Source organism: Phragmites australis, chromosome 14 (assembly GCF_958298935.1).
Source record: "Phragmites australis chromosome 14, lpPhrAust1.1, whole genome shotgun sequence".
In the NCBI taxonomy this organism is placed as follows: domain Eukaryota; kingdom Viridiplantae; phylum Streptophyta; class Magnoliopsida; order Poales; family Poaceae; genus Phragmites; species Phragmites australis.
The window spans coordinates 19543532-19615620 of record NC_084934.1 but is presented as its reverse complement, the minus strand read 5'-3'; the positions used below and the strand labels follow the sequence as shown (position 1 = coordinate 19615620).

The 72089-nt window shown below is 43.9% G+C and overlaps 1 protein-coding gene and 1 long non-coding RNA gene across 3 annotated transcripts; both read right to left on the bottom strand.

The window, feature by feature from the left end:
* Positions 1 to 37972: 37972 nt before the first annotated feature.
* On the bottom strand, positions 37973 to 40535 carry LOC133891173 (uncharacterized). 2 transcript variants are annotated; one of them, XR_009904152.1, is made up of 7 exons: positions 40335 to 40535; positions 39958 to 40049; positions 39700 to 39792; positions 39414 to 39607; positions 38919 to 39185; positions 38355 to 38435; positions 37973 to 38220 (listed from the first exon to the last, which is right to left on the bottom strand). It is a non-coding gene; the product is annotated as an uncharacterized LOC133891173 (long non-coding RNA). The 2 variants fall into 2 exon arrangements; XR_009904151.1 differs by lacking the exon at positions 38919 to 39185.
* A 3494-nt stretch (positions 40536 to 44029) lies between these two features.
* LOC133891431 (anthocyanidin 3-O-glucosyltransferase 2-like) lies at positions 44030 to 45850 on the bottom strand. The gene has a single exon (XM_062332145.1). It carries the CDS (start codon positions 45640 to 45642, stop codon positions 44212 to 44214), a length of 1431 nt encoding a protein of 476 aa, XP_062188129.1. The 5' UTR covers positions 45643 to 45850; the 3' UTR covers positions 44030 to 44211.
* Positions 45851 to 72089: the final 26239 nt, after the last annotated feature.

Sequence of the window (72089 nt, the reverse complement as noted above, 5' to 3'; positions counted from 1 at the left end):
CAGTGAAAGGGGTTTCACTGCTGGTGGATATATTGGGCTGGCAGTGAAACTACTATTACTACCGGTGGACTTATTGGGCCGATAGTGAAAGTAGTTTCACTACCGGCAGTCCTCTTGAGCTGGTAGTGAAGGTACCATTTCACTAATTAGGAATCCCCAATATAGAAACTTAGGTATGAACATATTTATTTTAATTTTTTGTTGAATTAGAAAATTGAACTAGGAAATTTAAGTATATACAAAAGTTAATTTTGGTATATAGCAAGTTCAAATTTAAATAAATATGTATTAGAATTTAGGTAAACAGAATGTTAATAAATATAGATAGTGTTGGGGATAATCTCCCGCCCCCCTTCGGATGGCAAGTCGAAGTCTATCGGTGGCTGAGCACTAATGGGTGTTGCAGTTGTGTTTCAGGAAATGCAGGCGAAGGCTATGGCGGACCTTTGGTCGGACCGAAGGTTGATCTGCAACCTCCCCCGCACGTGTAGGCAAAGGCTGCAGCGGGCCTTCGGTCAAAGGCCGAAGGTTGATCAGCGACTTCGCTCACCCGTGCAGGCAAAGGCTCTGGCGTGCCTTTGGCCAGAGGCCGAAGGTCCACCCACGACACCGGAGAGTAGGAGCGAAGGTCGTGGCGAAACTTCGGTTGGAGGCCGGAGAGAGACCCGTGGCGCAGTCATGAGACTGGCCGAAGGCGCCCAATGGATGTCGAAGCCCATATAGCCGCTCAGGGTACAACTATTATTATGTAAATGTACTTGATTGTACCATAATGCCCCCGAATATGCCGAGAATGTGGCAGTTGAGGGGTAAAACTATAAATCCTAGCGTGGAATGGTTGAGTATGGGCTGTAAATAGGGCCATAATGTACCTGAGATGACAGAGGAATTAAGATTATTCACCTCTAAACACGTGTCACACCCAGGAGCCTTCGGCTTTCCCTCGGAGCGAAGGCTTTCCTTGTTCGGGACCTCGGTTCCAACAGATAGTACAAACTCAATCGAAATCACTTGCGGTTTGTTCGGTTTTACTTGGTGCAGGTCGTGGGTTCGAGTCTCTACATGCGCGCGCGAAGCTAAAACAATATTTTGCACCCCGCGGCACCAACAGTGAAAGAGGTTTTACTGCTGGTGGACATATTAGGCTGGCAGTGAAACTACTTTTACTGCCGGTGAACTTATTGGGCCGACAGTGAAAGTATTCACTGCCGGTAGTCATCATGAGCTGGCAGTAAAGGTACCATTTCACTAATTAGCAAGACCCAATATAGAAACTTAGGTATAAACATATTTATTTTAATTTTTTATTGAATTAGAAAATTGAACTTGGAAATTTAGGTATATACAAAACTTAATTTTGGCATATAGCAAGTTCAAATTTAAATAAATATATATTAGGATTTTAAGTCAACAAAATGTTAATAACTAAAGATAATACAGACTCAATCGAAATCACTTTAGTAGCGTAGCGGTTTGTTCAGTCTTACTTGGTGAAGGTTATGGGTTCAAGTCTCTGCGCACGCACATAGTTAAAACAAAATTTTTGCACCCCACGCACCAGTAGTGAAAGGGTTTTTATTGCCAGTGGACATATTGGGCTGGCAGTGAAACTACTTTCACTATCGGTGGACTTATTGGGCCAACAGTGAAAATAGTTTCACTGCCGGTAGTCCTCTTGAGTCGATAGTGAAGGTATCATTTCACTGTCGGTGGTCATATTAAGCCAGTAGTAAAAGTCCTCCCCTATAAAATGAAGAAACCAAAAAGATTGTGGACGCCAGTGTCACATCTCATTTCCATCCTCCACCACCTCCACCGAAGCCTGTTGTCCCTGAAGATGCCTTGAATTTTTTCATGAAAATAGCCAAAGCTAAACAAATGGGGGCGCCTCCAAGTAAGCTGCCGACTGACTATGAACGCATCAGCAAAAAGCAGGCCAAGAGAAAACTAGACCTAATCATTAAGGATGCTCTAAGCATTGCAGAATTCCTAGCTGATTCAAGAAAAACACTAGAGGAACTAGAATGGCTTACTGTGGGAGTGTATATATCAAAGTTGGATGTTACATGGCTGTTTGAGTTGAGCAAACCTTTGGTCAAACCAAATATAGAAAGAAACCTTACAACTCAAATACTCCGATTACATCAGTGGTATTTGGAGCAGTCCATGCATGGTTTTCAGGCGTTCCTCGTAAGATACAGGGATGAATATTTTCTCAACGGGGATGGCTTCTTGTAGTTGGAATTCTTGCACTTGTATGAACTGTACAAGGAAGATGCCCTCGATGTGGCTATAGTCAGAGCATGGGCTCTATAAGTGACTATGTAAGTGACTTATGCATATAATTCATGTTATATGATCTTGTACCTTGAAATTGCATAGCTAACTTCTCTCTTTCGTAGAATAGAGATCCAAGCATATGAACAAGACTTAGATAAGAAAGTAGGATTCATCAATCCTGGGATTGTGAACCAAAAACTTGTAACGAAGAATCCAAACTTCACCGATGACTACTTATTGAAGTGTCTGCTTCACCACCAATGCAATAAATTTATACTCTTACCCTACAACTATGAGTACATGTTTGCGTGCCAGGGCGTCTTCATTTTATGGACAACTCGATTCTAGTACTAATTTGCTATGGTGACATATTTTGTAGTTTTCATTGGATCCTTTTTGTCATCTACGTGGACTTGAGCAAGATCATTGTCTTGGAGTCACAAAAGAGAGATAAGACGACTTACCAACACCTCATCAACATGCTAAACAGGTTAACTCGATCATTTAATCTTCTCAATTATTGCATCTAAGTTTAATTGATATTCATATTCACGTATAGGGCATATACAAGATACCGCAAAAAGAGTGTTATCCACTTTCCATTTAGGAAGCACTAACATGTAAAAACCGACTTCACGATGCACAATCCATATTTATGTCTTTCATTTCCTATTGGATAAAAATGTTCAATTCATTCCACTGACAAATCCTTTCCTCTTGAAGTGTACGAGGCAGCCACCCGGCAACAATCTCTACGTGTTTTATGTTCTTACTTTCATGCACGCATTCAGCCCGAACGGAGACACTGTTAAGTTCAATGATCTTGAGGTATGAAATAACATATAAATGCCTTATTTTCAATTTCTACACGTGTTCAAGGACTAATTCTTTCAATTCTTCCAACACAACGCTCCAAACTATACACAAGTGTGTTACAACCTGCAGAAATACATGCCCTTCAAGAACAGATGGCCGGGTTCTTCTTGGAACATGTTATCAACCCAAACAGCAAGTTTCATGAACCCATCGTGCCGTCCATGCGTGAGAGACCTTCAGATGACACTGTACCTTCAAGTAGAGAGTATGCGATAAGGAGGAAGGCTATCAAGGGCTTGACAACGTATTATATTTCGCCAATCGATACAATATTAATGAATGACATTAATCTCTATTTATTAATGAATGATATGAATTACTATGTATGATGAAAAGTTGATATCTTCAGATGACTCTTCGACAGAATGGAATTCTAACGATGATGCGAAGGAGGAGCAAGAAACAGTGTCCCGTAAGCGTGCCTAGGAGGAGGAGGATGAGAGGATGGCCTGTCAGCTATGCACTACGGAGGAGCAAGAAGCAGCGTGTGTGCCTAGGAGGAGGAGGACAGGAGGGTGGCCTATCAGTCTGATGCGGAGGAGGCCGAAGGCTCAAACCGTAGAGGCGTTCATGCGTCAGACTTCAATGTCTTTGACACGCCAGTGAATGTGGACCATAGGCAATGCTGCAGTTGATCAGGCATGGCCGGGTCCTTTGCTCCACCACACCATCGGCCCCGTGGCGTCCCCTAACATACACACACCATCAGTCGTTAGTGCGGAGACGCGATCCTCATTATGGGAGAGGTAGAGGGATACTAGACTAGCTCAACTTGACTAATTTTTTAGGGGGTGACCTGTGAGAATTATTATATATATGTGTGTAGTTGTCGATGTCTGACTTGTAATATGTGTTCATTACTATGTATTAATGAATGTGCTTTTATTATTGATTTACAATAAATATATGTATCATTGTATGCATGTATTGAGAGAGAGACAAAGAGATCGAGGAGAGAGAGGGAGTACAGAGAGGACAGAGAGAGGGAGAAGCGAGGAGGGAGGAGAGGGAAAACACTGCCAGCTAAAACATTTAGCCGGCAATGATTCCAGCGAATCATTGCGAGCCGAAGGCTTCAGCCGGTACTGATTCCAACGAATCACTGCTAGCCAAATCCTTCAGCGAGTTCAACACCCAAAGCACCGGATCATCCGGAGATGCAAATCTTGCTTGGACTTCTCCAGTTCAGTCCAACTCTGTCCTAACTATGATGGTTTCTTCATGTATTGCATCCATGAGAACTACTAACATATATTCTTCACAAACATGTTAGTCCCATTGAGTATGTTTTCATTAATCACCAAAATCACAATCATGGCCTAATAGGGCTATTTTCACTACAATATCCTCTTTTTTGGTGATTGATGACAACACAACCAAAGCAAGTGGAAAATAATAAATGATTCCAAATGTAAAGATCATAAGCGAGCACAAAATCTTACCATATTGCTTGGATACATGTTCTTACCACTTAATCCTCTTTTGTTGTGGCTCCCCTTTTCTGCATCGCCACTATCTCCCTTGATCGACCCATGCAAGAGTGTCTTCTTCTCCTCCTCCTTTGTAAACTTCGGTATTCCTAGACATCTTGCTAGTTGCTATAATCTCATCCAAATTTTTCATCTTGCAAACTTGCATCTTGCTTTGGTCATCAAAATTCTCCCCTTTGTCAACAATCTTGCAAAAAGGCTATATGCACATGTTGAACTCAAAGGGAAAAATATTAGAGCACATGGAGTACTCAACAAGTGTCAGAAAATAATGATATGTAGGCTCTCAACAGAAATAGGCTAACACATATGGTATATTTGCATAAATGCGAGTAAGAAAAATAGTAATGTAATTCAAAAGCATTAAACCGTTACTAAGTGAATATAACCCAACAACTAGATATTACCTAAGGCTAACCACCCTACAACCATAACCATCCAACCATCACAGGACCACAAACCTATAACCAAAATCATAACCAACTAATCATATGAGGATCCCAATCTCTCATAATTGTGGGCATGGCTGTTAGAAAAGTTTTACACTCACCAGAAGTTGTCCAACTTTTAGCCATGAGTCGTGATATTCATATTGTCATGTTTGCAAGACACATAACACACATCAATGATGTGCCGCCAGGAAATCACTATGAAGCATGGTCCATCAATTAGGTCCTGGTACTCCAACGAATACTAGTCAGGTGTCTAATCGATATGCTAAGCCTTACCCATATCGGTCTCGTGTTTGGTATGGTATTTTTTGGGTTGTCGCTCCCTGAACCGGTCCTTATATGTGACACTTGAGGAAAGACTACTCAACAGGGTAATAACCAGCAGAAAGAGGGAGGAAACAGGTGTTACGACCATCCAAACCAAAGAGAACAGATGTTACGGCCATCCTAACCAAAGAGATAACTGCTTGGAACGAATCTACAAGCCCACCACACTTACCATCATAAACCTACCGACTCTTTGCTCAAGTCCTAGGGTTCCATGTTACCATATCAAGTTCACCATGATCATTGCATATATCCACTAATCATGTATATGACACTACCGAACATCCCAACAACATGCCTAAGCAATTCTATCCAAACGACTCATGTTAACCACCTCTTAAGCATCATTGTAAAGGAAGAACTAGGTAAACCCTGACATAGGTGACTACACATCAAGTTGATAGACATTACATGCAATTTTGTAAAACAAAACATTTAAAGAATAGGTTCAAGATGATCAAGGACACTTGCCTTCTCCTTGCTGTTGATCAATGTACTCTAGCTCCTGGTCTTGACGTTCCTCAAACTGATCAGGGGTGTTGACGTCTAATCATACAATTACTGGCAAAGCACATAAACAAAACACACTAAGAACAGAGCACAAAAAAAGAACAACAAGGCAAAGTTTAGGGATTAAACTGTAAAAAGATAGGGGCATTTTATGAAAATAGAAAAGTTCAAGGGTTTATTTGCGAAATTTCCAATTATCAGGATTATTTGGAATTATTTTTATACTAAAAATCCTATTTATTGCACAGAGGTTGACTGGGCTAAAACGTGGATTGACACATAGGCAGATCTGGTGGCTTGGCGCACACGTGGCACTAATGTGGTAGGGTGACGTGGCAAAGGAGCTGACTAGGATTAAAAGGGACACGTGTTGGCTTGTGATTGATTGCTGAAGGGGTATTCTAAGATCTAATCTCTCCCATCGATTCTAGATCTGATAGCCGAGAGAGGCAGTGGACGGATGGGAGGCAACCAACAGCGACAGAAGGTGAACAGTGACACCACACAGCTTAGGAAGTTGCCAGAACCTAGTCGCCAGCCACAGGGCGCCACAGTGAGCAGCGAAGCATGGACAGAAGGGCAAGGGGATCTTGTTTTGGGGCTTACCATGGGCGGAGCGGGTCGGGAAGGTGCGCGGTGTCAACGGAGGCGATGGAGAAGCTCGGGAGATCAACGGGGAGGCAACTCCAATGACCGGGAAGCCAAACTGATGGTGGCACAAGCTTCGATGAGCAACAATAATTCTAATGGGTGGTTCAAGAGAGGCAAGGTAGCTCTAGAATGGCACAGCAGCGAGCTCCACCGAGGCGGAAACTATGGCGGCAGTGGCGACTCGAGATTCGGCGATGGGGACCTACATAGGTGGTAAAGGGCTCGGGGAGGGGCAGGGCTCCAAGGGCAGCAGCGAGAGTCCTTCTCAGATATGACAGCAGTGTCGAGGTCGACTTAGAGACGATGAACGCGGGGAGGAGGCAGAAACTGAGCGGGCGCCTTCGGTTGCAACAAGTGGAGAGGGCTGATGTAGAGGCAGGCTGGCGAGTGGACACTAGGCTGAGGCAAAGCCCACCAGGGAGAGAGCGACAGGGTAGAGGGAAAAGGCCGGCTCAGGCCAGGCCGGGAGGGAGAGAGGAAAAATTAGGCTGGATTAGAACTAGGCTTTTGGATGAGAGAGATAGAGTTTAGAGTTTTTCTTATTATCCTTTCCTTTTTGAAATCTATCACTTTTGAAATTCAAATAAAACTCAAACAAAAGGCACAAATCAAAACCAAGAAAAAACAAATAACCCAAAATGCATATTCCAGTATGAATGCATCCAAACAAAATATATCTGATGTCAAATTGGATTTATTTTACAAAATAGGTTTTAACCTATTCTATTTTTTAAACCCTAATTAATTCTAGAAATTTTTTAGGAATTTGCAAAAATTGCAAATCAAGGTGTTACACGTCTCATCTTTGGTTAAAAGAAATGAGCGGTCAATACATCTTCAGTCTTCTTTGCTCTAAAATATATCAGCAATCCTCCTCCATGCGCTTTTTGCAACAACAAAAGACGGAGAGCTAGCTGGAATGCATATCTTGTTAGTATGATAGAGCAAACCATCAATCAACCCATATATTCCATGTTTTCCTTTCTTTACAATATTCAAACATTTCTTTAAAGTCTAAATCAACAGCATATAAATCCTTGATGGTCTCTGAACTAAAATTCTTATGATCAAGTTGAGATAACATGGTATAATGCTTAGAAAGTGGATCAACAATCACATTGTCCTTTTCTTTCTTATGTTTTATGACATATGGAAACGACTCAATATATTCTACCCATTTAGCATGTCATTTATTCAATTTAGTTTGACTTTTAATATTTTTCAATGATTCATGATCAGAATGTATAACAAATTCTTTGGTCCATAGATAATGTTGCCAAGTTTCAAGCACATAAACTAAAACATATAATTCTTTATCACTAGTAGAATAGTTCAGACTTAGCCCACTTAATTTCTCGCTGAAATAAGCAACAGGTTTACCTTCTTGAATTAGCATACCTCCAATTCCAATCTCACTAGCATCACACTATAGTTCAAAAGTCTTACTGAAATTCGGGAGTTGAAGCAATGGAGCTTCTCTTTCAACAACTTGAATACTTTTTCTTGTGCAGGTCCCCATTTGAAAACCACTCCTTTCTTTATCAACTCGTTCAATGGAACAGCAATGGTGTTGAAATCCCACACAAATCACTCATAGAAACCCCCAAGACCATGAAAACTTATCACCTGTGTGATAGTCTCAAAGGTCGGCCAACTCTTTAGGGCTTCAATTTTTGCTTCATCCACCTCTATTCCCTATGGAGTAACAACATAGCCAAGAAAAGAGACTTGATTCGTGCAAAAGATGCACTTTTCAAGGTTACCAAACAAACGTGCATCTCTCAAAGTGTTAAAAAACAACAAATAAGTGATGAAAGTGTTGTTCATGTGAAGGCATGTAAAACTTTGTTCATCAATCTTCCAATTAAAGCATGTAAAACTTTGTTCATTGAAATAAACCATGACAAATCTTCCAATGAAAGCATGTAAAACTTTGTTCATCAATCGCATGAAAGTACTAGGTGCATTAGTTAATCCAAAAGACATTACTAGCCACTCATACGAGTCAAACTTAGTTTTAAATGCAGTTTTCCATTCAGCTCCAAGTTTCATCCTAATCTAGTGGTATCACTTTGCAAGTCAACTTTAGTGAAAATTATAGAACCAATTGACTCATCGAGCATGTCGTCTAATCTAGTACTATAATGACGATATCGTTTAGTAATATTATTGATGGCCCTACAATCAATACACATATGTCAATTACCATCTTTCTTAGGAACCAAAAGAATGGGAATAGCACAAGGGCTAAAACTTTCTTGTATGTACCTACGATCCAAAAGATCTTGGACTTGTCGCTGAATTTTCTTAGTCTCTTCTGGATTGGTCCTATATGTAGCACAGATTGGCAAGGTTGCTCCCGGAATCAAATCAATTTGATATTTTATTCCTCGAATATGTGGTAATCTCAAGGGTACCTCATCCTAAAATACATCCACAAACTCCTGCAAAACATTAGCAACAATAAGAGGCCAAGAGCTAGATATATCCTCGAGTGAAACTAGAGCATATTTGCATATCAAAGTATAACATGGCAGCTTATTATCATAAATTTCAGCAAGGTCAAATTTAGTGGCAAGCTTAACACACCCTTTCAACTTACTTCCATCGGAATTAGAATATGTTGTTACTTTGTCCTTTTTTTTGGGAAATTTTTTTGCTACTTGCTGATTTTCATATTTAGTCTCTCGCACTTTTCTCTTATTTTTAGCTATCTCTTGTTCACATTTTACAATTTCAACAGGGGTTAAAGGTAGAAAAGTTATCTTATTTCCTTTATGCATAAGAATGTACTTATTACTCCTGCCATGATGTGTTGCATCAATATCGAATTCCCATAGTCGACCTAACAAGAGTGAGCATGCTTGCACGGGAACTACATCGAAATCAACACAATCACGGTATGAACAAATAGAAAAATACACTCTAGCTGTTTGCATTACCTTCACCATACCTCTATTGTTGAACTGTTGAATGTGGTATGATAAGGATGTGTCCTTGTCAAGAATTCAAGCTTATTGATCAAGTCTGAACTTACCAAGTTGTTGCAGCTCCGTCCATCAATAATGACTCGAACACGATAATCCTTGACTATGAGGAACATCTGAAATAAATTTCTGGCATTGTAGTTGTTCTGCTTGCTCCATTTAAGTGCTTTACACTTGCTGCACAATGAGGATCCTATAATTCTCTGTGTCAACGGCACTCAAGTCTTCCTCGTGGTCAATTTCTATCTCATGTTCGTCCTCCTCTCCTACATGGTTAGCTGCAAGAGCATATTCATCCTCTAGCACTTACATACACACCATGTTCTATTGCAATGTACACTCACTGACTTGGACAATCTTTCATGACGTGGCCTATTCCCTTGCATCGATGGCATACAATTCCAGTTGAATGGCTTGTAGAAGCAACTCAAGAAGAGGTCTTGGCTGGAGCCAGCACATTAGAAGATTTACTTACCTCTGAAGTGGGTGATGTTGTTGGAGGTGCTGCTGAACGCGCCCTAATCAAGAAAGGGGTAGCAGACCATTAGCTGAATGTGGGGGCTGTTTTCACTTGTCCTGACGTTGATTTTTAAGTAGTCGTGCTTCCAAAATTATTCCTAGGTCTTTGTGGCCATCCCTGCAATTCTTTCTCTTCCAAACATGCAAGTTGTAACAATCTTGGAACACTATTACAGTCTTTGTAATAAACTATGTCTTGAATTTCATGTCTTAACCCTCCATAAAATCGTGCCATTGTAGCCTCTTCATCCTCAATAATATCACAATGCAACATACTAATATGTAGATCTTGACAATATTCTTCTATGATTTAAGTGCTGCAATTTCTTAAGTAAATCACATTTAAAAGAGGATGGAACAAATCTATTATACATAGCAACCATTAAAGCATTCCATGTTGTTGATGCTAATCCATCGATGCATACTCTATTCCACCGGATAATTCACTAGTGGCTTGCCTAATTCTATGCACTTTAGAAACTAAATGAACATTAAACTTCTGTTTGACCGTCATCTCTCAATCTAAATACTTTTCAGCATCATAAGCACCCGCAAAAGATGGTATAGTGAACCTTAGCAAATGGATCATCATTAGTATGTAGGTTATGTTGCTGAAAATTATTACCTCACATACCTTGATGGTTGAAATTTAATTGGTACTAGTTGTTATGCATCAAAGGCGTCTTGTTCCTACCTCAATGTTTCATCATCGGTGACGGACTCATCATGTTCATGGGCTGCACCATAAGGGTCCAAACGGTTGTTGTTCAAGGGTTAAGTGACCAACCGATCAAAGTGTGTGTTGAGCATTGCAATGCTATCGTTGAGTTTATGCAACATAGTATTTATCTTTGCAAGCTTCTTGTCGATGTCATCATTAATAGCTTGTCGACAATCATCCAACACATTATGAGTTCTTCCCTCAAAACACATCCTTTCGCATATAATGCTTCACTTGCCATAGTTAGTAGCAAACAAGAGACAACAAAAATATATTATCCCTATCGACTACTAAGTGATGGAGATTGAAATGGAATTACACATTCTCAAGCATCTTGCCACGCTTTGCAAGTGTTCTTACCAATCACAACAGGTGACACAACCGGTGGCTGGTTCATGATACCTTATCGAGTGTGAGTGAGACGGTTGCAAAAGGGAGAACTGTTCTGATCGAGAGAAGGTGGAGCTTGGATAGACAATATCTAGTAGCAAGGAGTAGCAATAATTGAAAACAAATTAGCAAAGCTGAATAAAAGCCCACAATACTCATCACAGTTGTTGGCCCGAAAGCGTTCCTAGAACTAGCTCAAGCAAGCCAAAGACTATAATAGACACAAGTGCAAAATAACAAAATTCACAATGATGACTGAATTGTCTTTCTTTGTTCTTCTTTTTTTTTGCACTTTTTGCTTCTTGTTTTTATTTTTTGCGAATGTGATACAAACTCAAAAATCCTCTACTACATTTTCTAGGACCAGTGAGGTATATGGGTCACAAACTTTTCTTCTCTCTCTGAACTTTGGCTTGTTCGGTTTTGGCTAAGGAGTTGCTACTCGAACTTGTTCGGTCTGAGAGCAGCCAGAAATAGATGGACCCCAACTAGGTTTTAGAGGTGAAATCGAGTGGAGAGTCGAATCTGATGAGGTGGTCGAACCCAAAAGGATGGTAGAATCCGACTAGGTGGTCGAATCCGAGGATGTGGTCGAAATGACTAGTGATCGAACCTGAACAGATGGCCGAAACGACTAATGGTCGAACCCGAGTAGATGGTTGAAGTCACTAGTGTTCGAACATGAGTTAACGGTCGACTTGACTGGAGACACAAACTTGGCTATAGCAAACAAGGCTAGGCTGGGATACTCGATGACTAAATCAGTAAAGACTCGACACTAGAAACTAGAACACGATGACTTGACCAGCAACAAAGACATCGATGATGGACTCAAACTCAACAATGTGAAAAATGATAACAAAATTATGAAGGCACAAAGTGGTTTGGACAGCGGGAAAACTAAGATCTAAATCCTTTTTCTGTGGGGCAGTTTTCTAGACTCTAGGTAATGGAACACGATGAAACAAAGGGGGTAACTGAGATTTTCTAATAGACAATTCAAAGGTAATATGATAAGTCAATTGGAGAAGCTTTGATGTTGATGATCCAAAGGATCCGACCAGAATAGGTTGAGAACCCACGCAACCACTACACCACTACTCTATGGTTATCAACCGTGCCAAGATGCGGTTGACCTAAGAAAGAAGACTTTTCCTACATGTGAATTGAGAACACCAGTAAGAACATGTAGATGCAATTTGAATATTGTTGATGACCAATGAAATGCTCGAGTTTGGGGTTGTACAAACCGATTTACGGTGAAACTGTCTAAAATAGAATAATCTAATTAAAACCTGAGCCTAAACTACTATGGCTACTATATATATATATATATATATAGACGTGAAGAGATCACCCTAGGGTTGTGTGGATTTGAGAAGAGGTGTACACAACCTAGGCTCCGACCCTGATCTCATTACATGACCCGATAAGGTCCAAAATGGTGACGCAACGTATTTTTCCTTTGACTCTTACTAAACTATAAGGAATATTTAGTCGAACCCAAATCCATTGGAAAGGGCTAGTCACAAGATTTCCAGCAAGTCCAAGATTGTCTCAATTGGACTCCGTGTGCGAGAGTTATGCCCATTTTACTCACATGATGTCCTGAGATTCTGAGCCAAATTTAGAGTCTGACTTGAGCTCGACTTGTTGTTCAAGTAGACTTGGCACCTGAGTGATTTCGTTCAGGTGAGATTGTGATGTCTCTCCTATATTCCTAAGAAATAAAACATCACAAGAATTTAGTACTAATCCATCCAAGAAGGCATAAACAATGAGAAACAAGTTCATATGGTGGTTTAATGATCACGCATGTGCTCTTGTAATTGGCCCTTGTATGGTTTGAGGATTATTAGCAGTGTTGCTCGTATCCAAAGGAGCCATGTCCTCATCAGGCCTAAATTCTGTACAGCTCTCACACTTTTTACCAGCTCAAAAACATCTTGGAGAGCAGTCGGTCAATAGAATCCTTGGCAAAAAGCTTTTCCGACCAAGGTGTGGTAAGGCGCATGATTACCACATAATATTTTATTGCATCTTCCTGCACAATACACTTCATCAATATTCTGTTAATCCCCTTTCGGTAGAGCGTGTCATTTACCAAAGCGTAGAGCTTGAACTTACGAGCAATTTTCTCTGCAGACGCATCATCATCAGAGATGTCTCGACCTTCGAGATAGGCTTGGTACGGAGTCATCCAAGTTTGTTTGCATTCGAGTAGTGCAACATCTATGTCTGCAGGTTTTGCCTTGCTGATTGGACCAGACTGGTGGTCGAGTTGGAAAGCATCCGTTTGTTGAATAGTCGGGACAGATGGTTTGAGGAGTTTCTCAATGAAGACTCCTATGGGTACCGGAACTCGGGAAGAAGCGAGTCTAGCAAGTTCATCCACACCGGAGTAGTCACTCCTCCTGATGTGTGTTACTTCTAACCCTTCAAAATTCTAATCGAGCTTTTGCACCTCATTCAGGTAAGCTGCCATGTTGTTGTCTGAGCACTGGTAGTCCTTTTGTACTTGATTTACGACTAGATCTGAGTCCCCTTTCACGAGAAGTCACCTGATTCCAAGTGATTAGGCTATGTGGAACCCGTTTACCAGTGCCTCATATTCTGCAAGACTGTTAGAAGATTTAAAATCTAATTGAACAATGTACTTGAGTTTATTGCCCGTTGGAGTTTTAAGTACAATGCCAGCCCTCGAGGCTTGAAGCGTGAGCATCCATCAAAGAAGAGTGTCTAGTGGTCTTCGACCAAACTTGGTCTTGTTCTTCAACGCTTGTCCATTCGGCGATGAATTCTTCTAGTACTCCCAACTCCACACTTGTTCGTGGCACATATCCTACGTTGAACTCATTGAGCTCGACTGCCCACTATGCGATTCGGGCAGTAGCCTCCCTAGTGTGTATGACATCCTTTAGCGGATACATCATCACGAGGTGATCTTGTGTGCTTGAAAATAGTGTCGTATGCTTCCGGGAAGACATCAAGACTACATATAGCAACTTCTGTACTTGTGGGTATCACAGCTTAGCATCGTCTAGGAGTTCGCTCACATAGTAAACAGATTTTTTGACCTTGGCCTTTTTCTTGGGGCTTTCCCATTCGACCACCAGGACCGTGCTTACAACTTGTGGGGTAGCTGCAATGTAAAAAAGAGCTCTTCTTTTTTGTTAGGCGGTGTAAGAATTAACCGAGACGATAGATACCTTTTTAAATCCTAGATGGCGCGCTCTGCTTCTTCCGTCCACTCGAAACAGTCGTGTGTCTTTAGCATCTTGAAGAAAGGCATCCCTCGCTCGCCCATCTTAGAAATGAATCGACTAAGAGCTTTAATGCATCCTGTTAATTTTTAACTTCTTTCAATGTTTGAGGCGACCACATTTGGTCAAGAGCTTCAATTTTGCCCAGATTAGCCTGAATGCCTCGACTTGACACTAGAAACCCGAGAAGCTTGTCAGACGGAACACTGAACGTGATTTTTTCGGATGAAGCATCATACAATACTTCCTGAGGTTGTTGAATGTTTCCTTGAGATCAACAATCAATGCATCTTCGATCCTGGATTGGACTACAATATCATCGACATATGCTTCTACATTGCACCCAATTTAGGGTTCTAAACAATTCTGAATACACCATTGGTAAGTAGCACCAATATTTTTTAAACCGAAAAGCATCTTTACATAGCAGAATACACTAAAAGGAGTGGTAAAAGTAGTTCTCTCCTTATCCTCTATTCCTAAGCTAATTTGGTGATACCCCGAATAGGTATCTAGACAACATTGCACAACCTGCCATGGAGACGACGATCTGATCGATGCGAGGAAGAGGGTAAGGATCCTTAGGACATGTTTTGTTGAGTCAGTGAAGTAGACGCACATTCTCCATTTGCCATTGGCTTTCTTGACAAGGATGAGATTTGCCAGCCATGTAGGATGATGAACCTCTCAAATAAAGCCTGCATTTAGGAGTTTTCCAACCTCCTTCTGTATGGCTTGCTTTCTATCCTCCACAAATCTTTGCTGCTTCTAAACCATGGGTTTGGAGTCGATCTTAACATCTAGTCAATGCTCAATCACCTCCCTAAGGACTCCAAGCATATCGGACGGTTGCCAGACAAACACGTCTTGGTTTGCCCAGAGGAAAGTAATGAGCTCGAGTTCCGATTTAGGATCGATGTTAGCCCCAACCTTAACTGTCTTGGTTGGTTTAGATAGGTCAAGGGGTATTGCCTTGATGCCATCATCAGTCGTTTTGTCATTGGTGTCATTGCTGGTGTCACCCTTGGTGGCATCATTGGACTTGGAAGTATCAGCAAGACTTACAAACTTGGAGTCCTTGATCTCAACGGTGGCTTGATGCTTCTGATGTTTGGAATCCATGCCCTTAGAAGTGGTTGCCGCTCGACTGACGTGGTTGACCATGTCCAGGCTCTGCTTGTCGCATTTGACTGCTGAACGCTGATCTCCCCTGACAATTATGACCCCTTTGGGACCAAGGATCTTGAGCGTCTGGTATGCATAGTGCACCACTACCATAAACTTACCTAGCATTGGGCAGCCCAAGATCACATTGTACGCTGTCTCGAAGTCGTTGTCTCATGTATGGAGCAACTGGCCGCTGAAGACCTGATGCCTAAAAGAGAGACCCAAGACATCTAGAGATAAATGTGAACATGAGGTCATTGTTCTCTCGATCGGCCTGAAGAGCTGCTAAGGTAGCCTGCTGCTGCTACTAGAGTGACTGCATCATCATGAGCTGCTGCTCCTACTGCCGAAGCATGTCTGCCTGTAGCTTGGCCTGCTGCTGCTTCATCTGCTGAAGAATAAGAATGAACTCTGATGGTGGTGCAGCAGGGGGCACGGAGGTCGTTGTCTCAAGTATGGAAGAAATTGTAGAAGTGGGAATAGCCTGAGAAGACCCTCCAGCCTCAGCATCATATGACCTAGCAACTGGTGGGAAGAACACAAGATCTGAAGAATCCAAGTCGCTGCCACTCAAGAAGAATGTGTGCGAGAGCTCTGCCTCAGCCGCTGCAAGGGCCTGATCCTCTGCTGCTGCTCTCTCTCTAACATCAGCTGGCATCCGCTCCTGAGCATGAAACATCGCACGCTGGCCTCGTCGCCTATCTAAAGGTGTTGTGGGAGCGTACACATTATAGTGTGTAGGTGACTGCTCGTAGGTCCGAACGAACTGAGGGAATCTGACCGAATGTGCAATCATGTGAGATATGAAATGTGCATAGGCTGCTGTCTAGCCAAGGTCATCCTCTCAGCAATCACATCCTCAATCTCACAAAGAATCAAGACAACCACATCAAATCTCTGGTGAGTGAGGATGGAGAGTATCAGCTACTGCTGCAAACTAGTGATTGCCTCTCCATATCCAATCCTCAGAAGAAGGCTGTGTCTCAATGCCATATTTAAAGCCTTTTCCTCAGGAATCAGCATATATGGCACTCTCGGTGATCCTGGAGCAAAAGGCGGCCTGAAGATCAGTTAGATCTCATTGTCTGTCGAGAAGACTCAACCAACGAGAGGACGGTGGGGTGGCTGAGCGTGAGGATGAACAATCTCATGTAACGATCAGGAGTTTGCCTAAAGACCCAATGCCTCTAAAATGTTGTTCCGGTAGAGTCTGAAGCTCTCACCCTGGAACATAAACTGAATGAAGTTCCTCTTGGGTGTTATCCAGACCGTGGCATAGAACACTCTCACACAATCCTCAACATACTAGCCCACTCCAGACACCAACTCAGCTAGTCCAGAAATAGACTCAAAATGAACTCTCATATCAACTCCACCAGCTGCCAACTCAAGATAATACCAGTTAATCTACTTGTGCATGCTCAGACTGACTCTCCTCCTGAGATAGGAACGTGAAAGCTCTCCTGGAGAATAGTCCAGAACCTGGGGTTGACTCCCTCATCCCTCTATGAGGTAAACAACTCGTCGATCGGCACAAATCTCAGCTTCTTAAGCCTAGGGGACTTATAAGAGGTCAAGTCCAATAATCTGATCTCCCCCTGAGGCTGTGGCTCTTATGTCTGCTCTGACTTAGACTCTCCCTGAGGCTCCCAACGAGCCCTCTTCTGGCTCTCTTGGCCAGACGGAATTGATCCCAACCCAGTAGTTTGACGAGTGCGGGTGGACCGATGCGGCGGAGTCCTATCTGTGTCTCTGATCTACAACCCTCACTGAGAAACTGGAGCATCAGCGACTGCAATCGATCGATCCCACTCCTTCTGCTCTTTTGCTTTCTTCTTCTTAGGCTGCTCAACGTCCTTGCCCTTGTCGCGGTGCTCACGACCCATCTAGAACATCAAAAGATGCAATATGGATGACCGAGAGTGTCGGGTGTTTGAAATTTGAGTGAAATTTGCCCAAAATTGAATCCTAAGCCCTAATTTGATAATAATTTAGATAAATGAACATGCTAGGGATTCAAGATTGTGACACTAATTGAGGTCCAATTGCATAAGATATAACCTTAATTGAAGCAATTTGACTCAATTTTGCTCAAATTTTGCACAAATTTTGAGTGAATTTGAGGAAATTCCAGCTAGGGTTTAGGGAATTTGGAAAAACTTGAAGAAATTGAGCTCACCACGGGAACAAGGAACATCTGGAGACTTGAGGTGAGCTCCTTGTTGGCCGCTGGCGAGTTCTAGCGGTGGTGGCAAGAAGAATTTGAGCGGCGGTGGCTCTGAAGATCAGCGAGTGGCGTCTACAGTGGTGGAGGCCGGCGGCGAAGCTCTGGAGGCAGAGCAAGACCAGTGGCATTGTTGAATACTCTATATGCTTTGGAGTTAGATGCATAACCAACAAGAAATCTAATATAACAATGATGCTCAAACTTTCGTAGGCGTTCCCTCTTTTTAAAGATGAAGCACTTATAGGAAAACACCCGGAAGTAGGAGATATTTGTTTCCTCCCAATACCAAGCTCATATGACATCTTCTTTAATAGCCGGTGGAGATACACTCTATTTGACGTATGGCATGCCGTGTTGATTGCTTCCGCCCAAAACTTCTCCGGCGTACCATACTCATCCAACATAGCTCTTGCAAGTGTAATCGATGTCTTATTCTTCCTGCCCCACCACACCATTTTGTTGAGGAGTCTAGGTAGATGAAAAATCATGCTTGATGCCTCTTTCTTCATGTTGGGGATGATGTCTCGCCCTCCCCCTTCGTACGGTAACTCGAAGTCTACCGGTGGCTACGCACTCAGGTGTTGCAGGGATGTTGCAGAAAGTGCAGGTAGAAGATCGACTCATGGTGTCGAGGGGGAGGAGCGAAGCCCGTGGTGAACCTCCAACTAATAGCTGAGAAGCCTTCAACGCAGTCATGGGATCGGCCGAAGACCACGATTGGATGTTGAGGCCCACTGAACTGCCCAGGGCAGAGTTGTAATTATGTAAACACACTTGATTGTACCATAATGCCCCCAAATATTCCGAGAATGTAGCAGGTGAGGGGGTAAAACTGTAAACCCTAGCGTGGAGTGGTTGAGTACGGGCTATAAATAGGACCATACTGTACCCGAGTGGGGCGGAATCAATTGAGACTATTTACCTCCAAACACGTGTCACACCCAGAAGCCTTCGGCTTTCCCTACAAGCGAATGTTCTCCTTGTTCGGGACATCGGTTCCAACTGTTGGCGCCATCCGTGGGGATTCGAACGGACACAAGTCATGCCACCCAAGAAGAAGATGAAGCCAACTGGTACATTGGAGGCATTGCCGGAGCCTTCGGCTGTAGCCGGAGCTTCGGTCGAAAGACCACCTTCGGTGCTACCAGGGTCAAGCAATGCTTCGACCGGAGGAGCTTTGGTTGGGCACGAACAGCACTACGGTGTTGATGTTGCGCCACTAGGAAGCAATGAGGACACGCATAGAGCAGCCATCCAGGAAAATGGGGCACCGGTGCGGGTCACAGAAACAAGCGATCGCGCACGCTTTGAGCCTTCGGCAGAAAAAAGAAGGAAAGACGCGAGACGAAGAGTGGGAAGACCTGGATGAATTTGCAGAGTACGAAGACGAAGACGAAACACAGGAGGAAAGAACAGCTAGGTTGGAAGCCAAAGTGTTGGAGAGGCAAATTGCGCAGAAAAAGCGCATGTTGGATAGCCTGGCAGCAAGTCAAAAAGCTGCGGAATATCACAGGCGGGCGGAGGAAGCTAGGAAGACATTGAAGAAAATGCAAGAAGAAATCGGTATGCTGCATCGTGCGGAAGAAACAGCTCGCCACGTGACACTGTCGGAAGACACGGCACGACCTGCGTAGGACCTTCGGCGACGGTCATCCGCGGGAGATCTGGAATCCCCGCTATCCATTGGCCTGCAGAACCAACCGTGGCCCTCGGGCTTCAAGATGCCTAGAGTAGTAATGTTCGATGGAGAGTCAGATCCAAGGGAATTCATAATGAGTTTCGAAGCGGCAGCCGAATCCGCTGGAGGAGATGATGCAACACTGGCGAAGGCCTTCGTATTGGTTGTAAAATGGATAGCACAATCGTGGTACTCCGCGTTGCCTCCAGGATCCATCTACTCATGGGAGAAATTGCGTAATTCCCAGTACAACCATTTTTTGGGAAATTGTGCAGACAAGATTACCGCGAGTGACCTCTTCGCACTGAAACAACAGCCAACAGAAACATTACAGAGCTACATGAGTCGCTTCGTACACATCCGCTGTTAGGCGAAGGGGCTGAGTGAAGACACAATCATTGACGCAGCCATACAGGGCATCAGAGGGGGACTCCTGGCAGGAAAGCTTACAAGAAAGAGGCTAGGGAGTGTACAAGAGCTGCTCAACAAGATGGAAGAATATGTGAGATTCGAGCTCGACCATCTTCAGAGGAAAAATAAAATGGTAGCATCAAAAGCAATAAAAACAAATACATCGGCCAGGGAGGCAGGCACTAGGCACTCTAGAGACCAATTGCGGCATGTGAGGAAAGCCGAAGCATCTGACTATACACAAGGCAAAAAGAGGTCAATCAGATAGACTCTGGCCCCTTCGAAGTTGCTCAAGCGATAAGCGAAGGTCAGAGTGGGGCTGCTCGAGGAGGCCGAGCTGGCAGAGGCAGGGGCTGAGGAGATCGAGGTGGATGGGTTCCACAAGACCCGGCCACATTCTACTGCGAGTTACATGGCGATGGAGCCGGCCACAAGACCAAACAGTGCCACAGGTCATAGCCATGAAGGAGAGCTTAGCAAAGCAATCTTTCGATCAAGCAAGAACCATACATCACGCCGCACAATTCAAGCGAGGCGAAGCATGGGAAAACTCCAACCCAGGCACGACGTTTGCCAACCAGTGGCAACTAATGCTTGCACCACAACAATATGCCCCTGCAGCCTCAGCTCAGCTGGATCAAACAACGGGGCAACTGACCCTCCAAGGGGAGCTACCTCCGCCTCCACCAAGACCTACGATCGAAGCACCACTGGAGACTAGTAGGTCCGTGAACACGGTAAATCGTGGATACAATGTGGTGTTGGCGATCTCAGGAGGATCTAATTAGGAGACAGAGTCTAAGAGGCAGCGAAAAGAATATGTGCGAAGGGTCAACCACGTTGGTGTAGGGCCAACTTACATTCACTCAAGATGGTCCAATGTGCCCATCACATTCTCGCAAGATGACATGAGGGTTCTAGATTACCCGAACAAGGATGCCTTCGTGATCACAACAAACATTTCGGGAAACAAAGTGCATAGAATCTTGATAGATGGTGAGAGCTCCGTGGATATTATCTTTGCGGATGCCTTCGACAAAATGGGTTTATGTCGAAGCAACCTGGACTAGGCTGGGTCTCCATTGCTAGGCTTCGACGGAAACGCAATCAACGCTTTGGGAAAGATAACAATCCCGGTGTCATTTGGAGAAGGTACAAATTTCCGGACAGAGGATATTACCTTCGATGTGGTCGACATCAACTATCCATATAATGCGATATTCGGTCGAGGAATCCTGAACACCACGCATATCTGTGCATGAAAATGCCAGGTCCCGGAGGCGTCATAACAGTGATTGGAGATCAGCAAGTGGCCCGCAGAATCAAAGTAGGAATCACTCTAGGATGGCGAAATGTCCATATGGTGACGGAACCTTTGGTGGATCGCGAGGAAAGTGAGATCCAGCCAAAGGTAAAGAAGGTGGCGAAGGCTATACCGGAAGGGGAAACCAGAATAGTGCCGCTACACCTAGAAAAACTAGATAAAAAAATCACCATAGGGGCGGAGGACCAACGAGAATTGATAATGTTTCTTCGCAGCAACGAGGATGTCTTCACTTGGTCTCCAAAGGACCTGCAAGGAGTCAGTAGGGAAATCATTCAGCACACTTTAAATGTAGATCCCCGCGTGACGCCAAGGAAGCAAAAGCTCAGGAAAGCTTCGAATGAAAGGGAAGAAGCAACAAAGGCTGAGGTAAAGAAGCTGCTTGATGCTAGCGTAATACGTGAAGTGTTGCACTCAGAGTGGCTGGCAAACCCAGTGCTAGTTAAGAAAAGCAACGGTAAGTGGAGAATGTGTGTAGACTTCACAGGGCTTGTTCGAATGATGATTTCCCATTACCTAGAATTGATCAGTTGGTGGACTCCATGGCTGGTTGTGAAATGTTGAGTTTCCTAGATGCATACTCAGGGTACCACCAAGTTTGGATGGCAAAGGAAGATGAGGAGAGGACAAGTTTCAGAATCTCCTTCGGCATATACTTCTTTGTGAGGATGCCCTTTGGCCTCCGAATGCTGGCGTAACCTTCACCAGATTGGTGCAAACAGTGCTAAGTTCACAAATAGGGTGAAATGTCCTAGCATACGTTGACAACATAGTGGTCAAGAGTGCCAGAAGAAGCCAACATCTCGAAGACCTGCGGGAAACCTTCGGAAATTTGCGAAGGGCGGGACTAAAGCTAAATCCAGGAAAATGCAAGTACAGTCCGGGAGGCTATTAGGGTTCTTGGTGTTGAAGAGAGGCATCGAAGTAGAACCCCAAAAGATCCAGACAATAATAGACATGAAACCCCCACAAAGCAAAAAGCAAGCACAGCGCTTGGCAGGCAGGCTGGCGGCACTGAATCGGTTCATTGCAAAATCTGCAGAACAAAGTTTACCTTTCTTCAAAACATTAAAAAGCTCTGACCCATTTATATGGGGAGCGAAGCAGCAGGAAGCCTTCGATGAACTGAAGAACTATCTAACGAAGCTCACAACCCTGTCCAGTCCCGATCCCGGGGCAGATTTGTTGTTGTACAAAGCGGCATCCCGGTCGGCAGTAAGCGTTGTACTTGTGCAGGAGAGGCACGAAAACAATAAGGTACAACAGTGACAAATATACTACATGTCAGAAGCTCTTGCAGGCCCGAAGAGATTCTATACCGAAATGGAAAAGGTAGCATACGCACTGGTCATGGCATCTCGCAAGCTTCATCATTACTTCATGGCTCACAAGATCATAGTACCAACCTCCCTACCCCTTCACGACATGTTTGAAAATAGAGAAGCTGCAGGAAGGATGGCAAAATGTGCTGCAGAAGTCGCCCTACTCATGATAGTCTTTGTGGCAATAACGGCTATGAAATCCGAGGCGTTAGTAGACTTCGTAGCAGAATGGACACCGCTGGCTGAAGCCTCGGTAGAAGAACTGTCAGAACCGGTCTGGTCACATATTGCGATGGGGCGTGGGGGGCTACAGGAGCAGTGCGGCGGCAGTACTATCTTTGCCTTCGGGCATAAAATTAAGATATGCTGCCAGACTAGAATTTCGATCTACAAAAAATATCGCGGAGTACGAAGCCGTCCTCCTTGGCCTTCGCAAGGTGAAAGCTTTGGGTGCCTGAAGGGTGCTGGTTAAGACGGACTCCAAAGTAATAGCAAGCTAGATCGACAAGACGTTTCAGACAAAAGAACCATAGCTTGTTAAGTACGAGGCAGCAGTCCGGAGCATGGAAACGTACTTCCTGGGGTTCACGGTCAAGAGTATATCGAGAAATGACAACTTCGAAGCAGATAACCTCGCCAAGGCCGCCGCACAAAATCTGACTATACCACTAGATGTATTCTACCAAAAGGTGAGCATGCCAGCTGTCGACGACTCTTCGCAGACAGTGCGTTCGGTTGCTATGATTGAAAGCGAAGATTGGTGCTCTCCAATCATGGCCTACCTTCGTGGCTATCACGAGCCCAAAGATAATGTTGAAGGGAAGCGTATGGCCCAAAGAGCCAGAAGTTACAAAATTGAGGGAAACAATTTGTACAAGGTTGGAGTTTGTGCACCTTGGCTGCAGTGCATATCTCAGGAAGAAGGACAGAATTTGCTGAGAGAAATATGCGGTGGACTATGTGGCTCGCATGTGGGTACACGAGCCTTAGTTGGAAAGGTATACAGATAGGGATTCTTTTGACCAAAGGTGCTCGGTGATGCGGATTACATAGTCTGAAGTTGTATACAGTGCCAATACTGGGCAAAGGGGTCAAACAGGCCTTCAGCGAAGACACAGCTCATCCCACCAATTTGGCCATTAACACGGTGGGGAATTGACATTGTCGGCCAGCTATCAGCTGCTCCAGGGAACTTGCGGTATGCTGTCTTTGCAATCGAATACTTCTCCAAGTGGGTGGATGCAATATCGCTCATAAACATAACATCAAAAAATATCCAAAAATTGTTGTGGCAGCACATTATCTGCCATTTCGGAGTCCCGCGCAAAGTGACCGTAGACAATGGCACCCAATTTGACAGTGCAAGATTTAGACATTTCTGCGAAGGCTTGGGAATCAAAGTCCATTTTGCGTCTGTATATCACCCACAGTCAAATGAAGCCATAGAAAGAGTGAATGGTATCATCTTCACCGGTGTTGCAAAGCAACTACAAGGTCTGGCGAAAGGAAAATCGGTCGAAGAGCTATCGAAGGTCTTATGGTCTATAAGAACAACAGTAACAAGACCAACCGGTTTCACACCGTTTCGCCTGCTCTTCGGAGAGGAGGCAATGACTCCGGAAGAATGTAAGAACAAATCATTTAGGGTCATAAATAAATCGGAGCAAAGTGAAGAATTAACATCAAAAGATGCCCTCGAGGAAGTGAGATTGCAGGCTGCCAAAAATTTGAACAAGTACCAGGACGAGACAAGAAAGTGGAGAGATAAGAAAATATCCTTAAAGAACTTTGTTCCCGGAGATTTGGTGCTGCGAAGACTTAGCAATGCTTCATCAGGGGAAAAATACAGAGCAAGTGGGGAGGCCCTTTCTTGGTCAAAAGGTCGTTAAGGCCCGAATCGTATCACTTGGCTACTCTGGAGGGCGAGGAGCTCCCACATACTTGGAATGCGGATAACCTTCGCAAATTCTACGTGTAATAGTGGTGAAGGTCTTCGCACCTCTGGGCGAAGCACACGTGCCAAGGCAACGTTTATATAATTTTCTTTTCATGTAATAAAAAATGTACGGGAACTGCATTCTTTTCCTCACAGGGGGAACCCTTCGTTAGGACATGGGGTTTTTAATGAGGCAGGGACCCTTGTAAACATCAATATATATGGAAATAACCCCAAAAAAGAATGCACTTTGGTTTGAGACTCGTCGTTGAAGTATGCCAGCCTTTCAGAACAAGGTGACGCACCAATCAACGGGGAGCACGCCGAAAGTTGACGGCAAAGCTTGAGGTGCGAAGTGTCAAGATAAGACATTGTACCCTTTCGACCTAAAAAAAACTCTTACCAAAAAGCTCGGGGTAAGAGTGCCTACCCCCACACGAAGGAAAAACAAACCTTCGGAAGGAAAGCCAAAGTGTCGCTCGACTTGAAGGTAGCGCACTTTTCGCTAAAAAGTTGGGGGCTAAGAGTGCCTGCCCCGACACCGAAGTAAAAAAGAAACCTTCAGAAGAAAAGCCGAAGTGCCACCCGACCTGAAAGAAGGTAGTGCACTTCTCGTTAAAAAGTCAGGGTCTAAGAGTGCCTGCCCCCGCACCGAAGGAAAAACAAACCTTTGGAAGGAAAGCCGAAGTGCTGCTCGATCTGAAAAAGGCAGCACACTTCTTGCTAAAAAGTCAGGGGCTAAGAGTGCCTGCCCCCGCACCGAAGGAAAAACAAACTTTCAGAAGAAAAGCCGAAGTGCCGCTTGACCTGAAAGAAGGCAGTGCACTTCTCGCTAAGAAGTCGGGGGCTAAGGGTGCCTGCCCCCGCACTGAAGGAAAAACAAACCTTCAGAAGGAAAGCCGAAGTGCCGCTCGACCTGAAAGAAGGTAGCGCACTTCTCGCTAAAAAGTCGGGGGCTAAGAGTGCCAGCCCCCGCATTGAAGGAAAAACAAACCTTCGGAAGGAAAGCCGAAGTGCCACTCGACCTGAAAGAAGGCAGCGCACTTCTCGCTAAAAATTCAGGGGCTAAGAGTGCCTACCCCCGCACTGAAGGAAAAACAAACCTTCGGAAGGAAAGCCAAAGTGTCGCTTGACCTGAAAGAAGGCAGCGCACTTCTCGCTAAAAAGTTGGGGCCTAAGAGTGCCTGCCCCTGCACCGAAGAAAAAACAAACCTTCGGAAGAAAAGTCGAACTGCCGCTTGACCTGAAAGAAAGCAGCGCATTTCTCGCTAAAAAGTTGGGGGCTGAGTGCCTGCCCCCGTACAGAAGAATAAAGCTCCATCAGCCGAAGGTACCTACGGCAAAAAGTCAGGGGGGGGGGGGACGACGTTCTCGGAACGACACTTCCATCGTTGCCGAAGGTACCTACGACAAAAAGTTAGGGGGGCGGCGTTCTCAGATCTTAAACATCCATCGCCGCCGAAGCATCACCCTAAATAAATTATCGGGAATAACACTCGAGAAAACGCTTCGCGGATGGTACTCGATTCCTACGGCCCTAGAAAATCGGGTGAATAGCATTCGCCGAGGGAGACTTTGCTCAAGTTATTGCGAATTGTTCCTCAAAACTGAAAGCATTGCAAAACATCTTTATTAAAATCACACTTTAACCGCGGTGCCACTGAAGAAGCAACTCAAACACCCAAAAATGAAGTAACATTAATTGTAAAAAACACTTTTTATTCCGCAAAGTGATCAATATCAGGATCAACAAAATCTTTATACCATTGACTAAAACCAAATTGAAAGGCTATGACTTGACTAGCATGAAAAGGGATAGTTGGGTCCAGTGGGGACCCAACATAAGAAGATGAAGCAGAGGGCGAAGCATGAAGGGCGCCCTCGCCTTCGGTGTGTTTCACTAACTGCGAAGAGGGCCCCCGGCGGTAGCAAAGCTGAGGCTGGCGAGGTAGGAGTCCATCGTCGTCTTCGGGCTCGGGCTTCGGTTCGATGAGAGTAGGTGGAGGTTCGACGTCTCCGCACGTAATCCGATGTGAGTTGCGCTCACCACCTCTGCGGGTAACCAAAGCCGAAGGGCTAAAAGACCTCCAAAATGCTTTGGTTCTGTTATTCATCGCATCGTTTGCCCTACACTTCGCCTCCCAGTACCGCTCAAATTCAATATCTGGATGGCGGTAGTGAAAGGAGTCCCAGCAAGACCAAGACACAAAAAATTGTCCCACATCATAGTAATGGGAACAGCCTCTTCGGCTACCTGTGCAATGTTCGAGGGGAGGACATGTGCAGGGAGCGCAAACAGTCAAGAACATTTCACAACAAGTAAAAATAGTATATATTACATTGCTAATATATATTACATCGCCCCAGGTTATAACAAAATTTCAATAGATAATGTGACGCTTCACGTTAATGCGTCACACCTTCCCTGTCTCTTCGGCCGCCGCAGTCGTAGCCTTAGCTGAAGGATCGTCCCTCGCCTTCGCCTGCAAGAGAAAGATTTCTTCAAAGCGCACACGACTGAACCAATTAAATAAAATTGGTAATAAGAAGCAACGTACTCACTAGCGGTTCATCTCTGTCTCCCGGAGGGCAAGATCGCGGCCATGTCTGCACTAATAATTGGTGGTGAATGATCGGGCAGTGGCCTTCGATGCCCTTAACACGGCCGAAGTAGACATGTCTGTTGGATACCAGAAGGTGTGCTTCTGGAGTGCAATGTGATTGTCGCAGCCAGTCATTTCAATTGATTGGACAAGGCTTTGAGCTGAGACCATTGCGCAGAAGTCACCATACAATTGAGCTGCAAGGAGAAGGCTTCCGCTGGTTTCATTAATCCACCCTATAAGACCACTCAGCCAGACAATATCAAGTGTTAGGGGCGTGGCTGAAGCACCAATCCCTCCAAAGGTGCTGCTGATGGCTTCGCATGCGGCGACGGCCTTCGGCTCTAGCTCCCCAAGTGCATTTAAGGTATCTTTGGACAAAGCCTTTGTCTCGTTCAGCTCTTCTTGCAACCGCTGTGCTTTAGCAGTTTCAGCGGTGCAGAGCGCTTGTAGGTCAGAGACTTGCGCTTCGGATGATTGTAAATTTTGCCGCAAGCACTTGACCTCCTCTTCGGGGCCCTATTTCTCCAAGTGGAGGGCGCTTAGTTCCTTCTCAAGTTGTTCCAGGCGCACCTCGGCTTCACTTGCTCGGCGCACAAATTTGTGTTTGTGGCCTTCAGCTTTTTCCGCACACTTCTGCAACATGTCTATTTGTGCCTCCGCATTCCGGGCGTGGGCTTCGTAATTTTCCGCTTGTTTGCGTTGAGCCTGTGAGATAAGCACGGACTGGGACTTCGCACAAATATGAGAGCGAGTAATAAAATGACAAGGAAATACAATCATAATAGAACATACGGATATAGCTTTGCAATCGCCACGTCGGAAGCGACGAGAAGTTCGGCGGCGGGCTTCCGGGCAAGGGAAATCTCAAGCTTGGGCAGGACGAAGGTGCTAAAAATCTTCTTGGCATCGCTGACCTCCCCAGACCTTGGTTTAAAAGAAGAAATCATAAACGCCTCAGGCTTGATAGCCTTCACGTCAATCAGCCCACCGTGGCTCATCAGCCCTTTCCCGCCATGGTTGGGCGCAGTGGGCGTAGACTCCTCCGTATCAGACGATGAGCTCGAGGACGAGGAGGGTGAAGAGTCAGCAACAGCTTTGATATTTTCAGCCCCTCCGACCTTGGCGTCCCTGGCAGCAATTTTGATGATGGTTCGTGTTTCCGCCGGATCCTCCTTGTCGTTGCTCAGGATCAGTGTGGGAAGGTCCATGCAAGAGCAGAACCCCAATTTCGGGGAGGGGCGGGGATCCTGGGTGCCCTCGGGCACCTCTTGCCTTAAGGTTACGTTGCGCAGTGCCACCGCACCTTCAGGAGTCGCCTCTTCGCGAGCGTCGTCGATGGCAACCTCGCGCGGCCTTTAAGAAGGGCCAAAGCCTTTTCCTTCCGGCCTCCTTGCAGTGAGCGTTCTGGGTGTCTTCATTTCTTTGATGCGCCAGTGGGAAGTTCTTTGCTAATATCTTCTGCCAAGGAGCCATCCCTAGGGCCTTGCAGGAGCGCGCTAATCTTTGGCCTATCTCTGTAGGAAAGGCCCCTGTATTCCAAGACTCGATTGAGCCTTCGGCCAAGACCTTGCTCAGCGCACAACTGGGCTTCGCCGACGTGAATTTCTCGAGAAGCATCGTTGCCTTTGTTTTGACTTCGGACACGGACAAGTCTACCGAAGATCAAAAAACATGAGCAAACGGCAGCGAAGGTGCATCCAGAAACATTAAGAATAGTAAATGAATGTGTACTCGTGTAGCCGTGCATGGAAGGATGGGGACGACAGAGCCCCTCAGGCCCCTTCTCTCCAAACTCCAGGATGCTCCAATCCCGACTGAGGGGCCACACTCCGGCGGCTATAAACTCTTCCACGAGGTCCCGGGTGGATAAATACTTCGCGCATCTGGCGAAGACCTCGAGAGCAGTCTGCTGAGACGCCTTCAATTGCACGTCAGGAGCGTGGTTCCCCTTCACCTCTTCGCATTTCAAAACGAGAAATTCCTGTTGATCTACCTTGTGGTAGAACCACCACTGCGTCCAGTCCTTCGGCCATTTATTTCTGTACATGATGGCAGGAGTGGAAAACCTGGAGCGGTAAGAGAAGTTTAATCACCCATAATGTGCTTCGCTCTCCACGCTTCGGGCGAATACGGGCTTCAGCTGGTGATGAAGCCGATGGGCAGCAGCAAAGGCCCTGGCTGATGCTTTTGCTCCCTCAGATTGAGCAGCCTAGGTAAATAGTCCCAGCCTCACAATGGCGTTGGGCATAAGCTGGTGTAGCTACACTTCAAATAATTTCAGTACCTTGGTTACCATGTCATCGCAGGGCAACCGAAGGCCTGCGCGAAAATAGTCAACAAAAACGACAGCTTCGTCTTCAACAGGCTCTGGTGTCTCGTGGTTCCCAGAGAGCCTAACCTTTGAGACGTCATTGATCAGTCCCTCCTTCACGAGGCCGACCAGCACTTCGTCATCCACTTTCGATTGCCAAATCCAATATGTCTTTGGGCGGTTAGACCTAGCCTTCGGTGCCATCGGGCCGAGTTGAAAAATCTTAGATAGTGAAAGACTCGAAGGAGAGAATGAGACGCTTCATACAAGAGCTGCAGGTCAAGCAATGGTGCGGGCTAAAAAAAAACCACCGCGAACCAGTATTTATAGCAACAAGGAGAGTGGTTAAAACAAGGCGCGTCGGAATTCAAAACGAAGTGGGAAATGACGTCTCGGTGTCCAGCGAAGGCATTTAATGCTCATAAACGAAACAATTATTCAGGGGCAAGATAGTCATACCAATATATATATATATATATATATATATATATATATATATATATATATATATATATATATATATATATATATGTAGATTGTTACCGCAACCAACACTTCATCCGGAAGTTTCCCGAAGTGCATCCGCCCCCGCAAGCCTTCGACAGGCCGAAGGGGACGGCGTTGAGGCACATCTTCAAGTCTACAGGCTCGGCCCATCGAATATGAACCTTACTCGTATGGGGATGATCTCTCGCCCTCCCCCTTTGTACGTTAACTCGAAGTCTACCGATGGCTACGCACTTGGGTGTTGCAGGGATGTTTCAGGTAGTGCAGGCGAAGATCACAGCGTACCTTCGGTCGCAGCCCAGAGGTTGGCCCAAATCCTTCATCCGTGCAGGTGAAGGCCTGGACGAGCCTTTGGTCGAAGCCCGGAGGCGCGTCCGCAGTCCTAGCTACCCGCGTCGGTGAAGGCAATAACAGGCCTTCGGTCGGAAGCTGAAGGCTACACCAGTAGTTTTGCTGACCAAAGTGGGCGAAGATACCAGCGCGTCTTCGGCCAGAAGTAGAAGATCAACTCATGGTGCTGAGGGGGAGGACCGAAGCCTATGGTGAACCTCCGGCTGATAGCTGAGAAGCCTTCAACGCAGTCATGGCATCAGCCGAAGACCACAATTGGATGTTGAGGCTCACTTAACTGCCCAGGGTAGAGTTGTAATATGTAAACACACTTGATTGTACCATAATACCCCCGAATATTTCGAGAATGTAGCAAGTGAGGGGGTAAAACTGTAAACCCTAGCGTGGAGTGGTTAAGTATGGACTATAAATAGGACCATACTGTACCCGAGTGGGGCAAAATCAATTGAGACTATTTACCTCCAAATACGTGTCACACCCAGAAGCCTTCGGCTTTCCCTACAAGCTAAGGTTCTCCTTGTTCGGGACATCAGTTCCAACACTTCACAATACTCTTCAACTTGAGTGTTCTTGAACTTCGTCCCGTTGTCGCTTCGGATCTTCACTAATGTTGCTTCAAACTCATTTTGAGCCCTCTTTGTGAATTTTTTGAAGATTCCAACGGTCTTGCTCTTGTCATCTAGAAAGGAAGTCCAAGTTTATCTTGTATAATCATCAACAATAACAAAGAAATAGAGATTACCACAAAGATATTTGTAGGTGGTTGGTCCGAAGAGGTCCATGTGTAGTAGCTCCAAGGGTCTTGATGTAGACATCATAGCCTTATAAGGATGTGAGCTTGCAACTTGCTTTCCCACTTGGCAAGCACTACACAATTTGTCCTTCTCGAAGATTACGTCCTTCAAACCGACCATCATTCCGCTCTTGAATGCCTTCCTGAGTTGGCTCATTCTAATATGAGCAAGTCGTCAATGCCAAAGCCAACCTAAACATGTCTTGGTGAAGAGGCGCGTTGCCAAGCTAACTTCATTAGATGAAAAATCTACAATATATATATGTCCGTGTCTAAAGCCTTTAAAGATTAGATCATTATGCTTCTTGCTAATAATGACAACATCAACATCACTAAATGAGCATGTGAAACCTAAATCACATAGTTGAGCTACAGAAAGTAGATTGAAACTAAGAGACTTAACTAAAAGTACAATGGAGATTGCCACCTTACCCAAACCTACCACATTTTCTTTTGAGTTATCACCAAAGGTGATTTTATCATGTCCGCCCACTTCATCTTCTAGAGAGGTGAACATCTTTACATTACCGGTTATATGTTCTATACAACCACTATCAAGCACGCAATACTTTCCGCTGGCTTTGTAGTTCACCTACATACATGGGATCAAGCTTTTTGTTTAGGTACCCAACCAAGTTTGGTACCTTTCATGTGAGACACAAGATTCTTGGGCACCCAAATTTTCCTTGGAAACTTGCCCTTTGCTTGAGTTCCAATGAACTTAGCCATGACTTTGCCACTCTTATGCTTATGCAATAGAAAATGATGACCATTAAACGTAGACTTGTATTTGATGGCAAAATGGGAAAGGGTTTGGAAGGAATGGGACACTCCTTTGTGTGGTGACCGGTGACTTCACAATATTGACAATAGGAGGCAACTTCTTTGATGGAGCATTTGTTTATCTTCAGTGACTTGATGACCTTTTCCACCGTGTTTGGGAAGCAACCAATACCTCTTTTGTTGTAGTACATAGCATTCTTCATGAGGATTTCTTTATGCTTGTACTCTCCTTTAGTCAACTGGGCTACACATGAATTTAAGCTTGCAATCTCATCCCTAAGCTCTTTTTCCCTTGCATGGTTAGTCTTTAAAGATGATACATCATCACATGAAGATGAGCAAGGAATTTCAAGGAGATCATCACAAGATGTAGATGTATTGATCTTAACTACTTTACTAGTAGACAATTCATTTAGAGAAGAATCAATAGCATCATATGCAAGTTCAAGTTCTTGATATTTGCATTTCAAGTCAACATGCTCAAGTTTTAGCTTTTTGTTACTAGCCTCAAGAGACTTGCTAGATGCAACTACTTCATCATTTTTCTTAAGCATATTATTATATTTAGCAAGCAACTCATTATGACTAGAACTAAGCATAGCATTAGCATTTTTAGGAGACTTGATTTTAGCTTTTTTTTTCTTGATGATAGTAGCATAGTCATTCATGAGCTTAGATAGATCACTAGGAGAAAGACCATCATCATCACTACTCACCTTATTGTTACCTTTTGCCACGAGGCACATAGGCGGTGGAGGTAGGGGTGCATCATCATCATTGGTGATAGCAAGTCCCACAAGGTTGTTGTCTTCATCATCACTTGAGCTTTTACCTGAGACCCATTCACCAACAATATAGGCCTTGCGTCCTCCACCCTTCTTGTTGAAGAGATTCTTCCTTGAATACTTATCTTGGCTCTTCTTCTTGTGCTTGCCCTCATCTTCATTTCTTCAATCTTCTTGCCCTTGTTCATGTTCTTCTTGGTTGGTTGAGGGCAATCATATGGCATATGGCCAAGTTCACCAAAATTGTAGCATCTCTTCTTGTCTTCTCCACCGAATTTGTCAAATTTCTTTGAGCAAAATTTGTTCTTCTTGGGATCATAGTTGTAGCCATTCTTTTAGAATTTTGAGAACATCCTTGTAGTTCTTCTCATGAGAAGAGCAAGCTCGGTGTCGGAGTCATCATCATCACTATCTTCTTCATCGCTTTCGCTTGATGATGGGAGCTTTATCTTCTCTTCTTGTCAACCATCTTTGCCTTGAGAGCAAGATTTTTCTTAGATAAAGACTCACGATCTCCAAATAAGAACATCTCATGAGCACATATTTTCCTAACAACGTCGGTGATGGTCATGCCATTGATGTCCCTTAGCTTTTATGAAGAAGAGAGATGACATTGTTCTATTGTGGCTTTGGAAGCACCATCAAGATCCTACGGATAACATCTTCTTGAGACAATCGAGTTAGTTCAAAAGAGTTAATTTCTTCTACAAGCATATTCATGTGAGAATACATATAATTGCTTAATTCATTAGGTAGCATCTTGAATTGATTGAGAGCATTCATAAGCACATGATATCTTTCCCCACGAATTTTTCTAGACCCCTCATGAATTTCACAAAGAGCGATCCAAATCTCATTAGCATATTTCTTGCTATGAATTCTAGAGAAAACCTCTTCACCGATTCCCTCAAAAATAGCATTCTTAACCTTAGCATTCCATCTAACTTGTTGATCAGTAAAAGGGTGATCAAACCTAATGGAAGAGGCTAGCCAAACTTCGGGGGAAATAGCCTCAAGATAGCTTGCCTTGAGAACTTTCCAATAGACGATGTTCTTTCCATCGAACCTTGGCACGCTACTTCCATTCCCCGGAGCCATTGCTTTAGGATTTAAAGTCTATCAAGAGCACGAGGCTCTGATACTAATTGAAAGGATCTAATGGCGCTAGAGGGGGGTGAATAGGGCATTAATCAAAAAACTAAACCAACTACTGATTTCTAGAACAAGGAGCAACCTTAGCCTAGAATGTAGAAAAGCAAATAGACGACCTAGCAAGCTAGAAAGATAAGCACAAACATGCAAGCATATAGAACATAAGTAAAGTGCGAAATTGAAACTTGCATGAAAGAAATGCTAGAAGCAAAATGCAGAATGTAACATGAGTTGGAAAAGAGGACACCGAGTTTTTCTCGAGGTATCGAAGAGTTGGCACTCTCCACTAATCCTCATTAGAGTTGAGTCACCAAGACTCAAGTGCTCACTAGTGATTACCACTTCTCCATCTCCAGATTAACGGGCATCAAACATGGTACACGAGCTTCCCAGGGCTCCCACAAGATCTCCAAGAGCTCACCGAGAACACCTCCAATCTCACCGACCGGCTAGATGTTGCTAACCACCAAGAGTAACAAGGTAACTGGTTCACTTGATCCCAATGAAACCTAAAACAACAGCTAGATGCACACTCACTACTCTTGAAGCACTAATGGAGTCCTTAATCTTCAATTAAGAACTTGCAAATCACTTCAAGTGCTCTCCCTTGCCTCTAGATGATACACAATATTTATGAATGCTTCTGGGTTGCAAGAGTGAGGAATGAAACCAAGTGAGGAGGTATATATAGGCTAGAGGTCCAAATCTAGCCGTTACCCAACTACTCACTTTTTCTGTGAACGCCGGATGGTCCAGTGCACACGCCTCTATTAACAAATGGATAATCCGGTGAGTTAACTTTTCCACATGCTGATTTGACAGTTGTCAGTAGCCATTGCAAAATGCTCCGGTATTCTTCCATATAGCATCACCGGATAGTCTGGTGAGTTATACTCCGTTTCCTTCGAAAATACCAAGCTTATGTTAAATAGTCCGGTGATGACACCTTTAAGTCACCGGACAATCCGGTCAGTTCAACTCTAATTTTCTACAGAAAAATGATCCTTTTGTTAAATTGTTCGGTGTATGAGTCCTTCAGATCATCGGATAATCTGGTGCATGTAACTTCATATTTCTGTGAAAAATGACTCTGCCGTTAAATGCTCCGGTGCAAAATTTCTTCCATCACCAGACAATCCGGTGAGTTCATTTTGAATCTTCACAGAGAAGAAAAATGGTCCGGTGAGTAAAATCCTTCTCACACCGGATAATCCGGTGAGAACAATCCTCCTGGAACTCGTCTAATTCAATCGACTTTGTGTTCTAACTTCTCACCTATGGATTTCTTTGAGCTACCTAGTGCTAGATTTTCGTAAGTGTGCATCCAACTATATCTAGACTCAATTAGGTCAAGCTACAATACTTAACCCCCTTTTATAGTACGGTCAGAAGACTAAAAGGAGACTTATAACTACTCTAAGTGTCCTTCATCACCTTGTGACACTTAGAACTAGAAGATTCTTAATCTTGACGCAAAAGTCCTTTGATCGACCAATACAATTCCATGAGGGACCAAGAAAAACCATTCAATCATTGTGAATTAAAAATTTGATTACCTTCAAAACATACGCATTAGTCACAATGATACAGTTGTCATTAATCACCGAAGCTTACCACTTACCTAGGGGCCTAGATGCTACATTCACTCTTATCACATATATGCACACATATAGGGGGAGTTTAGACTATATTATGTGATTTTTTTTCATGAATTATAATCCATGTGTTTTCTCTTCAAATGATATCCATTGCTCATATCTATTGCATAGTTGATATGCATTCCTACAATTGGTATCAATTTATTGGATAATGGTTCATGAAGATATCTCGTGTGTGCTCTAACATTTTTCCTTAAGTACAATATATGTTTATAGTCCTTTTTCAGATGGTTGACAAATGGAAAGAATTTTGATTACCAAAGTAAAGAGGCATAATGGTTGACAAAGGGGGAGAATTGTAGCTCTTGCATGCGTCGATTAAGAGAGATAGTGGTGATGGAGAAAGAAGGGAATTATCTCCATTGTAGCCACAAGAGGAGACAAAGTGAATATAAGATCATGCATCTAAGCAAAGAGGTAAGGTCTTCAGCCATTTACAATTTGTATCATTTTTTATTTGTATCTTTCATTGGTTGTGTTGTCATCGATCACCAAAAAGGGAGAGATTATAGCAAACATGTCCTTAGAGAGATTGTAATGGAATATCTTAGGGCGTGTATATAATTTTGGTAATTAATGACAACATAATCAATGAGACTAGCATGTTTGTCAAGTATATACCTTAGTAGGTCTCATAGATGCAATATATAAAAAAAGCCACCACAGCTAGGACAAAGATTGATGGAATTAGAAGAAGTCCTAGAGAAATTGCCCTCACTGAATGGTCTGGTGCTTGGAGTGTACACACTAGATGCTTACCACATATCATTTCTTACAGAGAAGGTTGAAGTTATTGAAGATTTTAGATCAACTCACCGAACGTTTTGGTGTTGAAGGTATACACATTGGATAGTTTCATCGTAGTATTTTACACAAAGAAGCTGGGACAAATAGAGGAATGAATTAAACTTGTTTCATAAATTTTATGTGATCAAATATGAAGGATTTCTGTATAATCATATAGAGCTCTTCACAAGCTTTTTATGGAGCCCAAGATCATCAAAATCGGAGTTCAGAGTGAAAAGTTATGCCAAAATATATAATATTATTCTATTGAAATTTACCTCACCAGATATCAGGTGCTCACAACAAAAATAGTCTGGTGCTACACCGGATAGTCCAGTGCTCATAAAGTAAAATAGTCTTGTGTTCACAAAAAGTTTGCAGCGGAGCCTAATGCCTCACCGAATTATCCGGTGTTCACAAAATAAACATACTAGACTATTATTTGTAGAAGTTTTCAAAATGAACATATGCACATAGAATGATCTGGTGCATGTGTCCGATGTTCAGTGAGTCATCATAGGATAATCTGGTGTTCACATATGAGTTTGAGTGAGTTTCAACAGCTAATTTCTTCTGCTATACTCACTGGATAATTCGGTGTTAATACTACTATTATCACCGGATCATCCGGTGTTCACAGTTTTTTTGAGTCATTGGGATAACGGCTAATTGATAGGTTTGAGGCTATAAATACCCCTCCACTCAGTCATTTAAAGGTGTGGCATGCCGATGGAATCTAGGGAACCTCATAGATACTTGAGATGATATCAAAGTCACCAAAATGTTTAAAGTGATCATCTAAGACGATTAAGCATAAGATTAGAGAGTAATTAGTGCTTATAGACCTAGAGAAAGCTGTAGCTAGGTGTTATAACTTTAAAAAGGGTAAGGAGTGATCCTAACGTATATCAAAAGATACACTGACACCTTAGAGTCTTGCTGAGATCTTACATTGGTGGCTCATTCGGCTTGAGACTTCACCTTATTGGCTCAAGAGTCGTGATCGAATGCCGACCAAAAATATATCCTTGGTGAAACTCTAATGTGGAAAAGATGACGTTCATATTATCGATATCATAGGATAAAAATTTCTTATACTAAGTTTATTCTCTCTATCTTATTTACGTTTCTATATTTACAAACTAAAAATAATTTGCTACGATTGGTTATAAGTTGCAAAACTCTTTTAAGCGATAAAATAGACACACTAGATATACTAAAACATATTTAGATAGAATTTGATATAGATTTATCCTGAAAAAGTTTTAGAAACAATTAGATTTTAAATATCTTAATTGACCCTCTCTTGGACGTCTATCGGTCAAAGTCAAATTTTGTCGAGTTTCATCAAGTTAATTTGTGTTTTATGTACAAAGCACACACAAAAAAAGGTGGATCTTTCTGGTGACAAGACCGATCCAGATCAATTCCCAGGGTAAAGAAGAACGAGGAAAGCTAGCGTTTAGGAGTTTTTTAATGCTTCGAGATTGGTGAGCCTAGTTTATCAAAAGATTCCTTTCCCAACCAAGGTATTATAAGGTTGGTTGATCAGTGTTTAAACAGAATGATCAGCTGTCATGACATGGGCAGCAGCACAGCTTCGTCAAACAGTCAATTATTTATATACGGATGAAAAAGAGGTAAAAAAAAACGTGTGTCGCTAAACCTAGTGTCAAATATGCTTGAAGAGTAAAGATGTAAAGCCGATGGAACTTGATAACGAAAATTTTACTTGTTCCTCGTTAAAAGAACAAATACGGTTGCATACGCCCCTTTCTTTTGGAGGATGTTTGTCCAGCCTTGCTCTATCGAAGACGCGTTGCAGCATTGCAGTATACTAGAAAATGGCCAGTTGGCGCGCTATATAAAACCCGTTGACACCTAGTTAATTGTATTGTGCCAAACGGGGGAGCTCATTACCCTCGGTATCAAGGCCACTACTGTGACCAAGGAAAACCTGAGTGTGATCATAAAGAGGAGTTAGCAAAGAAATGCCCTTTCAAGCACAAAAAGTAAAAATAGGTAACAGCAGGCACTACTTAATAGTCAATTAAGCGATAGTAGTTTCATTCTGTTTTGGAATAAACCAACCTGAATCATTCCAGGATGGCCCCTGGTATTGTTTCGTGGCCATGGTGTGCCATCTTGCATGATTCATCCTTCATATTCTCTCTGCAACAAATTTCATTAAGACACATTAGCATTGGATCACTAGGTAACAAAATCAACATCTATATGTTTACAAAACAGACAAACCCTAAGTAACCAATGTTATGAGAGAAGTATCATTCAGGAGCTCTATGTTCAATGTTATACTTCATAACGAATGGTACCCATTTTCTAACAAACTCTAAAGTCTCAGCTAGTGCATCAAAAGTAAGCATTGCTGCTCTATCATCTGATACATAGCATAAGACCTACAGGGTAATCCACAGCAAGAAAGTTAACAGAAGTGACAAGAGGTTCATGAGTAACAAGAGGTGGCTTCCTCAATGGGTCGACTGTATTGACAAAAATGTCAACAGCAGCTAAATGAGATGGTTCACCTTCATAGTCATACTTGTTAGTGGAAATGGAACCGTAAGAACATCATTAATATGAATAAATTTAGATTGTGTTTGAACTAAAGTACTACAAAAGTGGAAAAGAGATCACCTTAAGGCCAGTCTATCAAGGTAAATCTCACGGTTGATTGGAAACCACTTTGGGAACTGATCCAATATCCAGGAAAGAACAAACCAAATCTCACATATAATGAATAGAATACATAATGGGTATGCATTTCGCACAGGATTTGTGATATGGTAGTGCAGGAAAAATATTAGAACAATCGATCGCAGCACAATGACCATCCTGTAGGGGTTTATCCTGGAGGAAGGTAGTGGAACTTTTCTAGATAAAGGCTAGCGAGTTTCATCATTCCTGAGATTTAGATGGCACAAAATTAATGTTGAATATATGTCCAAAACAGGTAATTAATTTTGGAATATAAAGGCAACACTCCAAACTATTAAATTCATCTATGTGGTGCAAGTAACTCAAAGTAATTTTGAGATTGTAACTCAAACTAATTTTGAAACACCATTTACTAACAAACAACATATGATCCCTATAAATGATGAGTTTATGAAGGAAGATGTTGGAACTCACAGTAAAGCATCTTCCATGTTGTAATCAGTATATGCATCAATGTCACCAACGCCCCGACCTTCAGAATGAGCAATGCTTGTGCCATTAGTCATTTGAATTGCTCCCTAATCCTGCTTCATTTTCCAGCCATCAACTCTCTCTTTCCAGGCAACATTCCCAATATTCCCAAAGAACTCGATCCCTTGACAGATTTGCTAGCACGGAGCAAGAAAGAATCATTAGATCTTCACATCAAACATGTGCCACAAATTGAAACATGAGAGATCATGACGAGAAATAAACATACGTGAAAGATTCACATAGGCAAATGGAGCCCGCTTGCTGATGTTCCCAGTAGAGGACATCATATAATGGCCAGGGGAAGCTCCAGGTATGTCTCCTGAGATTTGCAAAATCCAACTCTAGAAAGTCAGCATTATAGCATATCCAAAGTAAGCCTAAGATACTTTTTCTCATCATTAGAACTTTAGGTGAATAAAAACTATAAAGATGAGAACAACACTAGCAACAAGTATAAGCTGAGTGCAATGCAGCATGGAGTTACCCGGTAAAGTTTAGGGTGGTGCAGTTGACAACGTTGTCGTGCCCCGTCTGCATCTCCAAGAACGGGCAGGTCTTGCAGCCGTTCTCCCTGAACTGCACACAAGGCCCAAACAACAATCACAAACAAGAGGATCCGAACGGTACCATTAGCGTCAACGAGTAGCTTGTCCCTAGAAATTTTAAAATCACAGCCCACAAAAATCTAGCCCCGAATCAAATAGAGAAAACGTGATGCTAAACCCTAGCTGCTGAGAACAGATTGCTCCTGGAGAACAAATCCCCAATCCGACACAGGACCCTTCCCTGGCTGCGTTGATGGGAGAACCTAAAACCTTGGCCCTAAGGGGATGAGGGGGGATAGTCGGCGGTGGTAGGTACCTGGCTGTAGGTCTTCACGAGACGGCATCGGAAGTAGGCACACAACTCGTGGCCGAAGCTGGTTGCAATCTGCATGTGGCCCACCCGGTCATCTTCCTCCATCATCCCACCGTCGCCGCCACCACCCCTCAACCTCGGCTCTCGTTTTCTCCCCTGCTCCTGCTCACTTCCCTAGAGGAGGTCATCGTCGTCCGGAGGGGCCACCAGCGACGGCAAGGAGTCGAGGGCTTGAGAAATCACTAAGCGCATGTTTAGTAGAGCTCTCTTTAATTCAAATTTTCTGCGGGGAGTGATTCTCTAGTGAAGTGATTCTGTGATTGCAAGTGATTCTCTAAAATAAACTATATAGATGAAGTGATTCTGTGCGGGAAGTGAATCAAGGGAAGCTATTTTTTTCAACTCCCCAGCTTCTAGTTCATTTCAGATAATCACTCCCACAGATTCCACTCAGAAAGCTAAAAACTGAAAGCTGCTGTTTAGCAGAGCTCCTCTAATTCCAGTCAAAAAACTGCTCTAAGAGCTCTGCCAAACAGACTTAAAACTCTCAAAGTCTTAGGAATCAGATGCCCTCAGTGCATATCTGACTATTCAACCGTGATTGGACGATTCGTGAATACCAGCCAATCAGGACAGCTTGGTGCCTCCCAAGCTGATATGTAAGATGTGTCCTGGCCACATGATGCCAAGAAAAAATCAATAAGTTTAACTTTTTTTTTTGCAGATGTTCAATTTGTTAGATAGTAAGTCTTTGTCTCCGCTCCTATGGTTTCGCATCTGGTACGTCTGCATCTTTTAGCATAAGACTTTATGTAGCGTCCGGCTCCTGATGCAGTTACGTCAAGGCAAAGATCCACCGTCCAGAAGATTTGTTTCTATCTTTGTTGGCATGTAATCCTTGTAATCTCTCGAGTGGTTAGGATAGTAATCTTGTTGTCTTGTACGTCTTGTACTGCTATATAGCCGGCCTTCAGTAGATCAATGAATTACGGTGATTGTTGCCCAACGTACAAACATTTTCATGGTATCAGTTAAGCAAGCACGATCATGCACCTTCCGCTCCTATCTCCTCTAATCCCGATCGCGGCTTTACTCAGAAGCTAGGCATTGATTTTTTTGAGACTTTCAATCCTGTTGTTAAATCAGCCACTATCCGCACTGTTCTGACTCTGCACTCTCCAGCGACTGGTTGGTTCATCAACTAGACGTCAAAAAGACATTTCTGCATGGTTCTTTGGCTAAGACCGTCTACTCATAGCAGCCCTCGGGATTCATTGATTCGGCTCATCCAAATTATGTCTGTCGTCTCAACAAGATCTTGTATGGCCTCAAGCAAACACCGCGTGCATGGTTCCCCGTTTTGCCTCCTACTTGCTCTCTATCGGCTTCATTGCTTCCAAAGCCGATACTTCCTTGTTTATCTACAAAGGTGGTACTGATGTCATCTACCTTCGTTTTTATGTCGATGGCATCGTCCTCATAGCTTCTACTTCCACTCTTCTTCAGTAGACCATCTCCGCTCTACAGCGTGAATTTTCTATGACTAATATGGACACTCTTCATTTTTTTCTTGGCTTGACAGTCTCCCGAGATGCTAATGGCATATTTTTGTCTCCGCCACTATGTCACAGAGATTTTAGACCGTGCGGGTATGTCTTCGTGCAACTCGTACGCCACTCCAATCAACACCCATGTCAAGCTTCCCGCGTCCAGTCCTCCTGTCACCAATCCTACTCAGTGCCGTAGCTTCGCTGGTGCACTACAGTACTTGACCTTTACATGACCAAACATTGTCTGTATTGTTCAGCAGGTGTGTCTTCACATGCATGATCCCCGTGAACGACACCTCTATCTTATCAAGTGCATCCTTCGGTATCTTAAAGGTATTATGTCTTATGGCTTGCGCTTGCGCTGCACCAACCTCGATGCCCTCGTTGCTTCCTCAGATGTGGACTGGGCAGGCTGTCTAGACACTCGCAAGTCCACCTCTGGTTATGCAGTGTTCCTTGATGATAGCCTCGTCTCATGGTCCTCTAAGCAGCAGCACACTATCTCCCATTCTAGAGCAGAGACCAAATATCGCGTAGTTGCTAATGTTGTTGCCAAATCATGCTAGCTTCTGCCAACTCCTTCACGAGCTCCATCGGCCTCTCTGTCATGCCACAGTCGTCTACTGCGACAATGTCTCCACCATGTACCTCTTCAACAACCTAGTTCAACACCAACGTACTAAATATGTTGAGATTGATCTCCATTTTGTGTGTGAGCATGTTGGCCTGGGTGACATGCGGGTTCTCCATGTGCCTACAACTCAGCAGTTCATCGACATCTTCACGAAGGGTAGTTTACTGGCAGCGACATTCTCCGAGTTCTGCTCTACCCTGAGCGTCCGTGACGCTCCGACTGCTAGGGGTGTTAGATTGTACGTCTTTGCCTCCGCTCCTATGGTTCTATGTCCGCCACGTCTGCAGCTTTCAGTGCAAGACTCCGTGTAGCGTTTGGCTCCTGATGCAGTTACATCAAGGCAAAGGTCCACCGTCTAGAAGATATGTTTCTATCTTTGTTGGCCTGTAATCCCTATAATCTCTCGAGTGGTTAGGATAATAATCTTGTTGCATTGTACTTGTACTGCTATATAGCCGGTCTTTGGTAGATCAATGAATTATGGTAATTATTGCCCAACGTACAAATATTTTCACAATTTACGACCCACAATTCTGACACCAGCATCATCTCAGTAACATGACCGATTCTCATAGAGAGATTTTTTTGTCGAGATTTACCTAACTCGTGTTCCATGATAACCTTAAACCTAAAGACTAAATTTCGAGCGTGCATACCCTTATCACGCGGCATGCATACTCAGATCGGCCGAACATTTAGTATCAGAGGTCCAGTGCTGTTGTATGTATGAAAAGTAAAAGATGATAAAATTACTGATGTCATTCACATGCAACTCTATTTTAAAATTTTAAAAAACTCATAGTTTTCAAACCGAGTATCTAAATTAAAATCTGATCGCACTATTGTGTTTCGTGCGTAAGAGCTTCAAACCTAGATCTCAGTTGAGTATATTTTGACGATATTTTTTTCTAACATCAACTTCATATAAAAAAGTGCTTCTGTGTGTATTATAATTTGCTTATGATTTTTAAAAACTTGATCATAACTATACAAAAACTTGCTTATTCGTCAAAATATTTTTCTCAAATCTGTACCCAGTTATGCTAATTTTGCTTTTCAAATTCACATAATATGCTTTTCTGGTTCATATGAATTGCTTGTAATTTGGAACTAATATGTTTTTTATGAGTTTACACGGATTTGAGTTTTTCAAATTGAAACAATTTGCTTTCTGGATTTTCTGAACTGCTTGGGTGCATCTCTCTTCTTTGCTGTTATATCCTACTAGTCTTTGTTAGGATTACTAAAAATAGAAAAAATAGTTAGATAAAATGCTTTTTCACAGCATATGAAATGCTTTTCTATAGTATATAAAATACTTTTTTCAATGCATATGATTTTTGCCTGTGGACAGACAAATTCACTTTTTCTCAGGTATTGTTGCGGGCGTGCTCTACGTGTGTCATGCTAATTTGCCCTAATTAGAAAAGCAATTAATTAAATATTTTCTTAATTAAGGATGTACATGCTATCCGTTTATAGCATGCACAGTCCAGTATTTAGTCGTGTCCAACTTTAAAAGCCTTGATAACTTTTATAGGCATTATTTGGTACTGGCATGCGTTGTCCAACTTGCCACGGAGATTATACACTTGCCACAGACATGTAGAACAGGAAACAGAGCACCCAAGGTGCATTGCCAAAGCACGATGACACTATGAAGAACACGTAACAGAGGTGGAACTGCTTCTCGGCCTCACTTCTTCACCTCCACCGCCGCGCCTTTGTACAGCTCCTCGGAGAGCCTCTGCAGCGCACAGTAAGATGAACCACCCTCCTCCACAGCCATCCGGCACGCGGCCTTCATCTCCATGGCCTTCTCCCTCGCCTTCCATCCCTCCTCCCCACCGCCCATCAGTGTCTTCACCACTCGCTCCAGCTCCGCCGCCTCCACGAAGTTTTTCCGCTTCCTGTCCACCTTCATCGCCACGGCTACGCCCATGCCGGCCACCAGCACGAACGCGTTCAGGTGCTGCTCGGCGTAGAGCGGCCACGGCGCCATCGGCACGCCGAACCACAGGCTCTCGAGGACCGAGTTCCACCCGCCGTGCGTCACGAAACCCCCCACGGCGCTGTGGGCGAGTATCTCCTTCTGCGGCGCAATCGTCGGCCACACGAGGCCTTTGTCCTTGGTCCTCTCAAGGAAGCCATCGGGGAGCAGCTCCTCGAGGTTAGCGTCCGTGGGTTTCCGCCCGCCCGGTACTGGCGGGCCGCGCAGCACCCAGAGGAAGCGGTGCCCGCTATGCTCCAGGCCGCGGGCTATCTCGTGCGCCTGCGGCGCAGTGAAGAACCCACCGCTCCCGAAGCAGAGGAGCACCACGGAGGCCGGAGGCTGTGTCCCAAGCCACCGCACGCACTCGTGCGGCTGATTAGTGGGCGGGTTGAACGAGATTACCGGCCCTATTGGATAGATCGTCGGGGCACGGACTCCGTGTGTGCACCGGCCGTCGGCGATGGCAGCAATGACCCTCTGCTCGAGCTCGGCAGCCGTGTTAACGATGATGCCGTCGGTCTCCATGAAACGCCTGCCGTGGTACACGAACCACGTGTAATTCGGGTTCTTCTTGTCCATCAGCGGCAACGGAAGGGACGACGGCGGCACCGGCGGCAGACCGGGCACGTCCACCATGCCCTCCATCTCCTCGAACTCGACCGTCACCTCCTCGTGGAGCACCGGCAAGTGCAGGAAGAGCGCGAGCATCGCGGCGTTGGAGGTGAAGTATACATACGCCGGCACGGCGAGCTCGCGGGACACGTCGAGCAGCGTGGTGCAGAAGAAGTCGATGACGAGCGCGGCTACCGGGCACGCCAGGCCGGAGATGGCCGCCCTGACGTGGGGCGCGTGCAGCAGCACGAAACGGGAGACGAACTCCTCGATGCCCACGTGGTCCACCGGGGGCGCGACGGCGGGGAGCTGGATGAAGCATATGTCGAGGCCGGAGGCCTCCTCCCGGCTTATGTGTCCGGCAACCTCCGATGCGAGCTGCTCTGTCGGCGGCCGCATGACCAGCACGGTGAGCGAGAGCGCGCGGCCCCTGCGGCGGAGCAGCCGCTTTCCGGCTTCCAGCATGGACATGAGATGGCCGGTGCCCCACACGGGCAGCAAGACGACGGTCGGTGTCGCCATGGATGGATCTGGGTGGCCTTTGGCTGCTCGCCCTTTCTTGAATTCGTGGAACAAGATGCTTGGAATAGAAAACGCAAGAGAGTGGATCAGGCTAGGCTTCAATGGCTCGTTCTTTAAGTGATTGTGACGGACCACCCAGGCTTGACAAGTTCAGCAAAACCGTAGAGAAAGAGGCAGTCAAGCTTGTGATTCGGTGAGCCGGTGGCAACGTGCGGCAGTCCTCAAAGCGGCAGTTATCACCACTGCTGCTGTTGCAGTGTTGTTGTCGGATGGACATGTCATCTACGAGACAACGACGACTCCTTTTCCCTGCTTCAATTACTCGACGTGCAAATGAGCCATTGGCAGAATCAAACAAACCGGACTGGGAGGCAGGAAACACGCAGGGGATGGTAAAATGTCAAACTCAAGCAAATTCTCATAATTAATTAGAGAAAAAGAAAAACATATAGCCATCCATCCACCGTGGGCCCAAGTTATAATGACTTAGATAAAAAAAATATATTTATTATGAGACCAACCAGATAAAATTCCAAAAATCATCTCTTTCCTTCCCAAACAACTTTGAAACCCCCGTCTTTTATACGAGATAAAAATCGCAAAAAAAGATACTTGGCGCCCGGGGGGCCACCGCTCGCGGCCCCAGGTACACTTCTCCTGGTACTTAGCCCTCCTGGTCGTCGGGGGACTCGGGTGCTCGGGGATCACCGTACACCTTCCCGAGCACTTTCTTCCCGGCACTTAGACTTCGCAGATCATCAGGGAACTGGAGTGCTCGCGGATCACCGACTGTGGCCCCAAGCGCCCTCTCCTGGGACTTAATCTTTTTTACCTCGCGGAGCAAACTCCACGGGATGACGCCACGTGGCGGATTACCGGCCTGACCTCGGGATTCGGGGACCCCCGGTTCCTGATACACCGACAACGATCATCAAAGAACAAACTAAAGCAAACGAGGTGGATGGTAATGATGTATCGCACAAGATAAGATTAAAATGATTGCATATGCTATTAATATCATTAGTACTTTTGTGGTGGATGGTAATGATGTATCGCACAAGATAAGAGATCCTGGGTTTGATTATCACGAACCGCAACGAGGGGTGCCTGGTCAGGCAAAAAAATTCGGTTTTTTCGGGTCAAAAAACGTCGATTCGGGGACCGGCTACCACAAACAGTTTCTTAAGTAAACCATCTCTAGTATTAGGTGTCCATCGGTGGTCTATTTTGCGCATATGGAAATCGTCTATTTTCACATGCCTTCGATCAAATACAAGTGGCTAAACACCTCTATAAATAGGTTACCACTGCCTCCAAAAATTGTTTATGTAGTAGCGGAAGTGCAGTGACAAAAGTCAGTGTGGCTGCCAATGTAGGCTGGGTGATCACACCATCAATTTCTGAGAAATTGGAGCTTGAGAAGAGGGACACTGGATATAGTTGGCCTATTTGTGCTAGTGTGAACCTTTGGCGGCTAGTCAGCTGTGCTTAAAGGACATATGAGGTAAATCTTACTAACAGGACATATGGTTGTTTCAAGTGGAACTTGGCTGGAATACCTTGCAAACATGCATGCTCTGCTATTTTTAAGGCTTTGTAATCGAGTGGTTCAAGAAGGAAGCTTACATTAGAGCATACGAAAGCATTATTTATCCAGTTCCTACAAAGCATGATTGGAACAAAACAGATACACTGGATATTGATCCTCCAGAATTCTCAAGACACCTAGGCCGTCCAAAGAAGTGTAGAAGAAAGGGACCTGATGAGAAACCGGTCTTTACAGGAAGAGCAAGGATGGCAACCATCACTTGCTCAACTATGGGAAACAAGGACACATTACTTGAATTGTGTACCACCCTAGCTTTCCACTTTTCTCAATAGACTAAAATTTGCTAAAATCTAATAGGTGTTGTAGATTTTGTTTGATTTAACGAAAATTAATTTCTAAATTTAATTTGCCATAGGTTATATTTATGTTTGGTGCATTCATGCTACAGTAGTTGCAATAGCTGAGTATATGTGAAAAACAGTAAAATCTCGCTAGAATGTGGTCGGTTGAAATCTCTTTATGAAAATGGTTCAAAAGTAAAAAAATAAGAGCCTTTTTCCTAATTCCTAAACCCTCTTGGGCCGTTTTCCTACCTAAAGCCTAGCCCAATCCTCTTTCTCCCTCTCTCTTTCTCTCCCTCGGGCTGGCTCCCCCTCCTCCTCCCCACTTGGGCTGACGATGGCCTCTCCACCGCACGCGCTAGGCCTGGCCCGCCCGGCCAAACCGGCCTCTCCCTCCCGCCGCTCTCTCTGACCAACAGGCCCAGCTCGAGCCGAGCCGAAGCCAAGCCGTCGTCGAGCCAAAGCCAAGCCGCAGTCGAGCGGCGCATCCCGATTCATCTTCTTCCTCTGGCCACTTGATCCCCTCCGCTCTTTGCTGCCGACCCAACGCTTCCTTGCGCCCTCTCTCCTTCTGGAAACGGGAAAAACCGAGGCTTGAAGCCCCATCAAGACGCCCCCATTTGTTTCCCTTATCCAATCCTATCTCAATGCCTGATTTAATGAGGAAACCGTTGGCGATATGGCCATTAATGTTGCCGCTCATTTTTCTCTGCGCCCCAGCTGCTCTGCTCGCCCATGTGCCTATTTAAGCCGCCGTCCACCACCATGACAATGTTTCGCACCTCTTTCACCCGTTCACACCCCATCTTCTCTCCCATAGCGTCGCCGCTACCCTCTCCTTCTTCGTCTCCGGTGAGTAGCGTCGCCACCGCAATTCCGCGCCTCCGCGCCATCACTGGCCATGCTAACTCCCTCTCCGGCTTCACAAGTCCCTCCGGAAGCAATCTTGAGGGTCTTCGTCATTGTCAATCGGCCACCGGTACACCTTCCCCAATGCCGCATCATCCACCACCGTCGCCATTCCCATCGCCCGGCCACCTCGTCTCCACTCCGGCCTCGTTCTCGCTTGGGGTGAGCTTGCCAGTGTTCCACTTCCTTTTTCCACCACTCGTTGGAGCGCTCTGACCGCCGAAGCCCATTTTTGGCATCTCTCCGGCCGCCCACCACCACAGAAGCCCCCATCGGCGCCTATGGTCCACGATGGACCTGGTTCACACGTTTTTATTAACAAAAATATTTCAATTTTGAATAATGACATCACCATGCGCAATAAATAGGTTTTTAGTATAAAATAAATCTCTTTATTCTCTGAAATTTGATAATTTTGCAGAAAAGCATTAGAGCTTCAAACCCTCGTAACTTCTTGATCGTAGCTCCGTTTTACATGATCTGTGCGTCGTAGCGACATGTATAATATTTTTATAGGGTTTTTACTGAGTTTTATTACTGTTTGGTGTATTGTTCTTAGTTGTTTCCTTGGTTTTCTTTTCCGGTATGCCGATATTTAGGAGGTGAGCAATACGTGAACCTGCAAGATCAGACTTTTGAAGAATTTGAGCAACTCTTCGCTGAAGGCAAGTGTCCATGCTCATTTTGCACCTAACCTAGGGTCGTGTGTTAGCATTTTATCCTTCTTGCATGCTTGGTCTAAATTGGAATCCCTTGTTAGGGTTTACTAGTATTTGTATCATTTTCCTTGTCGTTGTTGATAGAGTCCCTGGGATAAAGGTAGTTACGCTTAGTCGCTATCATGGTTGGTTGGGTTATAAAGTAAATATGATTAATGTCTATGCAACATGAATCGGGAATGATAATTTTTGTAGCAACATAGAATTTAGGGATCTAGCAAGATGGCTGGTTTGATAATGGTGCGGGTATGCACGTGTGCGGGAATGCATAGTTGGATTGTGGTTTGTAACTGTGTGGGATCCTAAGGACCGGTTCTTGAAGCATGTAACCCGACTAAACAGCGTAACCACGAGGCTTATATGGGTATGGTTTGGCCAATTAATTAGCCACCCCTCCGATTCTGTAGGCAGCAGTGGACAGTTCAGTGACACAAGAGGGGGCTTCTACAGTGATGGAATCACTGTTAACGGTGAAACCTTAGTGGATGCTTACGGGTTGATGGTAGTTTTGTAAAGGTCTTGTAGTGATCTCTCAGCTCACACCTCGAAAGTGTGTAAGGTACCGATGGGTACCAGAAAAAGAGTTGATCATGACTCGTGGGTGAAGTGTGCAAACTCTGTAGAGTATAAAACTGATCAATCAGCCGTGCTCACGATCAAGAGCGGCTTGACCTTCTTCTTGATTAGTTGGGATCAGGGATCAAGGATGGATGGTCGGGTAGCTAGGTAATGGGATTACCTAGTGAGTCTTAGTAGTCGGATGGAATCCAATGAGTTGTTCCTCTTGTTTAAGTGGTGTCTTCACACTTAGTAAATAGGATGCCTTTTGTTAGAGTTATATGTCAAGGTTGCTTAGTGCAGTAAACCAGTGTCTAACTTTTCTTGCCTTAAGCCCCATATCATGCTTTCCTACACATACGGAGTACATTATGTACTCACACCCATTGTTTTCTCTATTGCATTCTACCACTGTTCAGAAGCCAACAATGTGGCTGCACTCTATGATGGAGATGACTTCGACCTAGAGCTCTTTTCTAGGCTGATGTTTCCCCGGTTGACACCTGCGGAAGATAGAAGACCCTCTGGCGCTAGAATTTACTTTATATTATGCTTTATTTAAGACCTGTGGGTCCTTTTGTAATAAATATGATGATATTCTAGTCATGGCACTGTGATGATACATTGATGATATAACGCATGTATGAAACTTGATCCTAGCATACATGTAATTGTACCTAATTTTGTTTCTTTAAAATCGAGTGTTACAGAAGTGGTATCAGAGCTGTGTTGACCGTAGGACGTAGCCTAGGTAAAAAGGGACGTGTTAAGGGCTTATATTTGTACAAACTATTTTTAATAAAATTGTTTTCTTTTCAGTTTTGCCTTTCTTTGTCTATTATTACTCTTTATAAAAGCTGTTACAAATTTTCTATCATGTTTAAAATTTTAAATGGCCCGCACAAAGATAACCCCACACAAGTGTGTTCTGGTTCCCGCTCAGGAGGTTCCCACTGGCATTGTGTAGGCGCTCTAGCCCCCTGCTGAGTTTCACTTTGATGGACAACAGGCCGGCTACTTCCCCTGCACGCAGTGGTACCTGCTCCAGGATTTGGGTTTCCACGAGGCCCCAAACTATAAGGGGGTTAGGATTCCCCTTGGTAACCATGGCTACTACTGGACAGTGGAGGTCACCATGTTCGAGAAGGCCACCGATGAAGGTACTCGTCGGGTTCACTGTGTTCACTCCGCCATCAACCCCAGAGCTACCTTTGAGGTTGGGATCAAGGACGCTACCTGCCAGGCTCTTACTATTCTTTGCAGGGAGAACAGACAGGTCCTTCGCTCCACTCAATTCAGCAAGTTCCCGCAGTGTCCGACTGGCAGCTTGGAAGTCATCTTCGCTCCTGTCAATAATGAGCTAGATGGATGTCTGAGAGAGCAGGTCCACCTCACCACCGACCTCTACGCAGAGCTTGACAGGGCCCTCGATGAGCTTGAGGATATGCACATGCGTCACACAGAGCAGGAGCAGCACATCCATGAGCTTCAGATCTTACTAGAGGATCCTAACTAGTTTCCAGAGAAGGACCCCGAGAGACCCGTGGCTGCACAATCCCGTTCCCCTCCATGCAAGAGGCTTCATCTGGAGGCTGCATAGGTCCAGCAGGCGATGAGTAGTACAGATTTAGGAGGATGTCCCTCGCAAAGCAAATCGTTTAGACCTGTTTGTTTTCGTTGTCTTGTGTTATCTATTCTAGTGTGTGGTTGATGCTTATGTCTGTGGTGTGAACCTTGTTATGAGTTGGATCTTTGTATGAGTGTTGGTGTAATGTGGGAGTTCTTCCTCCACATTGCATTAGTTTATCTTATAATAATATAATATTAGTTGGGAGTCCTTTTATTCTTGCTATCTATTCTTTTCATATCCTATCTTGCAGTATCAACCCTTGCTATACCCTTATGTCGCCCGCTCGTATCATGGCTACCAACAGATGGCGAACACCAGGTGTTGCAACAACACCAACACTAATAGCAACATCAACATCAACAACACCAACGCCAACCAGCACGATCTCCCACCCCATCCCCTTTGGTGGATGCAAACCAAGTGATAATGATACTCCAAGGTCTGGTGCAGACTATGGCCAATAGCCAACAACCCCAAGTCCAGCAAGCACCACCACAGTCCAAGCTCAAAACTTTCTTAAGCACTCAGCCACCCACCCTCTACCAAGAAGTTGAACCTATGAAAGTAGATAACTGGCTAAAGATTATTGAAAGCAAGCTGCAGATAGCCCAGTGTATCGGAAGGAAAAGAGTTCTTTCCTCCCCCCACTAACTTAGGGGGGGGGGGCAACATAGGAATGGTGGACAACGTACACTACTGCACATGAGGATCCCCAACAGATCACATGGGCAGAGTCCAGGAACAGTTTCTGCGCACATCATGTTCTTGCAGGAGAAGTGAAGCTAAAGAGGAAGGAGTTCCTCAGTCTAAAGCAAGGACCCATGACAGTGATATAGTACCTCACCAAGTTCACAAAGCTCTCTTGCTATGCCCTTGATGATGTGGACACAGATGAGAAGAAGTAGGACTATTTCTTGGAAGGGCTCAACACAGAACTTCAGTATGCTCTCTCGGCCAATGAGTACCCTAGCTTCCAAAAGCCGGTAGACAGAGCAATCATCATGAAAAAAGAAGAGGCAAAATATGGGACAGGAACACAAGTGTAGCCTGCAAGGTCAGTCTTCACGCAGCAACACCTGTCCCCACTACAACCCCTCTACCCCAAGTCCTATGTTTCACCAGGGAGGATAGTGCCCACAGTAGAGGCCACCGTAAAAGGTACCTAACTAGGTTATATGTGCGTATAAGCAGCCAGTGCAACCAATGCAGCAACAACAGCAGTCGTGCCCTAACTACTAGTAGTAGTGACCCAACCACAACAACCAACCCCTACAGCAGAACTGCACCGGTCAAGTATCAAGCAACATTGGCTCGTGCTTTAGTTGTGGTAAATTCGGGCATCTCGCCAACAAATGTCCCAAAAGTAGCAAGGCTAGGCACAAGCTCAGGGCAACAACCAGCAACAACCCTGACAGAATGCTATGCACGGTTGTGTCAACCGTGTTGCAGTGGAAGAAGCCCAGGACGCTCCTGATGTGGTACTGGGTATGTTTTCCGCCAACTCTCACTCTGCTACAGTTTTATTTGATTCTGGTGCTACACATTCATTTATATCATCTTAGTTTGTGACTACATATAAATTGCCAAGGTTACTGAAAAATCGGGTTTTTGGTAGTTCTCCTGGAGGAGTAATGGAGTCAAGGCATGTATGCCCTAAGACAAGTATAAACATAAGGGGGTAGATTTTCTTACAAATCTTATCATTCTGGGATCCAAGGGGATAGATATCATACTAAGAATGGACTAGTTAACCAAGTACAATGGAATTATTAGATGTGCCACAAAGATAGTACAGTTGACACATATAGATGGTACCAAAGTGGAGTTCCAAACTACAACAGAGTCAGCTGTCAACACTAGTCTCAACTAGGCTAATGCAGTGGAAGATAGCAAAGTGGTCAATGAGTTTCCGGATGTCTTCTCGGAAGATTTGCCAGGTATGCCGCCAGACCGTGATATTGAGTTCATTATTGAGTTAGTACTTGGAACTGCTCCTATATATAAGAGATCCTATAGAATGGATGCCAATCAGCTTGTTGAGCTCAAGGAGCGAATCCAAGAGCTATTAGACAAAGGGTTTATTCGTCCCAGTTCTTCACCCTGGGGAGCCCTAGTCATCTTTGTACTGAAGAAGAATGGAACACAAAGGATGTGTATAAATTATCGAGCCCTTAATGAAGTAACAATCAAGAAAAAGTATCCCTTGCCCCGCATTGAAGATTTGTTTAACCAGCTGAAAGGAGCATGCATGTTATCCAAGATTTACCTTCGGTCTTGGTATCATTAGATGTAAATTCGTGCCTCAGATATTCCTAAGAACCGCGTTCATTACTCATTATGGCCTATGTGAGTACACGATGATGTCATTCGGATTGACAAATGCCCCAACTTACTTTATGTATCTGATGAGTAAGGTTTTTATGGAGTATTTGGACAAGTTTATTGTTGTGTTTATCTACGATATCCTGGTTTTTTCCAAGAACGAGGAAGAACACGAGGAACACCTAAGGCTGGTACTGCAGAAACTCAAGGAGAACTAGTTGTATGCCAAGTTGAGCAAGTGTGAGTTCTGGTTGAAGGAAGTTCCCTTCCTAGGTCATATTATATCAGTAAGAGGTGTATTTGTGGACCCATCCAAACTGAGAGATGTTCTAAACTGGAGACCACCGCAGAATATTTCAGAGATCTGTAGTTTCTTGGTCTAGCAGGTTATTACTGTCGGTTCATAGAAGGTTTCTCTAAAGACAGCTAAGCCAATGATGGAACTTCTAGAGAAAGTTGCAGAGTTCAAGTGGACAGCCGCTTGAGAAGCTAGTTTCAATGAGTTAAATAAAATAGTAACCTCAGCTCTAGTACTGATCATGCCAGATACCCAGAAGCCGTTCTTAGTGTGTTGTGACATGTCTCATCAAGGGTTAGGATGTGTGCTCATGCAAAAAGGTTATGTGGTAGCATATGATCCAGACAGTTAAGGAAACATGAGGAAGGGTAAATCAAATCCTTGAATAACCTGCTAAACTGAGTCCATGGATAAAAGGTTGAATTTTAGCTCAGCGTATCACCCGTAAACTGACGGATAGAGAGAAAGGGTAAATCAAATCTTTGAAGACATGTTGAGAGCATGTGCTATGAAGAATGGTAACAGTTGGGACAAAAAATTACCTTATGTAGAGTTCTCGTACAACTACAATTATCAAGCTAGTCTCAAGATGTCTCCTTTTGAAGCCTTGTATTGGAGGAAGTGTAGAACCCGGCTATTCTAGAATAAGATCAGGGAAGGCCAAGTATTGGCCCAGAAGTTCTGAGAGAAGCAGAAAGACAAGTACAAGAGATTAGGGATAATCTGAAAACTTCTCAGTCAAGACGAAAGAGCTATGTGGATCACCAACGTCGAGAATTAACCTTCTAAGTAGGAGAATTCGTGTATCTCAAGGTGTCAACTATAAGAGGTCTACGCAGATTCAGGGTCAAAGGAAAGCTTTCACCTCGATTTATTGGCCCAAACAAGATACTGGAAAGACGAGGCAAAGTAGATTACCAGCTTGAGTTACCACCTCAACTCTCGGGAGTACATGATGTTTTCCATGTGTCACAATTGAAAAAGTGTCTAGAATTTCCCGAGGAACAGCTACCAGTAGAGGACCTGGATGTGCGAGAAGATCACTCCTACGCAGAATATCCTATCAAGATTCTTGAGGTGTCAGAACGGGTTACCCGAAACAGGAGAGTGCATATGTGCAAAGTGCAGTGGAAGCATCATTCAGAAGAAGAAGCTATCTGGAAAAAAGAAGACGATTTGAAGACAGAGCTTCCCCATCTCTTCTACAATCCTTCCAAATCTCGAGGGTGAGATTCAACCTATTGGGGGTAGGTTTGTGAAACCCTAGCTTTCCAATTTTCTCAATAGATAAAAATTTGCTAGAATCTCATAGGTGTTGTTGATTTTGTTTGATTTAAAGAAAATTAAATTCTAAATTTAATTTTTCATAGGTTATATTTATGTTTGATGCATTCATGCTGCAGTAGTTGCAACAGCTGTTTATGTGTGGAAAATGTTTGTAAAATTTCGCTAGAATAAGCTCGATTGAAATCTCTTTGCGAAAATGGTTCAAAAGTAAAAAAAAAGTCTTTCCCCTAATTCCTAAATCCTCTTGGGCCCTTTTCCTACCTAAAAGCCCAGCCCAATCCAATTTCTCCCTCTCTCTTTCTCTCCCTCGGGCTGGCTCACCCTCCATCTCCCGTGCGCGTGCTAGGCCTTGCCCGCCCGACCAAGCCGGCCTCTCCCTCCCGCCGCTCTCTTTGACCAACAGGCCCGGCTCGAGCTGAACTGAAGCCAAGCTGCCGCCGAGCCGCTACTGAGCTGCGCGCCTGGTTCGTCCTCTTTCTCCGGTCGTCTGATCCAGTCTGCCATCTACCACTGATCCAGCACTGCCCCACTGATACAGCAAATCCAAGGCTTTATGCCCTAGCAAGATGCCCCATCCATTTTCCCTCTTCAATCCCTCTCTCAATGCCCGATTTAATGAGGAAACCGCCGGCCTTATGGCCTTTAACACCGCCGCCCGTTTTTCTCCATGACCCGGCCGCTCCTATTGAAGACACCATCCACCACCACAATGAAGTTCTGCACCTCTTTCACCCGTTCAGACCCCGTCTTCTCGCTTGTAGCACTGTCACCACCCTCTTCTTCTTCACCTGTGGTGAGTAGCCCTGCCACCGCAATTCTGTGCCTCTGCATTATCACCAGGCATGCTAACCCCCTCTCTGGCTTCACAGGTCCATCCAGAGGCGATCTCGAGGGTCATCGTCATCAATCAGCCACCGGAGCACCTTCCTAAACACCGCACCGTCCACCGCCGTCGTCGTTACCATCACCTGGCCTCCTCATCTCTGCTCCGGCCTTGTTTTCGCTTAGGGTGAGCTTGCCGGTGTCCCCCCTCCCTTTTTCCGCCACTCGTCAGAGAGCTCCAGCCACTGGAGCCCCTTTCTAGCTAATCTCCAGCTACCTGCCACCGCAGAAGCCCCTGTCAACGCTTGTGGTCCATGGTAGACCCATGGATGGAGGCCCTCCCTTCAGTTCATAGCCGCATGGACCCAGTTCACATGTTTTTATTAACAAAAATATTTCAATTTTGAATAATGACATCACCATGAGAAATAAATAGGTTTTTCAGTATAAAATAAATCTGTTTATTCTCTGAAATTTGATAATTTTGCAGAAAAGCCCTTAGAGCTTCGAACCCTCATAACTTCTTGATTGTAGCTTCGTTTTACGTGATTTTGACGCTCAAATTCTTGCAGTGATGTGTAGAATATTTTTATAGGGTTTTTACTGAGTTTTATTAATTTTTGGTGTACATGTCTTAGTTGTTTCCTTGGTGTGCTTTTCTGTTATGCCGATATTTAGGAGGTGAGCAGTTCGTGAACCTGCAGGATCAGACTTTTGAAGAATTTGAGCAACCCTCCACTAAAGGCAAGTGTCCTTGCTCATTTTGCACCTAACTTAGGGTTGTATGTTAGGATTTTGTCCTTCTTGCATGCTTGGTCTAAATTGGAATCCCTTGTTAGGGTTTACTAGTATTTGTATCATTTTCCTTGCCTCCGTTGATAGAGTCACTGGGATAAGGGTAGTTACGCTTAGTCGATGTCATGGTTGGTTGGGTTATAAAGTAAATATGATTAATGTCTATGCAACATGAACCGGGAATGGTAATTTTTGTAGAAACATGGAATTTAGGTATCCTAGCAGGATGGTTGGTTTGATGACGGTGCGGGTATGCACGTGTGTGGGAATGCACAATTGGATTATAGTTTGTAGCTGTGTGGAATCCTAAGTACCGGTTCTTGAAGCATGTAACCCGGTTAAATGGCACAACCACGAGGCTTATATGGGTACGACCTGGCCAATTAATTAGCCACCCCTCCGATTCTGTAGGCATCAGTGGATGGTTGAATGGCACAAGAGGGGGCTTCTGTAGTGATGGAATCACTGTTAGCGGTGAAATCTTAGTGGGTGCTTACGGGTCGACGGGAGTTTTGTAAAGGCCTTATAGTGATCTCTTGGCGCACACCTCGGAAGTATGTAAGGTACCAACGGGTATCAGCAAAAGAGTTGATTATGACTCGTGGGTAAAGTGTGTAAACTCTGCAGAGTATGAAACTGATCGATCAGCCGTGCTCATGGTCAAGAGCAGCTTGGACTTTTTCTTGATTAGTTGAGATTAGGGGTCTAGGATGGATGGTTGGGTAGCCAAGTAATGGCATTACCTAGTGAGTCTTGGTAGTCGGATGGAATCCAATGAGATGTTCCTCTTGTTTAAGTGGTGTCTTCACACTTAATAAATATGATGCCTTTTGTTAGAGTTATAGGTCAAGGTTGCTTAGTGTAGTAAACAAATGTCTAACTTTTCTTGTCTTAAGCCACATATCATGCTTTTCTACACTTGTGGAGTATATTATGTACTCACACTCGTTGTTTTCTCTATTGCATTCTACCGTTGTTCAGAAGCCAACAATGAAGCTACACTCTATGATGGAGACAACTTCAACCCGGAGGTCCTTTTCTTGGCTGGTGTTCCCTCGGTTGACGCATGTGGAAGATGGAGGACCCTCTGGCGCTAGAATTTACTTTTTGCTATGCTTTATTTAAGACATGTGGGTCCTTTTGTAATAAATATGATGATATTGTAATTGTGGCACTGTGATGATATGTTGATGATGTAACGAATGTATGAAACTTGATCCTGACATACATGTGGTTGTACCTGGTTTTGTTCCTTTAAAACCGGGTGTTACAAATTGTGCCTTGAAGCTAAGGCCAGACATTGAAATTAGGAAGAGGAAACATTTTTTTGAAAGAAAAACTTTATTAACTCTCATCATTACATTGAGGTGATACAACTGCACAAGAGTATTCCCCTGACCTCTGTATTTGATGCACACAGCCCAAACAAAAAATAGAACAAAACTATTACAAAAAAAATTAGAGAAAATCCAAACAAGATACAAGCAACATTCCTCATCTGATTTTATTGCACCTATGCTTCGATTCGCAATCTAGTCTGCCATCCAAAATGGGTGAAAAGCTCCCTAGTCACTCTCTCTAGGCGTGCCCATGCCGTAGTTACTAGTCTACGATGCTCATGCTGATGTAACAACGACCATAAACAGAGCCAGTGTGTGTAAAAATAACCTTAAGAGGAGGAAAAGATTATTTCTAGTTAAAGATGATATCATTACTGCATAGCCATATGAACTAACAAAGTGGCCATCGCTGCCAGTATTATAATGCTCAAACTTTTACTTAGACGTTGAAACCAATTCCCAAATATATTCGAAACACTCCGCGGTTGGTAAAGATTATTTGTGGCTCCGTGGACTATAAACCATGCGCTAGTGAAATGACAATAAAAAAGAGGTGCTTAATTGTCTTTGATCTATGACAAAAGCAACACTTCTGATCATCTGGTCATTATCTTTTGCTTAGGTTATCATGTGTTAGTTGAACACCTGTGTTTAAATACCAAAGAAATATTTTAGTTTTTAGAGGTAATTTTAATTTCCATATATTATTGTTCATATCTGATTGTCACCTTGCACAAGTGCCATGTAGAGAGAAATTACCAAAAACTTTCCTGGCCGGATTAAGTTCCAAATAAATTCGTCTTGTCCTTCACTCATAGTGATGTTCTCGATACATGCCATCAAATCATTCTATTCCACTAATCTGGAGTCAATAATGTCCCTCCTAAAGGATAAAATAGGAGGGAATGACTCCACAACACTAGCCACAATGTCTTGTTTATTTCATACAATGTTATATAAGTTAGGATATTGGTCTCTTAATGGCAAACTGCCTAACAAAATATCCTCCCAAAACCATATTTCAGTACCATCTTTTCTTTTAAAGGTTCTATTTTGGAGTAGAATGTTTTTCACTTTCATTAAACCAATCCAGAAGTGTGAGTCACCTGATTTTCCTTTAACTTGTGAAACTGATTTTGACCCATGTATTTTTTTTTTCTTATTAGTACTTGTCAGATCCCTTCCTTGGTCAGTAATTTGTATAGCAACTTACATAGGAGTAAGACATTTTGGACACCCAGATCTTGTATCCCTAGCTGACCCATATCTTTGGTTTTGCAAATTACTCTCCATTTTGCCAAATGATACTTCTTCTTATGACTATCGCTTTGCAAGTAGAATCTGGAGCGTAAGTAGTCAATTATGTGTAGCACCCCTTGTGGTATTGGGAAGAATGACATCATATATGCAGGTAGACTGCTAAGAACTGAGTTGAGAAGGATAAGTCTAGCACCCACAGTTAAGTATTTTGCATTCCAACTACTCAGCTATTTTTCAATTCGTTTCTCTACTCCTTTCTAGTCTACATTTTTTTAGTTTTCTGTAGTGAATTGGAATTCTTAGATAGCATAGACGTAGCTCATCCTGTGCACATCCGTATATTTTGGTATTGGACAACCCTACCTTGAGATGTACCGAAGTAGAATAATTCACTTTTGTAGACAACTGCTCGAAAGCACAAAGCAATAGTTTCATGTTTTTAGCTTTTTCCAGATCGTCCCCTATGAATAAGATGGTGCCATCTGCATATTGGAGGATTGACAGCCAATTTTCTACGAGATGTGGTACAACTCCAATGACTTGGTCAGCATTCTTAGCCCTCACTATAAGAACTGCTAACATATCTGTGACATTGTTGAAACGAATTGGTGAGAGCGGGTCTCATTGCCACAAGCCCTTGTTTGTTTGAAAGAATTTCCCAATTTCATCATTGACTTTTACTCCTACGTTTCCCCAAAAACAAAATTTTTGATCCATGTGCACCATTTTGGCGAGAATCCTTTCATTCGAAGGGACTGTAGCAGGAACGGCCATTTTACCTTGTCATAGGCCTTCTCAAAGTCAATTTTAAAAATTACTCTATCCAGATTTTTTTCTATGGAGTTTATGTATTGTCTCATATAAGGTGACCACTCTTTTAAGATATTTTTGCCATGCATAAATGTCATTTGTGCGGGTCAGATGATATGGTCCGCCACGCGGTTTATTCTGTGATCACCTTAGTGAAAATTTTGAAGCTGACATTTAGTAGACATATTGGTCTGAATTACTTAATACGGTAAGCTTCTTTGGTTTTTGGAAGAAGTGTTATTTCTCCAAAATTTAAGCCATATATTTGTAAGTTATCAGAGTGCATTTCATGGACCATTTGCATCGGATTATCTTTGATGATGTCCCAAAGTGTCTGATAAGACTAAGCTGAAAAGCCATTGGGACCCGATGCTTTATTTTTTTTCATTTGGAAAACCGTGTCCCTTACTTCCTTTTCAGTGAAGGGTGCCATTAAAATTTTATTTTCAGCATCTGTCATTTTAATAATATCATATGTTTGTTATTTTGTTACTGAGACATGACTATTTTCTTTGGATCAAAGGGCTCTTTGTAATAATTAGGTATATATGTTTCTAACATAGATGGGCCCTCGATTATTCCTTCTTCTTGTTCTAGGTTGAAGATGCGTTTTCCTATATTTGTCATCTGCAACCATGTGGAAAAAGTGCATATTGTTATCTCCTTGCATGATCATATCAACTTTGGCACACTGGTGCCATTTAGTCTCCTCATCTCCGAGAAGTTTTACCAATTTTTGTTTGTTTCTATTTTGAGATTAATTTCACTTTTTGTTAGGCATCAAAGCTCGGACCACTTCTCAAGCTCATCGATTATAGCCAGGAGATTTTTCTTTTCTTGTTTGTACCTCCCTCTAGTATGAGCGGCCGAGCTTCTGAGATGCCTGTCTTAGTGAGCTTCCTTCCACATGGTGAGCTTCCTTCCATATTCATAAATCATAACCTTTACATCCATATTTAGTTCTTTTGTATGTAGCCTGCGCCCAGTTCTGGAGGAGAGGGAAGGTCTCAACAACCGCCACCACATCCACCTGCTTCGGCCAGCACATATACAATGAGGGACGACTCGCTGCCCTCCCAGGCTTCAACAACCACTACTTCAACACAAACAGTAGGGAGGGGAAGAGGAAGTGGAAGACGTACTGGTACAGAGGAGGAACAGGGCAGCTTGGCTTCTATTCCGTCAACAGGAGTAATGCGATTGTCCTTTGACAAGTTTTTGGGTTTTCTTTTGTAACCAAATCAAAAGGTAAATTTGGTTAAAAGGTTATAGTTACATATTTAAATTGCATATTTGGTTACATAGTTGAATGGTGAAAGACCCTCATGACCATCTGGATATATTGTCATGTTCAAGTTGGATAGGAATTTAAGGCCATCATTTTATCCGTTGTGGTGTCTTAATTTTTTATGTATAAACCATACAATTGTTTTGTTGTGTCAATATGGCTTGGTGCATGTGGCGTGCCTGGGCCATTCAGCTAGTATGTTTAATAATTCTCGGATCTGTCGCTCGCTACTTTTCACACAAGAGGGGAAAGAAAAGACCGTACCCATCCTCACAAGCAGCGAGGCCTCCTTCCCACCGCCTGCCACGTGTCCTTTCTGGGCAACTATACATGGGCCACAACTGCGTGCAGTGACTGTGGGCTTCTTCCCCATCTACTAGATAATTTCATCGGTCCCCATCTTCCAAGTACCCATCTGATCTACTTGCTTTTATTTTTTTCAGAGAATCGGTAACTTCTTTTGCTCCGATTTGGGAAGATCTGCCTTGTATTAGTATGATGTGTGAAATTAAGAATTAATTTAAGTAGATCAAATCTTTAGTCTGAGGTGTTGGGTTAATGAGTAATCTAGACTGATTTTTTCCTGGTAACACCATGCATCTTGATTTTAGTATTCTTTTGTACTACAAATTTACCAGTTTATTTTCACTTGATTCTTTAGCAGGAGTAGTATATACATCGTTCCTCTCTAATGCAGATTGTATTATTTTCTCAGGGCAAGTGACGCTGTGCATTATTTCAGCTAAGATGAATATGGTTGATCAACACGGTTTGTCTGAGCGACGAGGCCATCGCCCACAGTCAGAAGTGCTTGTTGATGATGAAGGATATGTGTATTAGAGCTAGAAGATTTTTGTGAATAAGAGATGCAAAGTAACTTGTTTTGAATGGAAAACGGTTAGTTAGATTAAATTCAAAATAGTGCGCAAGTCTCGTATTCCTATATTTTTCCTATGTTGCTACCAAAGGGCTTCCCTTTTGTATTCACTACACCAAAATAGATCATTGTTGACGGTTGATAACCGACATTAGTGATGGGTCTCGTACCCGTCACACTTATCGCGTCACTAATGATGAAATATTAGTTATGGATTTAGATCCGTCACTAATGACAGTTATTAGTGATGGGTTAAATTTGAGACTCGTCACTAAGGTGCATCTCCTATGGCCTAAGAAGGATTGTTGCCCATCACTAATAGTGGTCATCAGTGATGGTTACATTTACCATCCATCACTACTGACTAGTCATCAATGACGGATGCAATTACCACTCGTCACTAATGACCGAGTCATCAGTGATGGGTGCATTTACCACCCATCACTAATGTGCTCGTTCTCCTAAGGGATTTACTTATTTCCTAGCTACATCCCGAATCAATATTAGAATTTGGCAGTCGTCTTCTCCTGCAAATAAGGTAGTACATATCCAAATATCAACATTGAGATAACATATAACACCATGCAAACAAGGTAGTAAACATCCAGATATCCACATTGTATGGACCAAAGTCAGGACATATCCACATGTACATAATCAAAATGTATAACGGTGCAAGTCCACATCAAGAATGGAACTACAAATTACATAAGTTGAAAGTGCAAGCACAAATTATACAAGTCAATGTTCCGCCTCCCTATAATGAAACTTGCCTTTCGAAGAGATAATTTCTGTCATTATGAACGAGGCGATCTATTCTCAAATATTGAAGAGTGCAGACTCCTCGATGTTACCGTTCAGTATGCTGAATTCCTGCTAAATGAAAATAGTAATGGAAAAGATGCAATTAGTTTGAGCAAAATCATTTTATTATCGGATCTTAAATGAATGAAAGCAGTTATGAAAAGACTATACGCAATTATCTTACATCTGGGGATTTCGTATCCTTTGCTGCATAGCTAGCAGCATGTGATGCACAACGTAGAAGCTGCAGACATTGCCCGGTGGTTGTTGGTGGCACTGAAGAGAAAAGAAATAGTTAGTTCGAAAAAAAAAGATGTAGTAGTAGAGTATTTGCAAATATACCTGCTGGCACTTACCGTGAAGACGGTCTTATATGTCAGTGTGCGGGGCTCATTTGGATCATACTTTGGATCACAACGTATATACATATCAAAAGCCCTACATGCAAAGAGGGATCTATTAGTCAACGGAAAAAGTTTGAAAAGTTCAATATGTAACATAAGTCATGAAGAACTTACTCGTTAAGAATTTGTTAGACCAATGTATAGTCACATACTCCCCGTTCGCCTTTATGTCCTACTACTGATCTTGATGAATCGAGGTACCAGACCAAGTTCCACTTGGGGGCATGACCAGTAAGATCCAATGGTCACCCGTGTTGTGAGTGGCAATCAGGTAGTCCTTCTTCGAAAAGTGTGTCACTACCTTAGCCACATAACCCACAACGAATTTCCTTTCTGTTTCCATCACAGAAATTGTCATAATTTGGGGGTCAAGGAATCCGACAGGCTCCTTCTTCTTCGTTTCTTGCACCAAGTGTTTATAGATAAGAAGTTAGTTAGGTTGGAGAATTAGTGGTAATAATTAATGAATGTCTAGTTTAAACGACTTACAATGTCCAGCATCGCAATAACCCCACATCCAATCTATCGAGACTGAAGAGGTCGTATAAGTCATTGAAGCCCACACTGAAGTAGCTGTCACCATTCAAGAAGTGACGATTTTGGTACCGGACGACAACAAAACTCTTCTTCACTTCACAAGCTTACAGGTAGTAATTATGCAACTCGACACATGGTTGTCCCACCCTCGCAGTGGATCTTCCATCAGCAAGGGCTTCCCAAACTGGAATTTTGGGTTATCCTAAGTCCAAGCTACTCCTATCACGCGCTTCTCGGCGCTTGGGTGTTTACCAGAGGACTTAGACTTCTTCGGCAGCTGCTTCTTGGACCATGGCTTGGACTTCTTTTTCTTCTCTGGGCTACCCTCAGGTTCCATAGCTGGAGATGGCAGAGTGGGAAAAGGCGACATAGCTGGCTTATCTTGAGGCTGAGGTTGGGGTAGGGAACTCAGTGCACTTGATTGTCTAGGCGGATCGCTCCTAGATGGTTCCGTGTGCACCAAGATGTCGCCCCTCTTCCATTGGATCCTTTGAAGACGAGCTTCACCCAGTTTTCGGATCTCATCATTAAGGGGAGGGGGGAAGGCAAATCCGTGTCCACGGTATTGGCATGGACAAATTAACGAAGACCGCGGCATAATCAGGACATATCGGGACCGTATGTAGCACCAGGACCTCTGGATGCACTGACCCTTTGCAACCTCAATTTGGTAGCCACCAGGTCTTATAAGCAGCGAGCATGGTGTGGGCCCATCAAGAATGTCTATAGTATCCGACTCCATGGATGGAGAGAAAACATATTGTTCGATCTCCCTAGAGGCTTGACTACTCCTACGTCCAGCAATGGGGCTATCACCCACTAGTGCACTAGGAATTATGACTCCCTGTGATGTAAACCTTTGCATTAGTTCTTGATAAACGCTCTCTATGATTAATTGGGTCAACGCTTGCACATCGATTGGACCCGATCTCTTCCTCTTCTTGTACATCCCAATGTGATCAGGGAAGCCTAACTTCCAGCCCAACTGGACACACCTCGCACGTGACCTAGGTGCCCGGGGTTTCCCAGCGCAGTGAAGAGCTCATCATATTCCCTAACCCTGATGAATGAACCTTCAGTGGATTGGGTTGCTATGTCTTTCACCTTTTCAGCGTCTAACTCAGTTTCGCTGGATTTGAAGATGATTTCTTCACTATCTGACAACTTACCCCTTGCTCGTAAATATGATTGCAATCGTCCCGAGAATTATAACCAAGGATTCTTGTGGCCTTTGTTTGCTAACTTTTCATCCTCCACTTGCCATTTTTCTCTTTCCCCCATGTACCCGCATGTGCCCAAGTTGTGGTTCTCCTTGTTCTTTGTCTGAAGCTACTTCTTTGTTAAACTCTCCATTTGGAACGCCTGTGAGCTCTTCAACCACATAAAAGCTTCCCAATCCCCCCATTTCATATATGGGTACTTGCTGAAGGGCTCCGAACCTTTTGCCATTTACTCTTTCACAAGCTTGCTCTTGTGGCTTCTCCAAAGTTTGGCGATCATTTTCATAGTAGCCCTGCAGCCCTTCGCCTTCTTGTTCTCCGAGAACTCCAAAAATGTATTGGATCCATCATCGAACAAGGCGTTTTATTGAGCCACAGTGAGGTCATTGAACTTCGGAAGGGTCAATGGCACCCTCTCCCAAGCATTAAGGCCTGTGAGATTCTGCAACCTCTGCAGGGCCTTCTTCTCTGTAGGAACGCCGTCATCATCGATTTTCATGACGGTAATCTTGTACGTCGGCCACTTTGCTTATACCCTTGGCCTTCGTACTGTTGCTCCACTGGGATCTAGTTGTGCAGACATCTGACTACGAGCTTGTCATTCATCAAAGGATCCCGATGAAGACTCGTTGGCAGACATCTAATAGATACGAATATGTAGATACAATTATTTTAGTATTAGTAACTATATTCAGTTTTATTTAAATTTATGAAAATATGATGTATTTATTATCTAAAGCGAATGATCCTAGCAAATTTCTAATAGGCAAAGATAGGTCTTAATCCCATTTGAGGATATGTGACCTGAGTAGGCTTCTATGCTCTTGTACGGTTCTAGAGAAAATTTTGGCAGCACCTCCCTGCTATTCTCCAAATGCACGTCTCGACAACGAGCCGAGAAGGTGTGCATCTAGAGAACAATAGAGAGACACCACCAAAATTCTCTTTAGAACCATACAAGAGCATAAAAACCTACTACTCGGGCCACATATCCTCGAACTGTCCAAAGTACATAGACAATTTGGAGCATCTTCTTATAAATATGACGAATTGCCAAGTCATATTTATAATGAAACACTCCTGAACGGGAGACAACGTAATAGGTTACGCAATCTAAATTCATTTTTGGTTTTTTCTTACAAATTTAGTTTTAACTACCATGAACTTGTTGGGCAATATGCAAACATTAGTGACAAGAATATATAGTAGCAGATAAACAAGAATAAGAATTCATGTGTACTATCAAGACTGAACATAAGCAAGAATAAAAATAGTTAAACATGAAAATTGCATATGCTAAGCATATAAACATCAAGAACATGTTTATGTTATAAAGTTTTACTCCCAGAAAGCTGGTTGCGACTGATGTCACTATTCAAACGCCATATTAGCTATCTTAGATCATCGGTATGTGTGACATTGCAACTCAAGGGTCAAAACAGGAACACATAGAGTTTAAGCATTCAATAGTAAGTGTTAAATGGGTAAGATAACAACGAGCCTAATTCATCTATTTTCAGTTATGTCTCAGCTGCAGAAGTACCAACACTTATGTCAAACAACAATGCTAAAAATTCATTGTCGCACCTAAGTAGACTACACTGCCACACACAACGTCACTAAGCCGCTATCATCATTAAGTAATATAATCCGACAAACTATTTGCATTCACCCCCTGTCACACAAAGTATGACAGAATGCACAGAAGTAACTCACAGCACGTAGATTGTCTACGTTGGTCAACTCACAGCATGGCAACAGACGAGAATGAATCTTGCCCAATTTTAGGATGAGTGGACGACAACTATCGATGACAACGAATGGGGGCGGCAGGCTCCCTCGGGTTAGCGACAGCGGGAGGAGGCGGTGGGCTCCCTCAGGTCGGTAATGACAATGCCTCCAAGGAGGGCGCAGCGGCGAGGAGGTCAGCTACGGGCGTCGAGAAGGATGGCGTCGGGACTTAGGAAAAATCGGGGGCTAGGGCTATATATACACAGATAATTAGTTATGGGTCAAACCTATGACCCATCACTAATGTGAAAGTCATTAGTGACGGGTTATAACATTGACCTGTCACTAATGAGATTTTGGGATATTTGCTTTTAAGAATAGAATTTCTCTTTTTTTTCCTTTTGATTTAATTATTTCCATTATGAATATATTACAATTGCAAAATTATGATCCTAGGTAGCAACTCTAGGAGCCTGAGCGGGCAAGACATCGGCTCGAGGAGCCACAGACGTAACTATCCCCAAGTCGAGGGATCCAAGGTAGGAAGCTCAGGTGATTGAGCCTGAGCACCACTTTATGAGCCAAATTGTAACTACCCTATCCATAGGTGCAGGAACCAGGGAGATATGAGGAATCACATTCCCCATAATCTGCATGATCTATGCACAGTGATAGACAACCTCCATGAAGAACGCCGCGAGGATGACTGTCATCATTATGAACGTAGATCTCTAGGACGAGATGGTAAACATGGCTCCCCTGCTCGAAGGAACAGGCGTGATAGTCATCCCCCACCTCCTCCTGAAGAATTTGACGGAAGATGCAAAGCTTTCATACACGAGCTTAAGTCGATACGATGGTCCGAGAAGTTCAAGGCGGGCCCAATCCAGAAGTATGATGGGAAGATCAACCTCAACGAGTGGTTACATATCTATACCACGATTATTTGAGTAGCGGATAGCAACAACATGGCAATGGCTAATTATCTGCTAACTGCGCTCGATGGACCTGCCAGGTCCTGGTTATTGAACCCGCCTCCTAACTGGATCCGGTCATGGGCTGAGTTGAAGGCTCAGTTCATAGCTAACTTCCAGGGCACACTCGAGTGACCAGGAATGGAGAACAATCTTCATCAGCTGAACCAGGGTGAGGATGAATCACTCTGAGACTTCATTTGCCGGTTCAGTGACCGACGTAATACGATCCCAGACATCTTTGACGAGTCAGTCATCATCACTTTCAAGCGAGGCTTCCGGGACACGGATCTGCTCGGGAAGATGGCTACTTGGAAGATCCACACGGTCAAAGAGCTCTTCGAGTTGGCTAACAAGTGTGCAAAGCAAGCGGAATCCCATGTACACACCAAAATTCCTCAATTTGGCAAGGACAAGTTTGATTCCTCGAAGAACGAGGGGAAGAAGAAAAAACCTGGTGAAAAGCGCAAGGGTCCAGATATGACCATAGCCACGGTTGACAGGAGCAAGTCACACAACACTGGAGGCAACAAAGGCCTGAGCTGAGGTGGTGGGAAGTGGTGTCCCGTCCATCAGACCAACTAACACAACTTCGATGAATGCCATATCGTCAAAAAGAAGGTCGATGAAAAGCTCAAGGCAGTTGTTGTTGAGCATAACAGCAAATTGGCCAAGCCAAATGTTAATGGGTGACGAGCATGAATTCCACAAGGCCGACCAAAGTCTAGAACACATCTTTGGAGGATCTAACGTTTATGAATCTAAAAGGCAGTACAAGTCGGTCGAATGAGAGGTCAATTTGGCTCTGACTGGGCCTATTTGATACCTCAAGTGGTCGGATGTTCCTCTCACCTTCAATCAAGTTGACCACCTGGCCGCGCTTCCACACCCTGGTCGATATCCGGTTGTGGTCCAACCGACTATCCTCAACATCAAAGTTTCCTGAACTTTGGTCGACGAGGGTAATTCTCTTAACCTCATCTTCGCCAAGACCCTAGATAAGATGGAAGTTCAGAGATCGGAGCTTAAGGCGGGAGTTGAGCCTTTCCATGGTGTAACCCCTAACTCATCGACCATTCCCCTGAGCCAGATCGAGTTGTCGGTTACGTTTGGCATGCCCGACAACTTCTGGATAGAGAAGCTTATTTTCGATGTCGTTGATTTTGAGATGGCGTACAACTTGATCCTAGGCCGCCCAATGCTAGGCAAGTTTATGGCCGTGGTGCACTATGCATACTAGACGCTTAAGATCTAGGGTCCTAAATGGGTAATAACCGTCAGGGGAGATCAACGCGTGGCATTCAAATGTGACAAGTAGAGCCTAGAAATGGTTGAACACTTCAGTTGAGTGGCAACCACTTCTAAAGGCGTGAATTCCAAGTGTTAGAAGCATCAAGCCACCGATGAGACCAAGGACTCCAAGCTTGTAAGTCTTGCTAACACCTCCAAGTCTAACGATGCTGCCAAGGGTGAGACCAACAACGACACTAGTGAGAAAAAGACTGATGGTGGCGTCAAGGCGATGCCCCTTGACCTGTCTGAACTGGCCAAGACAGTTAAGGTTAGGGCTAACCTCGACCCCAAATAGGAATTCGAGCTCATCACTTTCCTCTGGGCAAACCAAGACATGCTCACGTGGCAACTGTCTGATATATCTAGGGTCCCTAGGGAGGTGATCGAGCATCAACTAGCTATTAAGCCCGACTCCAAACCTGTGGTGCAGAAGCATCGAATATTTGGGGAGGATAGGAACCAAGCTATCCAGGAGGAGGTCGACAAACTCCTTAAGAAGGGCTTTATTCGAGAAGTTCGTCACCCTCATGGCTCGCAAGTCTTGTCCTCGTCAAAAAATCTAATGGTATATAGAGAATGTGCGTCGACTTCACCGACCTCAACAAAGCCTGTCCAAAAGATCTTTTTCCTCTTCCACGCATTGACCAAATCGTCGACTCTATGGCGGGTTGTACATTGCTGTGTTTTCTAGATGCCTATTGGAGGTATAACCAAATTAGCATGGAAATAGAGAATGAGGAGAAAACTACTTTTAATACTCCTTTTGGTGTATTTTTCTATGTAAAGATGCCCTTCGGTTTAAAGAACGCTGGTGCTACTTACCAACAGTGTATTCAAAACTGTCTACAACCCCAAATTAGGTGCAATGTCGAAGCTTATGTCGATGATATTGTAGTCAAGTTGAGAACTGGGGATGCTTTGATTGACGATCTCAAGGAGACGTTTGATAGACTTAGGAAGCATCTTATGATGCTCAATTTGGAGAAGTGCATGTTCGGCGTTCCATCCAGCAAGCTTCTCGGCTTCCTAGTGTCGAGTCGAGGCATTGAGGCTAATCCATGCATAATCAAGGCTCTTCACCAGATGCGGTCACCTCTAACACTGAAGGAGGTTCAAAAATTAACAAGACACATTGCAGCTCTTAGTCAATTTATTTCTAGGATGGGCGAGTGACGGATGCCTTTCTTCAAATTGCTGAAGAAGCATGACCGATTCTAGTGGACGGAAGAAGCAGAGCACGCCTTCCAGAACTTAAAATGGTATTTATCATCTCCGTTAATTCTTACACCACCTAACGAAATAGAGGATCTCTTTTTGTATATTGCGGCTACCCCACAAATTGTAAGCACTGTCCTGGTGGTCGAACGGGAATGCCACAAGAAAAAGGCCAAGGTCCAGAAACCTATTTACTACATGAGCGAAGTCCTACACAACGTTAAACTATGATACCCGCAAGTGCAGAAGTTGCTATATGCAGTCTTGATGTCTTCTCGGAAGCTGTAATACTATTTCCAAGCACCCAAGATCACCATCATGATGACATACCCACTGAAGGATGCCATACGCAACAGGGAGGCCACTGGACGAATTGCGCAATGGGCAGTTGAGCTCAATGAATTTGATGTCGAATATATACCACGTCTAAGCGTGAAGTCAAGAATACTAGCGGAATTCATCACCGAATGGATGAGCGTTGAAAAAACAAGGACAAGTGTGGTCAAGGACCACTGGACACTTTTCTTTAAAGGATCGCTCACGCTTCAGGGCTCGAGGCTGGCATTATTCTCAAATCTTCAACAGGTGATCAACTCAAGTACGTTGTTCAATTAGATTTAAAGCTTCCAACAATGTTGCAGAATATAAAGAACTGGTAAACAGGCTCTGAAAAGCTGCATCACTTGGAATCAGGTGACTTCTCATGAATGGGGACTCACAGCTAGTCATAAACCAAGTTCAAAAAGAGTACCAGTGCTCGGACAACAACATGACGGCTTACTTGAACGAGGTGCAAAAGCTCAAGGAAAAATTCGAACGGCTGGAAGTAACGCACATCAGGAAAAGTGACAACTCTGGTGCAGATGAACTTGCTAGACTCGCTTCTTCCCGAGCTCCGATGCCTGTAGGAGTCTTCATTGAGAAACTCCTCAAACCATCTGTCCCAATAGTTTGGCGAACAGATGTTGCCCAACTCAATCAGCAGTCTGGTCCAATCAGTGAGGTAGAACCCGCATACACAGATGCTGCACTACTTGAGCATGAACTGACTTGGATGACTCCGTACCAAGCTTATCTAGAAGGTCGAGACATTCCTGATGATGATGCATCTGCAGAGAAAATTGCTCGTAAATCCAAGCTCTATGCTTTGGTAAATGGAAAGCTCTACTAAAAGAGGAGTAACAGAATCTTCATGAAGAGCATCGCGCAGGAAGAGGGCCATAAATTATTGCTAGATATCCATGGAGGCATGCGTGGTAATCATGCATCTTGCCACACCTTGGTCGAAAAAGCTTTCCACCAAGGATCCTTCCGAGCTGGTCAAAAAGTGCAAGAGCTGCCAAGTTTTTGGAAGGCAGACCAATCGACCACCAAAGCTCTGCAAATAATTTCTCTTTCTTGACCTTTCACCGTCTGGGGCTTGGATATCCTGGGACCGTTCCCAAGGGCCCAAGGTGATTATAA

Excerpts from the sequence above, each read along its gene's own strand:
- LOC133891431 (XM_062332145.1), bottom strand. The coding sequence starts at position 45,642 with ATGGCGACACCGACCGTCGTCTTGCTGCCCGTGTGGGGCACCGGCCAT.